At 45.1% G+C, this 72089-nt stretch overlaps 1 protein-coding gene across 3 annotated transcripts; it reads left to right on the top strand.

Annotated features, from left to right (window-relative positions):
* Nucleotides 1–41805: 41805 nt before the first annotated feature.
* On the top strand, nucleotides 41806–57955 carry LOC118219641. 3 transcript variants are annotated; one of them, XM_035402975.1, is made up of 5 exons: nucleotides 41806–41911; nucleotides 48144–48227; nucleotides 52662–52731; nucleotides 53183–53503; nucleotides 56741–57955. In XM_035402975.1, the coding sequence occupies exons 3-5, from the start codon at nucleotides 52674–52676 to the stop codon at nucleotides 57109–57111; spliced, it is 750 nt and encodes a 249-aa protein (XP_035258866.1). In that variant the 5' UTR covers nucleotides 41806–41911; nucleotides 48144–48227; nucleotides 52662–52673; the 3' UTR covers nucleotides 57112–57955. The 3 variants fall into 3 exon arrangements, with proteins under 3 accessions (XP_035258866.1, XP_035258868.1, XP_035258869.1); XM_035402977.1 differs by lacking the exon at nucleotides 41806–41911 and having other exon boundaries at nucleotides 47248–48227; XM_035402978.1 differs by lacking the exons at nucleotides 41806–41911; nucleotides 48144–48227 and having other exon boundaries at nucleotides 51227–52731.
* The last annotated feature ends 14134 nt before the right edge of the window (nucleotides 57956–72089 follow it).

Below are 72089 nucleotides of genomic sequence, written 5' to 3'. Positions count from 1 at the left end.
CAATTCCCTCCTTACTCTCAGAAATTCAAGCCACGCTCATGCAGCGAGCTCCGTGGCCAGCGCCCGGACAGTGTGCGCATCTGCGGTTCTCCTCCGAAAAACGCACTGTAGTGTCGCCAGCCACCCACTTCTTTTCACACCGCGCCCACTAGAGGTTAAGCTGGCGCAGGCCTCAGTTGGAGGAAGACACTTAATGCTCGGCCTTGGCATAATTGGTGAGTAGTTAGCGAGTAGTTGGCCAGTAGTTGGCGAGTAGTTGGCCAGTAGTTGGCCAATAGTTGGCCAGTAGTTGGTGAGTAGTTTGCCAGTAGTTGGCCAGTAGTTGGCGAGTAGTTGGCCAGTAGTTGGCAAGTAGTTTGGCAGTAGTTGGCAAGTAGTTTGCCAGTAGTTGGCAAGTAGTTGGTGAGTAGTTGGCCAATAGCTGGCAAGTAGTTAGCCAGTAGTTGGCGAGTAGTTGGCCAGTAGTTAGCGATTAGTTGGCGAGTAGTTGGCCAGTATTTGGCAAGTAGTTGGCGAGTAGGCTCCAGGCACCCAATCGATGGGAGTGGGAGTCGCTGGCTAGCGATGCTAGCGGCCCAATGTGCCTCACCCTCCAGAGCCGCCAGCCTCAGCTTGCACTGGCACGGTCCCACGCCTAGCTATTTCCGACAGGGTCCGACCTTGAGAGGGTGAACAATCTTTCAGAAGAAGACACTGCGTCTAATTGAGGACAGTTAACAGCTCCTTACTATTCAGAGGTTGTAGAAACGGTTTAGAACGAAAGCCGGGGTACACAGTGGGACCCCGGGGATGGAGTTTAAAAACCCCTGCTCAAAAGAGGGCGCTGTTCTCCTTCGGCGGCAGACTCTTGCGCGTTCCTGAGCTCCTCCACCTCCTCAAGCTCCTCCTTAAACGCCCACGAGATCGGCTCGGCTGTTTTATCGGCATCTGCCCCGCAGAATTTGAGTCGAATCAACAGAGGCAGATTTGGTTCACAGCCCTCGCTGCGCAGCGAAGCGACGTGCTTGGCTTAAGCTAAAAACGTCCCCTCGTCCCCTGCCAAGGGACCGACCGCGCTCCCGTCCTCAGCTCTCGACGGAACTCTTTCTACGCATTAACCCGACCGTACGCGACGCGGAATGCGAATGAGCTGTGGCACAGGGAGCGGTGATTCCGCGGCTGGAGCGGAGCGTGCGATTGATCAGTCGCCAAGCGAAAATGCAGCGGGCCAATTTTTTGCGAGGTGATTTCACCAGTGCAGACAGCAAGCGACGCTCTGTGTCACCATGACAGCCATTTTCACGCTGAATCCTGAGGCATAATCACACATTTTGGCCTCCCCCCCCCCACCCACCCCGAAAGTCTTAAATGAACCTAATCTCGCTGGAGCGTGGCGAATGTCAAGAAATTGAACAGCCGGCTTCAAATGCACAGCCAGTCAGAGAGCGCATTCTCAAGAGATGACAACCTTCTGATTCATTCATTTAGAAATACATTTAGTTTAAAAAAAATAAATAAATACATTCAGATTGGAGCAGAGCAGAAATCAACGGAATGCAAGATCTGCGGTGGCAAAGATGACATTTTTGTGTTTTTTTGGGGGGTTTTTTTGTCACGAACGTAAAATCTGTCTTCTGTGAACCCCTGATTCATCCCGACTGTAACAGGAAAAGTTCCCCCGGGCGCCTCATGACCCTGTCGCCTCTCCCCTGCATGCGAGTCCCACGTGTGCTTCGCGTGTGCGTCGCGTGTGAGTCGCGTGTGCGTCGCATGTGAGTCGCGTGTGCGTCGTGTGCGAGTCGCGTGTGAGTCGCGTGTGCGTCCCGTGTGCATCACGTGTGCAGCGCGTGTGCGCCGCGTGTGCATTGCGTGTCTTCGGGGAGCAAGATTTCCCAGGGGGCAGCTCGCTCAAAGCGCTCATATCATTGGACGATGGTAAACGTTCCCGTCTTTAGCGCTCGGCACGGAAGACGGAGGCTGCAGGAAGGCCCGAGGAGGCGTGGACGCAATCACCTCGAGCTCAGACCGCCTCTCGCGCAGGGCGTGCGTTTCCCTAGTGACCGCGCGACAGCAGGGAGCCCCCATCTCCCGCCGCCGCAAAATGGCCGCTGTGTGAACAGCAGGTGTGCCCTCCCTCTCTGCGTGCGTCGCTCAGCGGGGGAAGGATCACGCCCCTTTTTTTCGGGAAAGTCTGTTGATTTTCGTTCCCGTGCTCATTTGCATGGGTCCTGCGCTGGGGGGGGGCGGGCTGGGGGGGGGGGGGGGGGGCACGCTGTCCTTGGCACCCTACCGCACAGCGATATCAATCAGCACAGGTGGGGGCCAGATGGCATCCCGGCCTTTCAACCTGGCGTTCCCAATGACAGGAGACCAGGGCCAGCGCAATGCAAATCAAACAGGCGCGAGAGAGAGAGAGAGAGAGAGAGTGTGTGTGTGTGTGTGTGTCTGAGAGAGAGAGAGAGTGTGTGTGTGTGTGTGTGTGTCTGAGAGAGAGAGAGAGAGGGTGTGTGTGTGTGTGTGTGTGTGAGAGACACAGAGAGAGAGAGAGAGTGTGTGTGTGTGTGTGTGTGTGTGAGAGAGAGAGAGAGAGGGTGTGTGTGAGAGAGGGAGAGAGAGAGACAGGTGGAAAGAGAGAGAGAGAGAGAGGTGGAAAGAGAGAGATTAGGGGAGTGTGTGTGTGAAAGAGAGAGAGAGGTGGAAAAAGAGAGTGTGTGAGAGAGAGAGATTAAGGGAGTGTCTGTGTGAAAGAGAGAGCGAGAGAGAGTGAGAAAGAGAGAAAGAGAGAGAGAGAGAGAGAGAGAGAGAGAGAGAGAGAGAGAGAGAGAGAGAGAGAGAGAGAGAAAGAGAGGGAGAGTGAGTGAGAGATTAAGGGAGTGTTTGTGTGAAAGAGAGAGAGAGAGAGAGAAAGAGAGGGAGAGGGAGTGAGAGAAAGGTAAGAATGAAAATAATGTAAAGGTAATAAAACATTCTGAAGGCTCTGTTTCAATCCCTCATGTTTTCAAAGGTTCTAATTTCATTTTGGACCATAAAAAATCATCAGCCCCCTTTTTTTAAGGAAAACAAAGCCAGTGAAAGCCAGATAATTTCTCATCTAGCGATGTATTTCATCGCATGCCCTTTGTGTGAAATCATTACCAAGTCATGAGCCGAGGCACTGAATTAGCAGGAGGCAGATAAGGCTCCTGTGCTAGCGTGATAAACTGGCTTTGAAAAGGCAGGCTGTTTTTTTTTTTTTTTTTGTGCGCGTTGAAAAGGGAAACAAATTGATTTGTGTACTGTAATGCTGTCGGTCTCACTATTCATTTTATTCTGTCTTAACAAAGAGCAGGGACCGTAGTGCATCCAAATGCAATATAAAATCAGGTGTTTCGCCATCTATCGATAAGTAATTCCTCAGCTGTGTCCGATGGAGGGGGCGGTGAAATAAAATAGCATGAGAAACTGCGACCACCATATGCAAGTAATTTCTTTTAATGTTTACTGCTTTTGACTTCCGCCCATGGCAGGCTCAGTGGCCTGCCAGTAAATAATCAGTAGTGACATATTAATTTTAATCATTCGTATATGTGTGTATTGTTAAGGCATGTGCTCAGGAGGCGAGCAGTCCCTGATTGGTCCTCCGAGGAGTCGGAGCATTAGGGAAGACCTGCCATTTTGAGTTCTCGAGCAGTTCTGTTCGCTGCAAAGATTCTTCATCCGTACGAAGTGCTGGTCTGGTGCCCTGTTAGAGTTTAAGACCTGTCCAGTTCTTACGGCAAAGACAAGAGATCCTGTTTAATTTCATTAGCTCTTCTTTAACATTCCACGCCTATCAATTTACAATTCTTTATTTTATTTTTTTTTTTTTTGATGGAAGGCATGATAATTGGATTCTGCCATTTTATTTATAAAAACTGAGGGGGAAAAAAAAAACCAAACAAAACAGTTCATTAATCCAAATCTGTAATTGGAATGCCGAATGTAAATTACTTGTCATTAAGCTTTCCAAATGACATTAATCCTCTCTACCTGCCCGATAAAACAAGAGTTTATTAGCCTTATTGTATTGACTGCTGTGCATACTGATGAGGCAAACAAAGTAATTAGTTTTTCCTATAATGTTTATTCACAAGACGTGCTTTACGGCAATCTAATCTACTTATAAGGCGGGGGCGTCAAACGTTTCCTCCACCTTAAAATCAGATTTTATTTTGCGCTGCCTGGCAGGTGGAGTAACACTAATTAAAACAGCACGACTTGTCCACTCAAATATCGGCGTTTCTCCCCGAGGAAAAGGAGAGAGTCAGCTTGCATTTTCATCATATTGACGAGGAACCACGGATTCCCTCGAACCTTTTCCCCCTCAGTCCCCCCCCACCCCCCACCCCCTTTCCGGCCTGTAGAAGCAGCTGACGTTTGAGTGACAGCCGCAGTGACAGCTTTGCCAGCTTGCTCAGGCTATGTTTCGCCAACCTTCACGAATGCTGGGAAAAGCTTGATCTCCTTACAAAACTAGATGTGTTTCCTTTGCGTTTGCTTAAAAGAAACTAGAGTGATACATTAGTCATACAGTAATATAACATCATATGTACAGTAGATAAATTAAGGTATGAGCTGTGTTTCTTTCTCTCGCTCTCTCGCTCTCTCTCTCTCAGTCATGCAGACATACACACACACATTCTCTCTCTCTCTCAGTCATACGGACACACGCACAATCTCTCTCTCTCCTAGTCATGCAGAAATACACACACACACATTCTCTCTTTCTCTCTCTCAGTCATACAGAAATACACACACACACATTCTGTCTCTCTCTCTCTCTCTCTCTCTCTCTCTGTAATATTACTCACTGGCACACACAGCTGTAGTAATGGTGTTGCTCTGTTGCGCTCACAGTGACAGAGCTGCACAGCAGGTGCCGGTCTGATGGCTGACAGCTCTCAGCAGTGGAGAGCAGCCCCACTGGGAGAGCAGTGGAGAGCAGCCCCACTGGGAGAGCAGTGGAGAGCAGCCGTACTGGGAGAGCAGTGGAGAGCAGCCATACTGGGAGAGCAGTGGAGAGCAGCCCTACTGGGAGAACAGTGGAGAGCAGCCCCACAGGGAGAGCAGTGGAGAGCAGCCCTACTGGGAGAGCAGTGGAGAGCAGCCCTACTGGGAGAGCAGTGGAGAGCAGCGCTACAGGGAGGGCAGTGGAGAGCAGCCCCACAGGGAGAGCAGTGGAGAGCAGCCGTACTGGGAGAGCAGTGGAGAGCAGCCATACTGGGAGAGCAGTGGAGAGCAGCCCTACGGGGAGAACAGTGGAGAGCAGCCATACTGGGAGAGCAGTGGAGAGCAGCCGTACTGGGAGAGCAGTGGAGGGCAGCCGTACTGGGAGGGCAGTGGAGAGCAGCCGTACTGGGAGGGCAGTGGAGAGCAGCCCTACAGGGAGAGCAGTGGAGAGCAGCCCCACAGGGAGAGAAGTGGAGAGCAGCCCTACTGGGAGAGCAGTGGAGAGCAGCCGTACTGGGAGAGCAGTGGAGAGCAGCCGTACTGGGAGGGCAGTGGAGAGCAGCCCTACAGGGAGAGCAGTGGAGAGCAGCCCCACAGGGAGAGAAGTGGAGAGCAGCCCTACTGGGAGAGCAGTGGAGAGCAGCCCCACAGGGAGAGCAGTGGAGAGAAGCCCCACTGGGAGAGCAGTGGAGAGCAGCTCTACTGGGAGAGCAGCCCTACTGGGAGGGAGGTTCTGGCTGTGAGTGGCAGACGGGCTTGAGCTGGTGAGGAGAGAACAGCGCCCCCTGGAGGAGACCGCTGGAGAGAAGGCAGTGGAGGGGGTGCCGTGCCGGATGCCCCAGACACAAGGGGTTCATTCCAGTCGCTTATTTTCACTCTCCTCCCCGCATCCGTTTCTCGCTCTTTGGCTCCATCTGACGGACGGAGGACAGGAGGAAGTGATGCGAGGATGAGATACGAGGATGGAGGAACGGGGAGGAAGCATGTGTTAGACAGTCACGCTCAGTCAAGCGTCCGTTAAAAGCGACGTCAAATACTGCCGTGGCAGACGTGGAGAGCTGGCTCTGCCGGTGGATCATTTATACGTACGTCATGCATTCTTAAAAAAAAAAAAAAGGACCTCGTTGAGCCTCCTCACTCCTCGCTCCTCCTCCACGAAGCATTTAACCAATCGGAATGCCTTTAACGATGGCGCACCTCAGTCCACTTCCAGGTCACCCCAGGCCCGAGGAGACAAAGGACGGATAAAATCGGCGAATGAACCCCAAGAGCTTCAACATTGCTGCAACATACAATACTCATGCCCTCTCCGTCCGGCTCAGAAGCCCCCAGGACTCCCTTCTGAAATAATAAATGATCAGCTCTCCCGTAGTGAGATCAGACGGCACTCTGGGAATGATCAGGGAGGCCCAGGCCGATGGCTCCCTCTGCTCCCCCCCAACACCCCCCCCCCCCCCCCATTAATGTTCATTTCTGTCTTCGCCTTCATTCAGTCATACCCGTGAAGCGGTGCGGAGATTAGCAGCCTGGCTATATGTGACATGTTAATGGCCCTACAGGCGCTTACCGTGTACCATTAGCATCATGTGCATTGCAGCGTCTGTTCTCTCTCTCTCTAAGAGAGGTCACGACCTCTTTCCGCTAAATGGCGGTTCTTTTAGCTCGCGCCGAACGCACATAGGATAAGCAGACACCATCAAACATGCTACCCAGCCATCCGCAGATCTCAGCGGCAGTAAAGGCTGATAATTAAGCCTCCGACCCTCACAGTGCCGTGATCACAGATCCCTGGCCGCGGTCATAGTAGAGCGCTTTGATGATGAGAGAAATGAAAATGTTCTCATCTTTTAATTAACTGCATTTTCTCTTGCACCATCCACAACCCCCCCCCCCCATCCTCCCCCCCCCCAACAGTCATAGGGTGGTAGAGTTCAATCTGTCCCCTCTCTGACTCACCGTAGTTGGTGGCAGATAGGGGGACGGCCGGATGACGACTTGGTAAAAAAAAAAATAATAATTTTTTTTTAAAAAATCCACATTTTGACAGAACGTGTTTATTTTTTGAAGCGAGGAGTCGTTTTTCTTTCTTCTTTTTTTTTTTTCTCGGCACGCCGATCTCTGTGAAGAGGGGAGAGGAGCGCTCCGGAGGGTTCGGCGTGAGTGGAATCAGAGCTGAAAAAAAGGAGCTTCTTATCTCGGTCAGACGAGGCTTCGGCTCCCGCGCTGGGCAAACAGCCGTCTGCTTTAGAGACAGAGGCCTTCAAGGATCTGCTTTAGAGACAGAGGCCTTCAAGCGTCTGCTTTAGAGACAGAGGCCTTCAAGCGTCTGCTTTAGAGACAGAGGCCTTCAAGCGCCTGCTTTAGAGACAGAGGCCTTCAAGCGTCTGCTTTAGAGACAGAGGCCTTCAAGCATCTGCTTTAGAGACAGAGGCCTTCAAGCGCCTGCTTTAGAGACAGAGGCCTTCAAGCGTCTGCTTTAGAGACAGAGGCCTTCAAGCGTCCGCTTTAGAGACAGAGGCCTTCAAGCGTCCGCTTTAGAGACAGAGGCCTTCAAGCGTCTGCTTTAGAGACAGAGGCCTTCAAGCGTCTGCTTTAGAGACAGAGGCCTTCAAGCGTCTGCTTTAGAGACAGAGGCCTTCAAGCGTCTGCTTTAGAGACAGAGTCCTTCAAGCGCCCGCTTTAGAGACAGAGGCCTTCAAGCGCCCGCTTTAGAGACAGAGGCCTTCAAGCGTCTGCTTTAGAGACAGAGGCCTTCAAGCGCCCGCTTTAGAGACAGAGGCCTTCAAGCGTCTGCTTTAGAGACAGAGTCCTTCAAGCGCCCGCTTTAGAGACAGAGGCCTTCAAGCGCCCGCTTTAGAGACAGAGGCCTTCAAGCGTCTGCTTTAGAGACAGAGGCCTTCAAGCGCCCGCTTTAGAGACAGAGGCCTTCAAGCGTCTGCTTTAGAGACAGAGGCCTTCAAGCGCCTGCTTTAGAGACAGAGGCCTTCAAGCGTCTGCTTTAGAGACAGAGGCCTTCAAGCGCCCGCTTTAGAGACAGAGGCCTTCAAGCGCCCGCTTTAGAGACAGAGGCCTTCAAGCGCCTGCTTTAGAGACAGAGGCCTTCAAGTGTCTGCTTTAGAGACAGAGGCCTTCAAGCGTCTGCTTTAGAGACAGAGGCCTTCAAGCGTCTGCTTTAGAGACAGAGGCCTTCAAGCGTCTGCTTTAGAGACAGAGGCCTTCAAGCGTCTGCTTTAGAGACAGAGGCCTTCAAGCGTCTGCTTTAGAGACAGAGGCCTTCAAGCGTCTGCTTTAGAGACAGAGGCCTTCAAGTGCCGCTCCTCCGCTGCTGTGCCGCCTGTTTTTCTTTTCTTTTTTCTTCCTTTTTTTTCATCCTCAGGGATGCTGCTGCTGCTGCAAAAAAAAAAAAGCGTAAGTGCAGAAAAACTTTAAACTGTTGGGCAGTTGAGGACGGAGGACGGCAGTCGCGGAAGCCCGAATAGAAATTATCGCATCTTTTCAAGAGGTTCGCTGATTGGACTCATTCACAGTCGTACCTGTGCCTGACACCAACATTCAAACATCCGCCTCATCAGCTTGTGTGTGCCCCTGCTCACTCTGCGATGCCAGTCTAACAATCTACATCGTTTCCCCCCTTGCCTGACGTAGTTAGAGTACCCTGATCCTCCTTCGTGGCGTCTGAGGATAACTGCGCCGAGCCACATCCACACACTGACAGACGCCTCTCCATCTCCCACCACACCACTTACACCGAGTGCTCTGAGCCCCTCTTCGGTCCTCCAGTCGCTCCACACCTGGCAGCTTCACCCCTCTGGCCTTTGCTGAAAATTCATTTGGTTTCCCATATGAGAAAAAAAAAATCTTCAGAACTAGTGCGCCCCCCCCCCGCACCCACCCCACCCCCCTGCTCCCCGCTCCCCCTCCCAGGAGGCAATCACCTGCCAAGGTGCTGCAGTGCTCTGGACAGGAGCTGGGGGGAGGGATGGGGGTGCTCACGATGTAGAGAGAGCGGAAGGGGTTTTCGGAGTCTGGGGGGGGGGGGGTTCTGCAGGGCTCACATGATTAAAGTCATGAATCACCATGAGGGAGAATCAAAGGCCTCCAGCATCACCTCCACCTGGCCGTCCAGGCAGAGCTGCTGGGCATAATCTGATGATGCCGTAGCAGTCTGATGATGTCATAGCAGTCAGGATGATGCCATAGCATTCTGATGATTCCATAGCAGTCTGATGATGCCATAGCAGTCTGATGATGTCATAGCAGTCAGGATGATGCCATAACATTCTGATAATTCTATAGCAGTCTGATGATGTCATAGCATTCTGATGATTCCATAGCAGTCTGATGATGCCATAGCAGTCTGATGATGTCATAGCAGTCAGGATGATGCCATAGCATTCTGATGATGCCATAGCATTCTGATGATTCCATAGCAGTCTGATGATGTCATAGCAGTCAGGATGATGCCATAACATTCTGATAATTCCATAACAGTCTGATGATGTCATAGCAGTCTGATGATGCCGTAGCAGTTTGATGATGGCATAGCAGTTAGGATGATGCCATAGCATTCTGATGATGCCATAGCAGTCTGATGATGCCGTAGCAGTCTGATGATGCCGTAGCAGTCTGATGATGCCATAGCATCATGTCTTGTTGAATATTGCTGTAAGTAAGGAGATTTAGAGTCTGCACCCCGACTGCCTTTTCCCTTCGGCTTCTGGTGCGTGGGAAAGGAGACGCGTGGGGGAGGTGTGGTATAGTGGGTAAGGAGACGCGTGGGGGAGGTGTGGTATAGTGGGTAAGGAGACGCGTGGGGGAGGTGTGGTATAGTGGGTAAGGAGACGCGTGGGGGAGGTGTGGTATAGTGGGTAAGGAGACGCGTGGGGGAGGTGTGGTATAGTGGGTGAGGAGACGCGTGGGGGAGGTGTGGTATAGTGGGTAAGGAGAAGCGTGAGGGAGGTGTGGTATAGTGAGTAAGGAGACGCGTGAGGGAGGTGTGGTATAGTGGGTAAGGAGACGCGTGGGGGAGGTGTGGTATAGTGGGTAAGGAGACGCGTGGGGGAGGTGTGGTATAGTGGGTAAGGAGACGTGTGGGGGCGGTGTGGTATAGTGGGTAAGGAGACGCGTGGGGGAGGTGTGGTATAGTGGGTAAGGAGACGCGTGGGGGCGGTGTGGTATAGTGGGTAAGGAGACGCGTGGGGGAGCTGTGGTATAGTGGGTAAGGAGACGTGTGGGGGCGGTGTGGTATAGTGGGTAAGGAGACGCGTGGGGGCGGTGTGGTATAGTGGGTAAGGAGACGTGTGGGGGAGGTTGGTATTATGGGTAAGGAGCTGGTCTTGTAACCTAATGGTCTCAAGCTCCATTCCCTGGTAGGATACTGCCGTTGAGCAAGGCACTTAACCTGCATTTGCTTCAGTATATGTCCAGCTGTATAAATGGATGCAATGTAAGTTGCTCTGGATAAGAGCGTCTGCTAAATGGCTGTAAAGTAATGTAAGGTGTACTTCTATTAAGACCGATCTGTATTCACAGACTCACAAGGAGATCTTGCATTTCGCACAGTCAGGGTGACAGGGTTTCCAGATAGCATCCAAGCAGATTTTTCATTCAGGGAAAACCAGTATCTTCTGATGAAATTACATGTACACCAATATAAAAAAATGATGGGAAAACACTGGAACAAAAACAAAAATTGTTGTGACACATAGATGCATACACACATGTGAAATTATGTGTATACACATACACGCACAGTTACACAGTGCTCACCTACACACACACACACACACACACACACACCCAAGAATTTATTGCTATACTTGTGAGGACTTCTCATTGACTACATTCATTCTATAACCTCTAACCCTAACCCTAACCCTAACACCAACCACTACATGCCTAACCTTAACCCTAACCTTAGCCTAATTGTAACCCTAACCCTAAGTCCTAACCCTAAAACAGCCTCTTGAACTTGTGGGGATCAGCAAAAGATCCCCACCTTGCTTAATTTTCCTCATCTTTCTATCCTTGTGGGGACATTTGGTTCTCATAAAGATAGTAATCCACACACACACACACACACACACACACACAGTCGGATGTCATGGTGATTAGCTGGCTTTTAAATCCTAGCAGCTGAGGGTGTCCCGGTCAGGGGATGTCACACGCGGGGAGCGTTTAAAACATGTGAGGCGCATCGTGGGTCACCCTGTCCCTCTTCATCATTAATTTAGTCGCGGGAAAATTTCATCCGCCATTTGTCACCTGGAAGAAAAAAGTTATTGCGTGCGACGCTCAGCGGCTGCTAATGATGTCTTTGTGGAACGGTTCGAATAGAGTTCGCATGTGTTCGGCTGTAATTGTCTGTTACAACAAAAAGCCACCCCACCCCCCACCCCCCCCCCCCCCCACCCGCTGGGGATTGTGGGACAGCACGCTGTGAATCATTGACGCCATTTGCATGAAAGCACGGATGCTATAATTCACGCTGAAAAAAATATATATCATCTCCCGCCAAACCGGTGCAGCAGACCGCCGGAGCAGCGTCAGACCTGGGATGATTTCATTTCGACAGTTTCCCCTCTGTGGTGCCCATGTGCGCTCAGCTGAGACAAACTGGGGGAAAAAAAATTTTTTTCCTCTGAGCTGTTGACTGCAGCAAAAAACCATGAAAGGCACGTTGGCTGAATTTTAATTGGGCCCGAACCTGAATAAAATGTCTTGAAAATGGCTGGTCGTAACAGCAAGGGCATCTAATAACTGCTCAACGTCTGAAAGGACTCTTCGTCCCTTCTTTTTGAAAGCTTTATGCAATAAGCGGGCAACCAGGGTACCCACACAGTAAGCAGACCCTAGCGACACACAGCGCATAGCAACGCAAGCAGATAGAGCAGGCAGAGCAGGTATCCCAGCGTGCACTGGGCAAGAGGCAGGAATACACCCTGGACAGGCCGCCAATCTATCACAGGGCACACACACCATTCACTTTTTAGAGTTGGCTTTCTGGTTTCTCAGCCAACTAGACTTTTCGGTGTAGCCTAAAATTCAGCTTCTCCTTTATTAAATGACTCACTTGAGAGTTCCCCCTTCTCTCTGCGCCACCGCCGCCTATAAAATATTTGTCAATGGCTGGCATTATTTCAGTGTATTATTATCTACCCTCTTCCCCATGCTGCCGGCGGGGCTCTTGCCCCAACCCTCGAGAGTGCTTCGAGAGTCGTCTGGTCTCCCCCACCTCTGCGGTCCAGCCCCTCTTTCGTGATTGCCTCCACCCTGCCCACATCTGTCGCCACCTGTTGTTCCCCATCACCGCCACCCGGCCCCACCCATCATCTGAGCCACATCATAAACCTTATAAAACTGACTGACATGTTGGTCACCAGTCGGCACCCTGAGCCGACCAGAGGAGGATGGGTTTCCTCCTTGAGCCTGGTTCCTTCCAAGGTTTCTTCCCATCTGCCACAGGGAATTTTTCCTTGCCACTGTTGCTTGCTCCTGTGGGGGTTTAGGCCAGGGTTGTCTGTAAAGCGTATTGTGACAACTGCTGTAAAATACGCCATACAATAAAATTTGATTGATTGATTGATATTATGCCACTATCACGTAAACAGAGATACGCACCTGCATGGGCGGGTAGACTGAAACCCTAAGGTTTGCTGCTGAAGTCCCATCACGGGTATGGCATCAACGTTCTCTTGATTCCTCTGGATCTTAAGTCGCTTTTCCACCGCATGGTACCAGCTCAACTCGACTCGACTCGACTCTACTCGACTTTTTTGGTTTTCCATCTGGCAAAAGCTGAGGATAGTACCAGGTACTTTTTTGGTATCACCTCCGGCGAGGTTCCAAGCGAGCTGAGGCGATACCAAAAGGCGACGTGAAAAACACTGCAGACCGCTGATTGGTCAGAGCAGCGCATTTCACGCGGTGTCGCTAATGACGACCAGCTACATTGACGGGGGGGTACTATCTGCAGTGGAAAACAAAGTACCAAAAGCGAGTAGAGCCCAGTAGAGTCGAGTCGAGTCGAGCCGGTGCCATGCGGTGGAAAAGCGGCTGTGCTGTATGAACCGCAGAGGAGCGTCCTGCCTACCTTCGTCCCCGCCCGCAGTTAAAGAGCCATTAAACATTCCGCCCTAATGGCTCTGGCATTTCAGACGATCCGAGATCCTCTCCGAGAAAGGACAGCGCGACGGAGCGTGACAGTGAGCTAATTGAAGTCCGCCGACACCATTAGCGACCGCCGTTTGTTTGATGGCATGTAATATAACAAGAGCGGGGGGCGGCGAGCGGGAGAGAATGCAAATGACCTGCAGAGAGAGAGAGAGAGAGAGAGAGAGAGAGAGAGAGAGAGAGAGAGAGAGAGAGAGAGAGAGAGAGAGAGAGAGAGAGAGAGAGAGAGAGAGAGAGAGAGAGAGAGAGAGAGAGAGAGAGACTCATCTCCAGTTGGTGCGTTTATACACCACGCCAGGCAAATGGAACATCCGAGTGGTTTTGGTATATCCTCCAAAGTCAGACGTGCGAAAACAAAATATTTTGTGCAAAATACTAAATGTCAAAACAGGTCACTATAAAATAAAACACATTCAGATGCATATATATACCCACACAGAGACACAATTTTATTTTATTTTTATAATTTTTTTTGTTTTGGTTCTGTACTCCAGGAAAGAAACACTGGAAGGAAACAGTGAATGTGAGGTTAAATTGCAGACTGCTGTCAGCTTTAATTTACAGACCAGACTGAAGCCAAAACACCACCAGAAGCAAACAGGGACTGCAGCACAGGCCTGTCGGAGCAACACTGGGAAAAGTGTGTGGTGATGTCTATGGGTTTGCAGATGACAAGCAATCGTTCCAATGTAAAGTATTTGCAACGAAGTACTACATTACATTACATTACATTACATTACAGTCATTTGGCAGACACTCTTATCCAGAGCGACGTACAACAAAGTGTATAACCATAACCAGGAACAAGTATGACGAAACCCCTAGAGAGAAGTACCGGTCCAAGTGCAGGGAACAACCGCATAGTTCAACTTGGACCCTGAAGGTTAAACTGATTAACACTAACACAACGAGAACGGCAACAACGCAATCTATGGAAAAAATACAAGCAGTAGTTAAGACAGTTAATGCACCTAAGTCACCTACTAAATATGAAAACTTATATTTAAGATCATGTTGATTTGTTCCATTACTCCCACTCCCCTAAAATGGGGTTGGTTTTTCATTTAATTATTTTAATTTGTCACTTGTTGTATATGTACTGTATATATATATATATATATATATATATATATATATATATATATATATATATATATATATATATAGGCTCCAGCACCCCCCACGACCCTGCTCAGGATAAGCGGGTACAGGTAATGGATGGATGGATACTGCATGTATATTTCTCTTATCCTGCTTCCATGAGTTCTTGGGTCACTCAGCTGTCAATAACACCACAAGCAAGTGTAATAATGGGCTGCCATGTGACAGGGTTCAGCTGACATGATGTCACATCCTCCACCGTTCCTGCTTGCTAATTTGTCGTTTATTACCGATCAATAAAGCTTCACACAGGGAACCACTACTTAGCCACAGCATTGATGTTTCTGCTGAACAGAACAATTTACATTCCCCGCTAAAAAAAAAAACTTTAAAAAAAACGCTACAACAAATAGCACCACAAGTTTATTCTGCAAAATAACATTACATTTCAGAGAAATCCACTTCTCAAGGAGTAACTGTTTCAGTTTCTTTTTGAACAACCCAATGCACACACTGCCAAGACCACAAAAAAAGTCAGTCTCAACAAAAAAATGTTGTCTTACATTAGTCTTATTTCCATTACATTTTGTTAAATACAATAAAAATATTACTAGTGAAGTGAAACAGTTTCGCTCATTTCAAGATTTCCCAATGTTGAAAGAAAATATCACTTGGTAAGTTAAAACAAGCAAATAGTTTTTACTTCAGAGAGAAAGATTGTTTTTAAGTATCATCACTTGTTAAGACAAACTCAACTGCCGTGCATCTCTTTGCTACAGAGATGACCAGTGTGGGCAGTGACTCAGAATACAGGTAACACCAGGATACAGGTAACGGCAGGATACAGGTAACACCAGGATACAGGTAACACCAGGATACATTACATTACATTACATTTATTTGACAGACGCTTTTATCCAAAGCGACGTACAAAAGTGCATTTCACGGTCATGGACAACTACTAGACACAGGTTCAGTAAGATACAATACTTATTTCGTACAGCTATTTCTAGCCAAGAATACATGTAACGAGTGTCATGAAAGGGGGGGATTTAAAGTGAAATGATATACAGAGTGGTGGTAGTAAGTCCAGGTATAGTCTGAAGAGATGAGTCTTCAGACCATGGCGGAAGATGGGTAGTGAGGGAGAGGTTCGAAGAGGGACAGGGAGTTCGTTCCACCACTGGGGAGATTGGGTGGAGAAGCTCTTTGATCCCTTTACTCGGATGGAAGGGGGTACAAGGCGCCCTGCTGCCGCAGAGCGGAGTGGTCGAGCGGGCGTATAGGATCGAATCGTGTCCTGCAAGTAGATAGGGGCAATCCTGCTGGCTGCAGTGTAGGCGAGGGTCAGGACTTTGAACCGGATACAGTCAACGGCAGGATACAGGTAACGACAGGATACAGGTAACTACAGGATACAGGTAACGACAGGATACCGGTAACGACAGGATATAGTTAAGGACAGGCTACAGGCAACGGCAGGCAGTGGTCAGTCCGGACAGAGTGCCCTTCGTGTACGTGTCATCCCCGGCTGCCCCGGCCTGGGATAACGGTCGCTAATCGAGCAAGCTGGTCACGCGGCGTGACTGCCGCCTGTCAAAATTAACTCAACGGGGGCTTCAGTCCAGCGCCGGACCGGCTGAATGCTAATAAGAGCGACTAGCAGCGCAACGAGGAGATGCGGACGGGTAATGAAAGAGGTGATCACTGCCGCTCTGGGACTGTTTAGCAATCGCATTATCGACCGACCGGCCGGTCGGCCCGCAGACAAGAGGAGAGCAACGGAACGGAAAACCGGAAGGAAAAGTCTCGCCGTCTACCCCTCCCCCCGTCCATCGAGGTCCGTGCGCAAGGTCACGTGCGATGTCTCGTCTGCTGGGCATTGTGCCAGCGACACGGCTGCTAAGCATTGGCTGACGGGTGGAATTCATGCCCCAGCTCTGCCCGTATTTTTTTTATGTTCACGAGTGCCATTGTCTCCTTGAGTAACTGACAGCTGTATAATTTTTTCCAGGTATTGATCAAGTTCTGCTGGTCTTTCTGACCTTCCCCCTCGTTATAAAATCAGCCAGGTTACTGTATGTCTCCTCGTGCGAAATTGCTCTGCGCCAGATCCTCCCTCAAATATGTATTTTTCCATCCATCCATTATCTATACCTGCTTGTCCTGAGCAGGGTCACAGGGGGTGCTGGAGCCTATTCAATTGGCCGATCTGCACGTCTTTGGGCTGTGGGAGGAAACCCACGTGGACACGGGGAGAACATGCAAACTCCACACAGAAAGGCCCCAATCCAAGATTCGAACCCGCGACCTTCTTGCTGTGAGGCAACAGTGCTACCCACTGCACCGCCATGCCGCCCCACACATATTTGTTTACTACGCTTTTCTACGCTTTACTGATCTTGTCTGGTGTATTGTAACCAATGAAATACTCTAAAAAAAGTGCAAACCCCGCCTTTTGTTCATACTGGCAGGCTCAATTACTCCAAGCTAGATCAACAGAGTATTTGAATCCAAAACAAATACGTAGTGTTTGACCCAAGTCTGCTCCGCACCCAATCAGGAAGCTGAAGCTGAGTCCAATGCGCTCCTCCAGGACCCTTGTGTGCGGGACAGTGACCAGACTGAAGGAGGGAGGGATTGTGCGGGACAGTGACCAGACAAAAGGAGGGACAGTGCAGGACAGTGACCAGACAAAAGGAGGGACAGGTCGGGGACAGTGACCAGACAAAAGGAGGGACAGTGCGGGACAGTGACCAGACAAAAGGAGGGACAGTGCAGGACAGTGACCAGACAAAAGGAGGGACAGGTCGGGGACAGTGACCAGACAAAAGGAGGGAGGGATGGTGCAGGACAGTGACTAGACTAAAGGAGGGAGGGATGGAGCGGGACAGTGACCAGACTAAAGGAGGGACAGTGCGGGACAGTGACCAGACTAAAGGAGGGAGGGATGGAGCGGGACAGTGACCAGACTAAAGGAGGGAGGGATGGAGCGGGACAGTGACCAGACTAAAGGAGGGAGGGATGGAGCGGGACAGTGACCAGACTAAAGGAGGGAGGGATGGAGCGGGACAGTGACCAGACTAAAGGAGGGTCAGTGCAGGACAGTGACCTGACAAAAGGAGGGACAGGTCGGGGACAGTGACCAGACAAAAGGAGAGAGAGACAGTGCGGGACAGTGACCAGACTAAAGGAGGGAGGGATGGAGCGGGACAGTGACCAGACTAAAGGAGGGAGGGATGGAGCGGGACAGTGACCAGACTAAAGGAGGGAGGGATGGAGCGGGACAGTGACCAGACTAAAGGAGGGACAGTGCGGGACAGTGACCAGACTAAAGGAGGGACAGTGCGGGACAGTGACCAGACTAAAGGAGGGAGGGATGGTGCAGGACAGTGACCAGACTAAAGGAGGGACAGTGACCAGACTAAAGGAGGGACAGTGACCAGGCTGAAGGAGGGACAGTGACCAGACTGAAGGAGGGACAGTGACCAGACTAAAGGAGGGACAGTGACCAGACTAAAGGAGGGACAGTGACCAGACTAAAGGAGGGACAGTGACCAGACTGAAGGAGGGACAGTGACCAGACTAAAGGAGGGACAGTGACCAGACTGAAGGAGGGACAGTGACCAGACTGAAGGAGGGACAGTGACCAGACTGAAGGAGGGACAGTGACCAGACTGAAGGAGGGAAAGTGCGGGACAGTGACCAGACTAAAGGAGGGAGGGATGGTGCAGGACAGTGACCAGACTAAAGGATGGACAGTGACCAGACTGAAGGAGGGACAGTGACCAGACTAAAGGAGGGAAAGTGCGGGACAGTGATCAGACTAAAGGAGGGACAGTGACCAGACTGAAGGAGGGACAGTGACCAGACTGAAGGAGGGACAGTGCGGGGCAGTTGGAGGAGAGGCACAGCTGGTCCGCGAAAGCTGGGAACACGCAGGTGAGCAGTGTGAACTCCTTGGCTGTGGTGCGTAATTTGGGACTGATGAATTGGTGATTCAAAAAAAAAAAAAAGTGGGCGAATGTGGGGACAATGAAGAATTTTGGCAGAATTTTATTTTTTAGCCGGCCGTAAGATCACAAAGAAAAGACGAACAGCTGGTCTGTTGCACTGCCCGTTCTCATCGGTTATTTTTAACTGAAACCGCTCCCCAATCCCACAGTTAATCTATTCTCCGCCTCTTCACCCAGATGCAGACATAGGGAGAGGCTTCTACAGATGGATTTCAGAGGGTCTTCCCGTCATCCACCCACCTCATACCCCGGCCAGGGAGTGCCTGTCTCGGACTTTCACTGCAGGTAATTAGGCACGTTCAGCCAATAGCCTGGTCCTCAGAACATCGCTCTTCAGCATTGATTCTGCCTCGAAGACTGGCTTGTAGAAATTGGGATTTCTTTTGTTTCCTCGTTAATTTTTCCATCGTCAGCGTTCACAACTGTCGATGTCTGTTGCGCCCCCCCCCCCCCCCGCCAGGGCCGTGAGCAGAACGGGCAGTTGCGCGCGGTAACCGACAGCCTGAGATAAATCTCGTGTTGCCCCTAACTACATGCAGCCCCGCACTCTTTAAATTCTAGGGGGGGGGGGGGGGGGATTCTCCTCAAATAACGGTAATTCTGTTTCACCTCTTCACGCCGCTCGCTGAGCTGAGTGCAGGTCGGCTTCTCAGGAGCCCTCTTTCTTCCGAGCAACATCCTGAGTAAGGCCACCCACCCTCCCACACACAGCACGACGATGAATGGATGGATCTGTAGCTGACCGGTCCCACATCGCCATGGGTCCGGGGTGCAGTGGCCTTGTGCCGCCACTAGAAAGCACGACGGCGTCTGGGAAATGCAGGTGCTTGATTCCCTATTATTTTCACCTGGGGAGGTGCCTTTATAAGCACTGACTGAACAGCAATCAGCGCTTCTGTGTTAAATCTCTTTTACACTAAGCCGGTAAGGTGTAGGTGCTCTGTGGACTCTGTACAGAATTGTGTTTGTGTGTGATTCTGTGTCCTCATTTAAAGGTGTTCAGTCTCTTAGCGCAGTGAGCGCATTCTGACGCCGTAGGGTATTTATACTTCTGGTTCCTGGTTGTCCCTGGTATTGTATTTCGTTTCTTTCTTTCTGAGCTGCGTCTCAGGTTTTTTCTTTTCGCTGAGTATTTTTTCTACTCGGTTGTCTTTTTAGTTTTGAGATCAGTCTCAGGGTTTGGTACCAGAGCTTCGCCTCTGTACCACTGGTCCCTTTCTTTTTCGCCCTGGTTTGTAACGGGTAGTTTTTTGGTTTCTCAAGCCAGTTTTACAGCTGGACAGGTTTGTCGTTTTTTACTCCGTGTTTTCTTTTGATATACGATCCTGTGTGTGTGCGGGAGTTGCTCTCCCAAGGATCTTATTTTTGTGTTTTAGTTTCTGGTGTTCCCTTTCCTTTGTCCTTCGGGTCTCGGTGGCTAACGTTTCCTGTAGCGTTAGCTTGTCATTCGCCCGTATTAGTCGCTTCTGGTTCTCCGACACCCCCCCCCACCATTATACACATTACATTACATTTATTTGGCAGACGCTTTTATCCAAAGCGACGTACAAAAAAGTGCATTTCATGGTCAATATAGCACAAGTACGTGTTCGACCCAGGTCTGCGGGGGATTAAGGTAGAGCAGGGAAGCAGGTCTGAGCGCGGTGCCCCGCCCGTTCTCAGCCCCCCCTCCTCCATTCGCTACGGCACAGAGGGCGCGCCCACACTTCAGATCCGTAAACGATCACATGCTTCATCTGGGACACAAATACACATAGTCGGGTCAGATAACCATTTCAATGCTAATTGTAATCCTGAGGTCGCCATAATAGCGTATGGATTATTCATCCGAAATTGATTAACGGACTTGTGTTTTCGAGAATCCAAAAAGGAAAAGAATTACTTTGCGTTTTTTTTTTTTTTTGGTCTCTATTGTCCCCTGACTGGTCACATCTGTAGGGCAATTTGAAAAGGTCTCTTTGCATTAAAACAAAGACAGAGAAAGCAAGAAAGTATCTTAAGTCAAAGGATCGATACTGAGGTAAGTAGATGTTTCGATATCACTCCTCTGGTCTCCGTTACAGTCCTCCCATTAATAAATGCTCTCTGAGTTAAGCTGGGATATCTCAAAGGAAATGTGGTTACATACAAAGGCAATAATGTTCTTCAGAGTGATTCTGTTGCTGCGATAAAAGTTTTATAAGCCTGACGCACTGCTTTCTTGAGCAACAAACATGGCGGCAGGAGCAGCAGCTTTCGCGGAGAGGGAAAAGTAGCGGGGGCGGAAGAGAAAGATGTCCTTTATTTTCGAATGCCATTGGGTGTCCTGCTACATAACCCAGCCACTGAGGATGCGCAAGCCAGTGCATTCCTAGTGCCGGTCCCAAGCCCGGATAAAATGGGGTTGCGTCAGGAAGGGCATCCGGCGTAAAAACGTGCCAAATCAAAATATGCGAATCTGATCCGCTGTGGCGACCCCTAACGGAAACCACCGAAAGAAGAGGAAGAAGAAGAAGATCGGGTGTCCTGCTACACGGTGTCATGACATTCATTTAAAACATAAAAAGAAAAAAAAGCCTCGTGGTCAGTTCTATGTGTTAGGGGGAAGATGCGCTGAGCTCCAGGAATTCAAGACAGGAATATACTGAGTGCCTTTGTAGACTGAAAGAGGTGAGACCGGAGTCCGTTCGCATTTTCTTTGATGACGCTGAAGTTGATATGGATGAGGATGATGCATTATGTTGGCGATGAAGGTTTGGTACATATTTTTCTTCATCAAAATTGGTCTGTGCATGCTTGCTTCCACGAATAGTGCACGTCGGTCAGTTCACGCACTGGAACATTTACACCTGATTAGTGAAAAAAACACTGGTTGTTTGGGATGTCATCTCCTCTTGAGCAAAAGCCTCTAACTCCACCGTAGAGGAGTTCATTCCATTATCATTATTATTATTATTATTATTATTAATTACATTTATATAGCACTTTTCCAAATGCTCAAAGTGCTTTACAGTGAAGGGGAACTCACCTCACCCACTACCAATGTGTAGCACCCACCTGGGCATCAGATAAACAGATATTTACTGTGTGGAGAAGTGAGAGAACTGGGAACGGTGTTTGATTTGCCAGACCTCCCAGTCCTCTAAAAGTACAGACGGACATAATGTTTGAGACTTTGCTGAGTGCGCAGCGATATTTGCTGTAAAGTAGCTTCGGGCTACAAGATGACAAGAGCTGGAAAGAGTGATTATTTTTGGACTGTTCTCCCTGGATGGGTTATGCAACAGGGAAAGGATTTCCCCAAAACTGGATGAGTCAAAATCTTTCTAACCGCAGGCAATTTGAGACAGATCACAGACAAGACTGGACTATGCCGCTATTTAAGTTTAGTTTTCCCCCAGCCGTTACAAGGATCAATGCCTCTTTCCCTGAAATTAGATCACGGGGAATTCTGCACAAAATCCGAAATATTCAACTGCCAACTTTTCTCAGGTGTTCCGTGGCCGAGCCGCATCGCAGTGTGTGTTATGTGCTGTGATTAAAATGCCATAAGCAGGAACCACCCGAGGTTGCCCGGGCCTGTGGTTGCCCGGGCCTGTGGTTGCCCGGGCCTGTCGCAGTGCAGGGGCGCTGGCTGGCGAGGCGGCGCCTCTGCAGCGCTCGACCCGGCGTCCATTGCGCCGATCGCATCAGACGAACGCTAAAAGAGAGAAACGTTACACGGGTCCTGCACGCCGTTCTTCCTTTCACCTCCCGTCGCGCTCCTTGCTGTGCTCTATCCCCTTTGAAGCACTTAATGGGAACAGGCCACTTCCTTCCCCTGTGAGACCGCGCAGCTACATCCTCTCGTGGAAGCGGTCCAGCCCAGTAAGCGAGAGCGAAAGTGCAGAAAGACGCACTGCGCTGTCTCTGCCCCCTTGACCAGGGTAGACCGTTTTTTTTTTTTTTTACTCTCCTTCGAGCGCAACCGACTTGCGACCCGTCAGTTTCACCCGCGCGAGATGAGCCGGACGAGTGCGTGACGGACAGAAAGGTGCGTGCGTTTCCATGGATACGACCTGGTGGCACTTGAAGCCCAGAGGTATTTGTGCTTGATCGCATGTACACATGGCTAGGCTAGCGTGTTTAGCATGAGGGGTCAACCTTATTAGCACACCTGTGCGTCTGTTCAGGTAATTGCCTGCGATAGACTCGAGACCACTAGAGAGTACTAAGCTGTTCTGTTTTTTTTTTGTTTTTTTTTTAATTTTCATTTCTGTCTTTGCTTCTCAGACTGATTGTACACTCGGTCCTTAGCAGACGCAGTTAGACATGATAAGAGTGAACGGGTTTGAAATGAGTGTTGGAATTAGGGGAGGAATAAGGGGAAGAAGATGTAAGACATAATCCCCTTACACAGCAGAGGGCCGATCCAGGCAGTATATTCTACCTTTTTGCCCTTTTTTCACGAGCATTTGGGCCGAGTGGAAACCAGAAAAAGCCTTATCTTACAAAACAACAAATATTTATTCTCATCGTTCAGACCAACCAGTACCTAGACTTTTCAAGCCAGCTCAGAAAACACTGTCTTCCTGTATATCTAAGATCTGTAAACACTAGAAAGAAAGTGATTTCCTGACAGGATGTTTTCAGTATCCATTAGTGTGCCCTCATCGGCCTTGCCTGGTTGCCAGTCATTTGGTTTTTTACTAAATGTTTATCGAAGCACTGATTGCTTGCTTCTGATACGGAGTCTTGATTCCATGGTTACGTTGTGGAACTGCATATTACAACTGTGCATGACTCAGGGCATAGCCATAAATATATGCGTTTGATAGCATGCTGTAAAGCAATTTCAGTTGAAATTCATGTTATAGATTGGCAAGTAATTTTGTTGCTATTGTATGTTGTTGCCTTACCCCTGCATTCAATCAGAAACGCAAGAGGAGCTGAAGAGAACAATTAAATCTAAATAAATAAATGTACTCAGTTGATATTCAGTCAATCTTTTTCATAAAGGCTCAAAGGAAATGATGTTGAATGAAAGTAAAGGTATTATACCTGGGAATGGGATCTTTTTTCTTTTTTTTTTTACAGTAAAACATCAAAATAAAACTCTCAAAAGAATCAGTGGTTTTCCCCTCTCAAAAAGGCCATAAATAATAGAAGGCATGATGTATTCACATTAATAGAACAGCTGTAAGGGCATATCCTGCCATTAATTTGGTATGATCCTGTCATGCTTGCAGGTACATGCAGTATTACAGGAATAAAGCATTTAGCTAACATAGCTGCTTCCCGGTTTTGGGTTTTGGTTTTTACAGTTCTTTAGATTCAATAATGAATAGGAAAGTTTGCAATTATTCATGAAGCCAGAAACAAACTTACACAGGCTAAACAAGATAGCCAACTACTGTAAATACTCCTGCAAACTCCCCACACAAGGTAGCTGCTAAATCATAACATCGTTCGAAATCCGTTCAAACACCCGGAGCTACGGAATCAATCAATTATTACGGACTTGCTTTTACAAATCAAGTAGTTCAAATTCACTGCATCTCACCATCCCGTAGAACCCCTGATTTGCTTGAAGGTGTGTGTGGCCTAGCAAAAGCATCAGAGTGGAGTGCAGTCCAAACACTGCTCAACCTTTTAGTGAACAAATGTGCTCAGCCTCAGAATATTTCTGGAATGTAAGGAAAATTAGCATAAAGGTTCCCCGTGTGCACATTTGTTCCGTTTCTTTGATTTTCCTTGAATGTTATTTTTCAGTCACAAGCAGTATCACGAAAGACCTAGAATATTATTCAGCTTTGTTAAGTAAGTTTAAAAATAATTATAATTGTGGGTAGTCATTAATATTAATCTCATCGGGAATGTTAGAAATTAATTTTAAACAAATTTACCATTTCAGTACTTTTATACAGAGCATTCTTAAAATGTATCTGACATTACCTGAGCAATTTCTTTTTATGGCGTTATAAAAATAAAAAAAAAACAGGGGGGTGTTGCCAGTGAGTTTGTATGCAATTCCTGGAATGTTCTTTGGAACAATAAATATGTTGCAAGAGAACAGTTTCTCTATTAGATAAGTTTACTGCTATTTGTATTCATTCAGCTGCATTGTTTTATAATGGACATACACAGCAAAAAGAAAAAAAACTGTAACAATGGAATTAATAACTCATGCTTGAGCTATGACTGGTGTTTATGATATATTTATAAATATTCCCATGCATCATGGCATGTTTGAAATGAATCCAAAGTTCAAAGGACTTTGTTTATACGATTTCCAAGAGTCCTGTTTGTGTAATCTCATGGAAATATTTTAACAGCTTGTAGTGGATGCAGGTTTACTGATGATTTCTTGTCATCTTTGTTTTGGTGACCAGCTGCAAAATACACTCACAGAGTGCTAATGGGGGTTATAAGGACTTGAGAATAAATCCAAGTGTACCAAAGGATGCTTTCAGTCTCTATAGATACAGTGAACCAAGCATGTCCTTATGTTTTTCTATTTAACTTCAAATGCAGCCTGTCTTGACTAGCATGCTTCTGCCCAATGGCAATTTAAAATACATACTGGTGTCAAATAATAATAATTTTAAACAGACTGAGAGGCAGAGGCGTCACTAAAGGGGTTGCAGGGGGTGCGGACCGCACCGGGTGACACCATCAGAGGGGGGTGACACTGAAATGACTGGCAATAAATTCTTTGTGCAGTATTTTGTGCAGCGACGAGTTGAAACAGCTAATTTCTCAGATGCAGTTTACTGCCGGTTGATTTAATTAGCGGTATGAATACGACGAGAAGCGCTTCGTCGTTTGAATGCATAACACAGTTGCCCTTGACCAGGGCACTGGCCTCAGAACTGGAGTTGGTCCCCGGGCACTGCACTGTGGCTGCCCTCTGCTCCTAGGTAACTAGGATGGGTCAAATGCAGAGGACAAGTTACCCCACGGGGTTCACTAAAAGTATATCTTATATCTACAGTAGTGTGCAAAAGTCTTAGGCACCCTAGATTTTTAAATATAATATATAGTATATATTTGCTCTTAGATGTTTATTTTTTGTTTTCTGCATTAGTGTGTCAGTAGAAAAGAACAAATTTGAGATTTCCAAACATGAATTTTCCAAAAAAAAAAAAATGAAATTTTACAGATACATTTTTGTATTTTGTTAAATAAAGTAATATTTTAAGTAATAGACTACTTTTCAGATAAACACTTGATCAAGGGTCTCTGGGATTACCTGGAGAGCCAGAAGCAAGAGAAACAGCCAAAATCTGCGGAAGAACTGTAGCAAGTTCTCCAAAATGCTTGGAACAATCTACCAGCCAATTTTCTTATAAAACTGCCGGACAGTGTACCAAGAGAATTGATGTAGTTTTAAAGGCGAAGGATGGTCACACCAAACATTGATTTTATTTAGTTTTTAACAATTTACTGCTCTTTATATTATTTTTTCGATATTTATAACCTTCCATTTCATTATTTTTGAAAGCATCATAGCTGTACAGCACTTTGTTTTGCAGGTGCCTAAGACTTTTGCACAGTAATGTACCTTATCTTATATATCTTATCTTAACACGCAATTCCTTGCCCCCCCCCCCCCCGCCCCCCCCTTTCCAACAGCACCCTGTTGACAAGTACCAACAGCACACCCCCTCCCCCCCCCCCCCCCCAACGGTCGACCGCACTGGGGTGTCACCAACCCCTAGTGACGCCACCGCTGAGAGGAAAAGGCGTTAATTCGACGGGGCCCTCCCACAGGTGCTGTATTTCACGTGAAATACGTACGGGTCGATTTAACAGTCATGGTTTTTTGCTCGGTACCCCGCCACAACGATAACTAACGAGACCTTTTTGAATGCCTCTTTCTCGGAAGACATTTGCGCATATAGGGGTCACAGGGGCGACACAGCGATAGGGGCGACGTAGCTCAGGAGGTAAGACCGATTGTCTGGCAGTCGGAGGGTTGCCGGTTCAAACCCCGCCCTGGGCATGTCGAAGTGTCCTTGAGCAAGACGCCTAACCCCTAACTGCTCTGGCGAATGAGAGGCATCAATTGTAAAGCGCTTTGGATAAAAGCGCTATATAAATGCAGCCCATTACCATTACAGTCCATTACAGTGGCTACAGGCCATGTTGTTTTAAGCACCCCAGAAAATGGCGGGCCGTTGCAACGAGCAGCGCTAACGGACGAAGCCGTTAATTCTGAAGTGCAATGTGCCGTTAGCAGAGACATCGGGAGGCTGGGGGTTTGGCAGGTGCATTCTGGGATGCTTACCCATTCCTACGCGCTCAACGTTTTGCCGTCGCGAAAAGGGATACATTTGTTTTTAATGCGTCAATTATTAAAAGGATAATAATAATAATAATAATAATAATAATAATAATAATAATAATAATAATAAATAGCGTATATAGCGTATTTCGAACACAAAGTGCCGATCAATGTGCTTTACAGAGAGATAAACGAGTAAATAAAAATAACAGTGAAACACACAAAAGGACAGTGAAATACACAAATATGTAAAATAGCAATAAAATGATAATAACATGAAATAATCATAACAGTGAATATATAAATAAATGACAAGAGAATTAAATGGTAAATGGACTGTATTTATATAGCGCTTTACAATTGATGCCTCTCATTCGCCAGAGCAGTTAGGGGTTAGGTGTTTTGCTCAAGGACACTTCGACATACCCAGGGCGGGGTTTGAACCGGCAACCCTCCGACTGCCAGACAATCGGTCTTACCTCCTGAGCTATGTCGCCCCTTAAATTAAAAAATGATGTATCAGTGAAAGTAATTCTCACTGCAGGGTTTTGTCAGTGCTCCAACCTGTGGTGCTGTTGAGTCTTTCAGATGCAATGTCAGGGAGAGATCTGAAGATGAGGAACCAAATTAGTACCCAAGGGGGATCTTGGCATGCCCCTGGATATATACCATGTGGTGACAATGTTATTTAATAGTTGCTTGGAACATTTTGTTGAGAAATTGGACAAAATAAAAATGAACATGGACATAACATGAGAAAACATGTTGATATTAACCATTTCAATTGTTTGAGTTGTAATTACCATAAATGGAACCCCAAAAGATCGAATTAAATACAGTAAGTACAGACATTTGTTTTTTCAAAATAAGAGCTGCAGTGGGTACACATAAAGAAAATGTTGCGCATAATAGGGATGTAGACCTAGTATCTACATCACACCCGTCGAACCCAAGTGGTTCTCAGGGTGTTTTTCTTGACCAGTGGCTTACTTAACTCCTTGATTGGCTAAAGAATTCACACACCTGGTTTTCAACTGGTTAAACTCAAACCAAAAAAAACCCGCAGAGAGCTGCAGCCACCTTGGAATTTATTTCGACAACCCTGAGCTGCACGCACAGGGATAATGCACTGCCTTCGCATTGCCATCTTTCATAGATTTACGCTCATATGTATTGTAAGAAATGTTGTGACGGATAACTGATGTGAAGATTTCAGGCCAACCGTACGTCGCCCGAAATAAATCTCAGACGCCACCGTCTGCGCAGCGTTGCCACGGTTCCCAGAGTGAGTCGTCCGTGCCCTTGAGAAGGTCACGCCAGCGTAGTGTCTGTGGACTCCGAGAGGGACCGAACAGCCCTCTCTTCCCCTGCTTCAAGATTAAGATGCGGGGCATAACCAGCACTCCTACCCCCCAAACATCCCCCCCCGCCCGCCCCCATTCCCGCACATGGAAATGGACAATAAAATAAATAAAGCTTGGCAAGCCGGCAGGATGCATGGAGAACACTCACACGCAGTGCCAGGTTTCAGTAAATCATTGCAGATGAGGGGATGGGGGTGGGCGGTTAACACCCTGGCCTGTGAATCCCCACAGCGGGGGGGGACAGAGACAAAAATGTCTAATAGTCAACAAGCCAAGACGGATGACTGAGGGCGCCGTTGCTATAGCAGCCAGTGGAACTTCTGAAGCTTGAGGCGAACGCTGTGCTCCTTTCTCGCCCTTCCCGTGTCCCCCCCGGGGGGGCCAGGCGGCCAACGTTCGCCCCAAGCGGAGCTGGAGGGGAGGTTCTGGGGGGGTGCAGCAAATCTAAACGGGTTCCTGCTGGGAGGATATCCTGCATTGGGGCTGTGAAATTGCCCCTGTGACGAGAGGGCAGGCAGCTGTACATCTCGTTCATTTCGCTGGACAACGTCCAGCACCAACCGCTGCACGTTTGCTGCTGCTGGCGGAAGCACTTATTTAGAGAACAAATGAGCCACTATCATCATTATCTCGCCTCTGTTTGCTCATTTCGGTGTTGTTCTCCATTTTACACAGAATCACACACACACAGTAGAAACTAGGCGGTAGACTGGCTGGTGTGAAAGATGATAGAGGAGGACTGAAATAGGTCACTGCAGTGGCCCACAGTGAACGTTCTCTGTTGAAAGAGAGTGCAGGAATTGGGGGGGGGGGGGGGGGTCAGTGGGGGGCTGTCATTCTCCCTGTGCTCGTCCATGTCAAGCACAGAGACTGAGCACACTGTCCTCACACACTTCTCTCACACACTCTCCTCACACACTGTCCTCACACACTGCTCTCATACACTGTTCTCACACACTCTCCTCACACACTTCTCTCACACACTGCTCTCATACACTGTTCTCACACACTCTCCTCACACACTTCTCTCACACACTGTCCTCACACACTGTTCTCACACACTCTCCTCACACACTTCTCTCACACACTGTCCTCACACACTGCTCTCACACACTCTCCTCACACACTTCTCTCACACACTGTCCTCACACACTGCTCTCATACACTGTCCTCACACACTCTCCTCACACACTGTCCTCACACACTGCTCTCATACACTGTCCTCACACACTCTCCTCACACACTGTCCTCACACACTGTCCTCACACACTGCTCTCACACACTCTCCTCACACACTGTCCTCACACACTGCTCTCACACACTGTCCTCACACACATCTCTCTCACACTCTCCTCACACACATCTCTCACACACTCTCCTCACACACTGCTCTCACCAATAATGGCGTAGCTCACGATCGACCACATTGTCTCACAGCTTGTTGAGCTGGTAATCGTCTGCTCTGAGGCTTCATCAGACATGTCGATCAGAGCGGTGTATGTGTTCAGCTGGCTTACCGATATGGGCTTCTCACGTGCAAAGGTCACTGCTGTGTGAAGTCATTGCTTCTCTCAGATCGGGAGAAAAAAAATCTGAAAGCCCAATTCACAACACTTAATCCAGAAATTATGGGTATTTAACTCTTCACGCAAAGCCACGTGTCTAATCTGGCACTCACATCCTAGCAATCTAAACACCCAGCAATCCGTTTGCCTTACCTTATTTGTGTCAACATTAAGGCTAATAACTAATACCCAGGTAAAGAATGAGAGCTATATCAACGCGTCTCTTTTTGTTATCCAATGATATCTTCTTTAAATTTAGCAGTTTTCCTGCACATGATTCTTCTTGCGTCGAGTCAGAATTTCGTTTTTCTAATAAAAAAAAATAGCCCGTGTGTGAAAAGGATTGGATTTCAAACAAGAATAAACGACTGAATTAATTTTCTAAAGGATTCCACTTACAACTGAACAGCAACTGCAAGCAGCGGGATGACAACTTTCATTGGACGCAGAGAATAGTCGTTCACTGATGAGTGAACAGATAGACACATAATAATAAACAAACACTAACGGGCAATCCGTTCACCAAAGCAAACACTTCCCAACTCCTGATGGCCAGCATTGTCACGAATGTCTTTACCAAGTCCATTTTTTAGTGTGAACAACAATTGGCAGATTGGCAGAATGTGTGATCTCCTCTAAACTCATTTCAGAGGCATAATTCCATATTAAACACAGCAGTGTACGCTCACAGCCAACATCAAAGTCTCAAATCTTAGCTGGAAGATTACAGGCGGTCTCAGCAAACAGCAGCATCATTTGCATAGGCATTTAAAAAAAAGACAAAACCAGAATCTGAGTTATCCATTCGCCTAGAGATTACTGGGAATTACAAGAAGGATTATTTAAATTACTCGTGGTTGAATTTTTCTCATGGATCCAGCTCCGCGTTCGTCTGCACGCTAGCGGCACAGAAACAAGTCGGCAAGTTCTCCGTTCGAGCTGCGCGTGCGCGCGACGAAGAACAAGACCGGCCGCATCTCAGCGTGTTCTCAGGGACCGGAGCCTGGCGGGCACTGCATCCATCTATCCAGTCCTTTCACTGCACTGCAGCCGGCGACTCGAAGTCGGTGAACTCAAGCAGAGAGGTCAACAGGAACGTCCGCAGAGACACCCACCGCACGTGCACATCAGCGCAAAAAGATCACGCAGACAGGTCATTCAGATTGTCTGGGATCACCAGTCACAGACAAACTAGAGCGCGTTCCGGAATACATCACGGCTGGACTCGAATGCCCCGACGATCTTGCCTCCGCTGCGTATCCCGGAAAGGCGGGTCACGGATTGACATGTCTCTGAATAAATTTTTTAAAAGTCCTGATATCTATTCGGAACTAAACCATCCCTTGTTCCCCTGAGAGAACCCCTCGGCAGGAAAAAATCTTTAGTAGTTTTCTCAGTTCATCCCTTTTGTGAATTTAAAAAGTCAGGCTCTCAGTCAGATCCTTTTTAGTCAGCCTTTGCTTGCCTGAGGAGATTAAACCTCTTAAGTCTTTCATTGTAACTCCTACATTTCATTCCAGGAATCAATTTAGTTGCTCTTCCTTGTATTTTTTTTAAAAAGCTTTTTTAAAAATCTTATTATTATTTTTTTGTATGGTTCCCAGTACGGCACACAGTACTCTGAGTGTGGTCTGACAAAGACATTATATAGCATGAACATAACCTTGTCCTTATGTTCAATAAATCTAGCAGTAGATATCCCAGCGTGCACTTGGTCTTTTTATGGCTGCAGCACAATGTCTTGATTCTGAATGACTTTGATTGACTGCTGCTCTAATTCTACTAAGCCAAACTGGACTCATACTAGTTTTGTCCAATTTCCCATAGATGGACTGCATTTTATATAGCGCTTTTATCCAAGGCGCTTTACAATTGATGCCTCTCATTCACCCATTCACACACACACTCACACACCAACGGTGAAAGGCTGCCATGCAAGGTGCCAATCAGCTTGTTGGGAGCAATTAGGGGGTTAGGTGTCTTGCTTAGGGACACTTCGACACGCCCAGGGCAGGGGAATCGAACCGGCAACCCTCAACTGCCAAACAATTGCTCTTACCTCCTGAGCTATGTCACCCCTATAGAATACACCTGTCTTCATTAGGATACGGTACTTCATTAAGTGAATAATTTCTTCCGCTACTTTCACTTGTTCCGTTTATGAATGAAGATGAGGAGGGTTTTGGGCTGGGGGCTGCCTGTTTGTTTGTGTTGTGGGGGGTATTTCAATGCTGAATGCGTACAATTCATTATCTGTGACTTTTCATATTTAAAAAAAAAAACTTTTCATATTGGATCCAAAAAAAAAGAATACTTCTGCCTTAAATTGTCATTTCCCACATGTACAAATTTATATTCAATAACGCTGAATGTCAGTTGCCAGGTTTCCACCCACTTGTAGATCCCCTAAGATGTATTCTCACCCATTGCATTGAGCTCAGAGCCAAGGCTGAAAGCTGGCAGTGAACCAGGGTTGCAGTCTAAATAGATTATGCCAAAAAAAAAAAAATCATAATGTGAAAAACATTGTGATCATTGCACGTGTATTGTTTATTAATCACAATCATTGGTTGTTCTGTAAGTGATCCATTTTTATTTTTAAAATTCCAATTATGGGATATCAAAAATAAAGTAAACTATATTGGTCAAATACTATTGGTTTCTAAGACCTATCTAACAACAAGGGCACATACAGTATAATTGGTCTAAAATATGGCATCACTCTAGACATTTTAAAGCAATATGCTAGCTAGTTAAAATAAGTAGATACAATTATTTTCAGTTATTGCTACTAAAGGGGTTTCTCCAAGCTATTTAATCATGGGGTACACTTCATTTTTTCACAGAAGGCCTCCACATATTGTCTTATTTATGGCTGTGTAAATAATGATAAAGTAAAATCTGTTTGGTGATATTTGTCAAATGAGGTTAGATTTATCAACAGACTTGGTGAGGACTAGACAAGGGTTAGTTATGTCCTAATATTTAAAACCATGGGATTTCAAAGCAAGTGTACATTGTTTTTTCACATCCCTGTATATACCATGACTACCTAGGTGAAGTTTGTGGAACTTGCAAGATGTGGATTAATGTCATTTCATCCACACAACGAGCACAATGTTTTTCCTGTTGCGGTCATAAAAACAGGCGAGTGTGAACTAATACAGAGCAGGATCTGTCAGGGTCTCGAAAAAAACAAGCAAACATGAACAGTTGTGTGTTTATACCTGCTGAGGTGTGGTGGCGTTCTCGGCTATAGTGTCTTCCCTGTTCTCAAGTGTTTCCCTTTGTATGAATTCAATTGATCCATTCTCTATTAAAATGAATAGACCCTCCTGTTGAAGCAAATGTCACTGGCATTACATTACATTACATTACATTACAGGCATTTGGCAGACGCTCTTATCCAGAGCGACGTACAACAAAGTGTATTACAAAGTGCCGAAATACCATGTTTGCATACATACTGCACTGAGGTGGACACTGTAGCAGGCTAACAGCTAGTCAGTTTTTATTGGAGGAGATTTGTGCAGAGCCCGAAGTACCAACAGTGGCCGTGCTGGTATAATGATGGGCAGTAGCAGAAGAGAACTGTAGAAGATTTTATAGAAGATATAGAACATTCTGGAAAGTACCACATAAGAGAATTACCTCAAAGTGGATTAAATCTGGCTTCGAGGCTGAACATAAAGGGTGAAGATCAGAGAGGTAAAGTTTGAACAGGGTGATGTAAGACTAGATTCCCACAGGGACTATGTTGGCGTCGTTGCTCTTTTGAATTTACATGAATTGAACAGCATTACATTACATTATATTACATTACAGGCATTTAGCAGACGCTCTTATCCAGAGCGACTTACACAACTTTTTTTACATAGCATTTTACATTGTATCCATTTATACAGCTGGATATATACTGAAGCAATTTTCGGTTAAGTACCTTGCTCAAGGGTAAAACGGCAGTGTTCTACCCGGGAATCGAACCTGCGACCTTTCGGTTACAAGTCCAGTTCCTTACCCACTGTGCTACACTCCGTCCTAACAGCAGTAATCAGAAATATGTATCGGTTTGCCAGTGACACAAAAACTCAAGGGTAAAGTAAACAATTATCATTACAGTTCATGAACATATTAATAAAATACAGAATAAGGACTTTATGAATGAGGGAGAATTGTAAATTTTGAATTGATTCTATTGTGAGTCCGACAAGTTGAAGTGGTAAAAGAAATTTTTTTAAAAAGAGCAAACAGCATGCTGTGGTATCTAGATATCAAGCATTACTCAGTGGAGGATATTTGTTGACTTTGTCACTTCCAGCTCTGTATCTAGTTGCACTTCACTACTGCACCAGAAGGATAAAGATGCTCATGAGAAAGTGTCAAGGAACACAGCGGCATTGTGCTCTGTACAGCAGGTGGGGCAACGTAGCTCAGGAGGTAAGAGCGGTTGTCTGGCAGTCGGAGGGTTGTCGGTTTGATCCCCTGCCTTGGGCGTGTCGAAATGTCCTTGAGCAAGACACCTAACCCCTAATTGCTCTGGTGAATGCAAGGCATCAATTGTGAAGTGCTATATAAATGCAGCCCATTTAGGTGAAATATCAGATCTGAAGGGGTTAAATCATCTGATCTTATCATCAAACACCATTCACTGCTCTTATTGCTTTGCTGTTGTACTTTTAATGACGCTCTCAACTTTGTTTTATCTTTCAAACATTTTATCATTTTCGAAAATGCCATTAATTAGTCCTGTGCAATCACTGTCAATTACAACGCTTTTCACGAAGGCACGATGAACATGACTGCTGCGCCTGTTGGACTGGCATCGATTGGTTCCCTCAACAGATTTCATTATGCCGTAGGAACATTGACCATAATTCTCCTTAATCACATAACAAATTATTTCAGCACTTCATTTGGAACGGTATGCCACATGTATAAATATAAATTTCCAACAAGGCAGGAATAAAATCTAACTTGAATCTTTCCAAAGTGCCCCGCGTTTTTCCAAGGTAATGATCTGCGCTCGTTGCTCCACACACAACGATCGGTGTTGCCTGTTGCCGCCTCTCCGCTTGTTTGAGAATAAAGATGGCCTGTTGCCAGGCAACACCACGGAGGGGTTTGCACCTGGCGCACCTGAGCGGTTGCCATCACACCTGCAGCCTGCAGGCGCGGCTTTCGCCCAGTCCGCACGGGCCTTTCGTCCTGCGATACAGGGCGGCAGGAGCAAATCGTTTCAAAAACCGCCGGCGGGAGAAACGGAGTAGAGACAAACCCGGGGATCGGGAATCATAAAAAGTTAAGCTGACTTTCAAAATCAGCATAACTCCATATGTAAGTGTAGGCAGCTGCATTATGGGTCTCCCCTGCAGAGTGTTCTTAAACGTGGACATTTTCTAGCGAATGAAAGAAGGTGATGAACGGGCATACTCAACAAGAGAGCATTTTCTCAGCTGTTCAAAAAAAATGTTTTTAAATATTTTTTATTACTTTTTCCTCTTAGGTAAATGTCACTTCTAAATGAAAAATAGACTGTTATTTATCAAGTTAACTGGGTGATGCCATATAATGCGTTATTGTGGGTCATTACAGCTTCACGCAGAATTTATTTGCATGGAGGCGTTTGTTTATTCACGTCGTATTTACCATATTTAGTTTGCCACCGGGAGTCATTATGAAGTTCATGTGTTACATAAGTGACACAGTCAGTTGCTGCAGTGGTGAGCCATGACAGAGGCAGCTGTGGTGAGCTGAGGTTACATAAGAGCGGGAACAATGCTGTAGAGGAAATAACAAAGGTCGGTCTGAAGCAGCGTGCTGCGCTTCGCACGGCATGCTCGAAACTACACGGTACGCATTGCTGCTCCCTTTGATATATTATATTCCCGTTGTTCTTAGTTGTTCAAAACGCCATAGAATCATTACGTTCGACAGTCACTGTAAAACATTGGCCGGAAGTCATGAGTAGAATTTTAAAAGCATCCGTTATTTATTTATTTAAGATCCCCATTAGCAATACACAGTGTGCAGCTAATCTTCCTGGGGTCTGAACATAAAATACATACAATACATACAAGATTATACAGTGAGACATAAAATCAAACAAACAGACAGAATAGTACGAAACAGTAACATTAGAAAAAATAAAATAAAAATAGTAATAAATGAAGAATAATAATAATTTAAATATATATATATATATATATATATATATATATATATATATACTGTTCAGATGCTTATACAAGGACAACTAAGTTAAGCCACCTTATGTAAAAAAAAGAAAGAAAAAAAATCAATTTGTGTATTTAATAACGGAGTTCATCTTCAAAGCTTTGAGCCGTGGTTATAAATACCTGAGTGCAGATTACAGACATGAAGGTGGTATTTATGTTTAAGTGTGTGTGTGTGTGTGTGTGTGTGTTTGTGTGTGTGTGTGTGTGTGCCTATCCGCGTGTATGTACGTGTGCGTGGGTATGCTGCCTATGTGTGCAAGTAGGTTTGAGTACCGTCCAGTCATTCAGCCATTTTTGCCAGAGTTTTTACATGCTTTTTAAAAGTCTACTTGCTATTGACACTTGAAATGATATATTTTGGCAGTGAATTCCATATTGAGATTGATCTGTAACTGATGGTCTGTTTAAGTAGGTTAGTTCTTGGTTTGGGTAGCGCTAGGTGACCATCGCTTGCGCCTCTTGTGCTATAACCATACTTTTTAGATACGCTTACTAACCGTCCAGCAAGGCCAGCAGGTTCATCAGAGCTTATTACTGATCTAAGGAACATCAGGAGACTTAGAGAAGCCTCTTTAACAACTGAAAGTCACGAAAGGCGTGAGTGCGTTTGTATGGTACTAGTGTGAATGGAGCAGCCCAGTGCCAACCGGGCTGCTTCATTCTGAGCAACCGGAAGTTTTTGCAAATCTTTTTTTTTTTTTTGTTGCTGATGACCAGATTGACTGGACAATACTCGAGTTGCGATAAGACGAATGAGTGAATGTACAACTTGTTTCAGTATAGTGGGTGTGTGAGATAGGATGAGCATTTTCTTGTCATACCAATCCCTCTACCCATTTTAAAAGAATACATACTGTAAAAACTGAAGGGGGGGGGGGGGGGGGGGGGGGGGGGAAGAAACTATGATCACAGCAATGTTCAAGTGGCTCCATCCACCACTGTAAAATATAAAACCTGGTCAGTGGAACTCTCGTTCGGCCATCCAGCTCATTAGCCGTGACACAGGTGCTCCTTAATGCACGTTGAGCCAGGCAGGTAGAACATAAGCACAGGTCCTTTGGGGTCGCTCAGACCACAGAGTTAGCGGGTAAGGAGCTAGTGTTTGATGGGGTTTTTTTTTTTTGGGGGGGGGGGAGGGGGGTTTCAGGACCTTTAGAAAACACAATGATATAATTTGGGGGGGGGGGTGGATGAACAAACCATAGGCTGGGTGCCCTGATTGAGTTTTGCTTTTTCATTTCGGCTGGGCTTCCCTCGCACTTGATCTTAATTTTCTCATACCAGCATTCACTCTCCCTGTCTGCCAGCAAATAGACATATTTGAGCAAAAGCACTGGGAAGTGAAAATGGCTCACCATTTTCTATCTGTGCTCAGCGTGCCTTCTGTCAACATCAGCTCATTGCCTTGTACTTCACTTCACTTCACTTTTTTTTTCTTTGTTTTTTTTTAGACTTAACTCCCAATATAAGACATCCCACAACTAACATCCACATCCTTTAAACTGATAACTGATGTACTAATAGAAAAGACAACACACACATTGCAAACCTCTGCAGTATCTAATTACAGTCTGGTACAGAAAATGAGCAACAGGCCTATTATTGACGTTACTTGGATGCACATTAATTACGTTACCGTTAGCTGTGCGGCTTCTGAGTGGGTTCGGCAGAGTTCGTCTTCTGCGCAGTCAGACCAGCGTTGCAGGCAGTGCACTTCCAGCCCCAGCCTGAGCAACTACGTCTCTCTGTTTCCCAGCTACGACTCGGTCCTGGGTTCGGTGATGTTACTTGACGTGCCATCTCCCTTCAAGAGATCGCCACGTTATCTAGTTAAGAGTGCTACTAGACCTCAGGTCCTAGATAAGCCTATTGTTATTTACTTTCTTTTGGTTTAGTCACTGAGGTAAAATCCCACTTTTAGAATTAGTGGGTTCATAAATGTCTCCGGCTTGCTTGATGTGCAATTGAATGATTTTTGACAACCGTTGCAAAGCGGTTTGCTCTTGTGACCCTGAAGTGGAGCGGGGTGAGTTCCTTATTCTCCGCTCGGGGTTCTGGCGCAGAAGGAGAAGTTTTGCTCTGATGGAAGGACCAAGATGGCCGAGTCCTGGAGAAGGCATGACTAAGGATTCCACGCACCTCCCATAGCTCCACCTTTTGCGTATTAAACCAAGTTTACCGTCATTCAATTTTAATCAACCCGTACGGCACAAACCAATAACCGGGGAACATTTTAGAACCTTTCAGAAAGCCTGAACCAACGAAGCCGGACGCAGCTAACGCTAGCTAGCGACCGCTTTCGTGACATTCGAACGCCATCGTCGATGCGGAGGGCGATAGGACGCCGCGCCCAGAAGCTGGCAGCGTCTTCCTGCAGCTGCGCTGTGGTAATGTCAATTATCTATTCTTTGTACGTGTAAGCAAGCCGTGTGTGTACGCAGTTGCACGCCACGCTGGGTGGTTACTACGGAGAGATATTAATGCCCCTTTTGATAACGAAGCCTCTTCCGTGAACTACGATTCGGCAGTGCATTGATATGGATTGGCTTGCTATCTCTCTGCCTCGTGTGCCGTGACAGCAAGAAGGTTTCCATAACAATAAAATGCAAGAGTTAATATTTGTCTCTACACCCGACGCAGTTTGGAGAGTTCAGCAAACGCAGAAATTAGCTTGCCAAATTGCGTTTGTGAGGAAAAGAACAAAACGAGCAGCGGAGGGACACCATTGTCTTTGCTCTGCAATGCACGGTTTGCACTCACAGTACGTGGCCTGTGGTGTGTACCTGAGCGCCCGCAAGCTGCTAACCAAAATATGGGATATCAGTTTGCCATCAGGAGGCATGTGACTGCTGCAGGCCATATGGATTCCTTTTATTTCGAACATATTGTAACTTATTTTGCATGTGTGTAACCCCTTTGGTCCCTCTCTGTAAACTGATCCTGGGTGCGGTTTTGGGGGCGGACACAGTGGCATAGTGGTTAGCACTGTCACCTCTCAGCAAGAAGGTTGTGGGTTCGAATCTCGGCTTGGGGCCTCTCTGTGCGGAGTTTGCGTGTTCTCCCTGTGTTCGCGTGGGTTTACTCCGGGTTCTCCGGTTTCCTCCCGCACTCAAAGACATGCACGTTAGGTGCGCTCCTGCAGGTGCCCTTGACCAAGACCACTGGCCTCAGAACTGGAGTTGGTCCCCGGGCGCTGCACTGTGGCTGCCCACTGCTCCTAAGTAACTAGGATGGGTCAAATGCAGAGGAAAATTACAAATTATCAATAAAGTATATCTTCTTCTTCTTCTTCTTCTTTAGAATGTGATAGGCAGGGATAGGATAGGAAGGTTAGGGCTGGGTGGGTTTTGGGTCTGGAGGGTTTATGCATTCATCTGAAGGCAAAGAACTGATGAAATATTTATGGCCTGTGTGTTAGCTGGGTTATTATGCTGACATTTCCGTTGAGTTATGAGTTTCCTTCTCTCCAGTGTCTCCCTGCCAAAACATTAATAATAAAATTAAAATATTGATCATAAAAAAAACCACACAAAAATCCATCTGAGGCTGCTCCAGGAAAGGGCAGAACAGCTGTTAAATAGCACCGGGGGATAGAGGGCGGTGAAATGCAGCATGATGTAGGCTGTGATTGATGGAGGCACTGGTTAGCGTAAAGATTCTTATTGAAAATCTGGACGGCCCAAAATGGCGTGACTGTTTTAAGAAGCGTGCAAAAACATGGTAAATCGTTGTCCGCACGCTGAAAAATAATGACCCAACAGCTTCTCCCTCGCCAGTCCAGAGGAACGTGTCTCTCCTCTGGAATAGGGTTAGTGCTCTTGTCGTATGTAAGTCTGCTTTGGGGTGTGGAAAATAGTTGCCGACGCTATCTGCAGAGTGAATACTCGAGCAACAGTGCTCTTTGCACAAGTGTGAGTGGGGCAACACAAGGGCAAGGTGCAGTTCCCAATCTCAGGTGACAGAGAACAAGGGGGTGCAACTAGTCAAAAAGCAACTGAAATGGCTTTAAAATTTTTTTTATTTTTTTTTATCAAAAATGACAAAAATGTCTCAGGGTCTTAGGCGCACCGTTATGGCATTACAGGTAGCAAGTGAAATTCCGAATGGTGAAAAATAGCTTTGAAAGACAGGGTAGATGTTTTTTGTTTTTGTTTTTTTTTTTTGTTTTTTTCAACAAAAAAAAACTTGTGCCAGTGATGATTTATTGAACTTTATTTCCCCCCATCCCTAAAGCCTAATGTCCTATACACTACCCCGGCCTCCCAACAGTCCCTCTCTCCGTACAGTATATGAACTTTTCTCAGAATTTGAGTTTTATGAGCGCGGTGAAGTGATGGATCTCTCCTAAATCTTTTTCACTGCTGCCTGAGCTGAGACTGTCCTGTTTTTGGTTCAGTGGACAATACAATGGCCTGGAGGCCCCAGTGCTGCTGCAAAAGCGCTTTCAATTTCTGGACAGCCAGTTCCCTCGGGGAACAAAGCAAGCGGCTATCGTTTCCTGTTTTGATTCTGTGCCATTTGATACGCCCTCTGTTGCATTCCCTGTAATTGGCCCTGTACTGCATTTTCGTGGCTACTGAACCAGTCTTCACACCAAATGTGTACTGTATTATGTTTCTCTTGCGTTAAGTAGTTCTTCACTTGTTATGACACGCTACCGGGAGCACCCCTGTGTGACGTAAGGCCAAACGCAGCGCCTCTGAGCTGAACAAACAACGTGAGGAGGAAGAGTTTGAAAGACAATTCCAACAACAGCATGAATTGAAATTATCCAAACAAGCATATGGACATATATATATATATGTTCACATTAATCTGACTTGACTAATGAAAAGATGACAAAAAATGAAAAAGATTACTAAAAAGAATATAATCGGCCCTCTGCTGTGAAGGGTTCGTTCAGTGACTTTTATTCCCCCTTTTTTTCTCCCTGAAGCAGGAAGAGCAGGAATTAAGTGCGCGCCTTTATGCTGACGTATTCCACCCTTTGATCAGCCGAGCGGCTGCGGTGTTAGCCCCTTTCGATCGAGACGTCTACCGTTTTTAATCGAGTTCCAAACGCGTCGTTCAAGAGCAAGTTTGTGATGGTACCTGAGGGGGGAAAAAAAAGAAAAAAAAACGGAACCGTTCCCCCCGCCAGCTCCCACCGGTCCTGGAGACGGTTCCCAGCCTCGAACGAATCGCTGCAGAACAGACAGAGGGCGACCGGGCGAGCGGGGGCCGGCACTTTCAACGCCCCGGTGCACGAAGGCCACGCCCAGTGCCGTGCTTCGTGGCGCTGAACGGTGAACGCGCTGTTAAAAGATCCTTCCCTCTCTCCGGCCGAAAACAGCGGAGGAGGAGGTCACTGCAGAGAGACGGCCTGTTCCGACAGGCTCGGGGGCAAACGCCAGCAAAGCAGCGCTCTTCAAACGATGACGAAATGTTCCCGGGAGCAGCCATTTCAGAGAAACGGAAACCAGAAGGGTCTCGTACACAGACAGCGCACAGACACGCAGCCCTTACACTACAGTACAGTACAGGCGTTCAGCAGACGCTCTTATCCAGAGCGACTTACATAACTTTTTTTTTTACATAGCATTTACATTGCATCCATAGTTATACAGCTGGTTATATACTGAATGCAATTCAGGTTAAGTACCTTTGCTCAAGGGTTACAACGGCAGTGTCCTACCAGGGAATCGAAACTGCAACCTTTAGGTTATACTGCCGCCTCTTCAGCCTAGTTACTGACTGGGGGCGGAGATTTTTTTTATTAGTTTTTTTTTTTTTTTTTTTTTACAGATCGCAAAGTACACAGCACAGCGTACACCATTAAGGAAAGGAAAACAGTTCTGCCAGAGTAGGCCATTAGGTTCATTAAGTCCCTACTATTTGCTTTAATAACTTCAATAATGGCGGAGTTTGCATGTTCTCCCCGTGTTCGCGTGGGTTTACTCCGGGTACTCCAGTTTCCTCCCACACTCAAAGACATGCATGTTAGGTGCGCTCCTGCAGGTGCCCTTGACCAAGACCACTGGCCTCAGAACTGGAGTTGGTCCCCGGGCGCTGCACTGTGGCTGTCCACTGCTCCTAAGTAACTAGGATGGGTCAAATGCAGAGGAAAATTACAAATTATCAATAAAGTATATCTTCTTCTTCTTCTTCTTCTTCTTCTAACACAGTGTGAGGGGCAGCAGTGAGGTCACCTGACCACCCGTGCGACCTCAGACAACCCCAAGCCGGGTCCCGGAGCTTTCTGCCCGTCTGTTGGGGGGGGAATCGGGTAAGTCTTGCATCTTCGCTCCCTTTTAACGGATACAAGACACCGTGCGAGCGAATTCGACACCCTGTTTGAGTCCACGGCTTCAGCAGAGCGTGTTCCTCTGGCGTTCGGCGCGAGGCGGCCGGGCGCAGGCTATAGCCACAGGTCTCCCGCGTTGCGGGAAAGCCCAGCTCCGCACACGCACAGCCCCGAGCAGGGGCCTTCATAAGCAGCCCCGCTGAGCGGCGCTGTCGGTTCACCCGGATAAAGAGATTAAATGGTAAATGGACTGCATTTATATAGCGCTTTTATCCAAAGCGCTTTACAATGGATGCCTCTCATTCGCCAGAGCAGTTAGGGGTTAGGTGTCTTGCTCAAGGACACTTCGACATGCCCAGGGCGGGGTTTGAACCGGCAACCCTCCGACTGCCAGACAATCGGTCTTACCTCCTGAGCTATGTCGCCCCTGATGATTACATCATCTCCTCCCGGCTCGTCATCATCATTATCGGCAGCCCAGTTACGAACCAGTTCTGTTCTAAGATCGCGCGGCAAGCAAAGCCTGAAATGCCACCTCTCAGAGGCAAAGTCTGCGCGTAAGACGAGATCTGCATAATTTACAGGTGAGCCGCTGCCGCTAGCCGTTAGCACGCCCCCCTGAGCAGCTGAAGACTTGTTGTGTGTGCGCAGTGTGTGTGTGTGTGCGCAGTGCGTGTGTGTGTGTGCGCAGTGTGTGTGTGTGTGTGCGCAGTGTGTGTGTGGTGCGCGCGCAGTGCGTGTGTATGTGTGCGCAGTGTGTGTGTGTGTGTGCGCAGTGTGTGTTTACTGGCTCGGAGCACACTGCTTTGTGCTTTGCTTTGTTTGCATTGCTTTGCTTTCTGCTTTGTGCTCTGTATCGGGAAAGAAAACGCCCAGGATTCGGGCTCGTTATCAAAGAGGATCCACTGGGTCCACTGAAGCCCGTGGAGAGGAGGGCGGACCCCTCCTTCCTCCCCCCCCACCACCCACCCCCCCCCCACGCAGATGAAAGCTTATTGTTTCTGCACGCACAGCTCTTCTCTCCCGCACCTGCTGAGGCATCCACAGCCACTCCAGCCGCTTTCCCCTTTCGCGAAAAGAGGCGGCCACAGCAGCTGTGATGGCGGACAAAGCACTGCTGAAAGCCCTGGGGGAGAGCCTGCTCGCCTGATTGTCCTTCAGTTAATGGGACACCTTCAGACCACCTTCCACCTCTCTCCAGCAGAGTGAAAGGCAACAGGTTTAGAAAGAGCCTTCTGACTAATAAGCGCATGGCCCCGCCAGCCGTCCCACCGCTGACCCCAGCTCGCCCCCGTCCGCGCCTCCGTGTCACGCAGAGCAAGATTCACCCTAACGGGGCAAACACCGAGAACCACGCCGCGGATAAGGTAGTGGGGTAACCGGAGCGCGCGGTGAGAGGTTCGGCCGGGCCGCCCGACACCATCACTCTCCTGTCGGTACGCGGCTACGGGAGGCAGCCCGTTCACCGCTGTGATCTCACTCCCTCACTCTCTCTCTCTCTCTCCGTCTCTCTCTCTATCTATCTCTCTGTCTCTCTGTCTCTCTCTCTCGCTCTCTCTCTGTCTCTCTGTCTCTCTCTCTCTCTGTCTCTCTGTCTCTCTCTCTGTCTCTGTCTCTCTCTCGCTCTCTCTCTGTCTCTGTCTCTCTGTCTCTCTCTCTCTCTGTCTCTCTGTCAAATTCAAATTCAAATTCAAATTCAAATGCTTTATTGGCATGACATATTTTAAAATATATATTACCAAAGCGTAGTGATAACAGTAATTAACTACAGTAAGAATATATAATTAAAAAGAAAAAAGAAGACAAGCAGAAGACACGCATGCATATATATATATACACATATACACATATATATATATACACATATACACATACATATATATACACATATACACACACACATATACACATACATATATATACACATATACACATATATATATATATATATATACACATACATGTACATACATACGCACACACACACACACACACACACACACACACACACACACACACACACACACACATATACATATACATACAAACACATATGCATATATATACACACACATACATATGTTTGCTGGATGTTCACCCATTGTCCCTCAGGCTGTGACAGGCAAAAACGTATCTAGCTGCGAGTGAGGCTGTCGCTCCTTCTCCTAATAGGACTCGCAGCTTTTGGTCATTTGTTAGGGAGGGAAATTTGTTTAGGAATGTTGAATTTTGGATCTTATTAAAATATGTTTCCCTTATCTGTGAATATTTTTCACAATATAACAGGAAGTGCATCTCTGTCTCTACCTCTCCTGTCTTGCAGTGACCACATATACGTTCTTCTTTGGGTAGCCATGTTTTTTTGTGCCTTCCTTTTTCAATTGCTAAGGTGTGGTCACTGAGCCTGTCAGGATTTGTCTCTGCTTTGTATCTCTGACAGAGGAGAGATACTCTGCCAAATTGTATTCTCTGTTTAGGGCCAAGTAGCAATTAAGTTTATTTTGTGTTTTGGTTTCGTTATTCCAGTGTTCCAGATAGGCATCTTTTGTTTGTTTAATTATTTGGTTTATTCTAATTTCTGGTTTTAAAGCAGCACTGGTCTGAGTTTGGTCAGTGTTTGGTTTTAGTTGGTTAGTGAGTCTCATGACCAGCTGACTGAGAGGACTCTTTTGGGGTTTCAGGTCTTGGGTTCTCAGTGCTTGAAATTGCATTGTGTCTTGGGGACTTGATTTGAGGTGCATCCAAAATTTAAGTGCTCTTTTTTTATGTTAATTATCAATGGGTATCTGCCTAATTCTGCTCTGCATGCATTGGTGGGAGTTTTCCTTTGGTTTTTCCTTTCCTCCTGTCTCTCTCTCTCTCTCTGTCTCTCTCTATCTCTCTCTCTGGTGGGTGGGTGGGTGGGTGGTGTCTGTTTTTATTTATTCATGTACTTAATTATTTATTTATTTTCTTCTTTTCTTTTTTAATTGAGTGTTTTGGTTTCTTCGTTTTTAATTTTTCTTTTTTGTTTATCTTTTTTTGGTTTCTTTTTTTCTTTCGGTGAATGTTTTGGTTTTCTTGTTGGTGCCTGGGGTTTTGTGCAGGTCATGGGGTCGTGATTCTTTGTTTTATAAAAATGGCTTTTGAGGTCTTGTGAAGGTTGGTGGAATGGTGAATAAAGCAGACCTTAAAAGTCAAAAAGTCTCTCTCTCTCTCTCTCTCTATTTATCTATCTCTCTCTACTCTCTCTCTCTGTCTTTTATTTCCCCCCCCTCTCTCTCTCTCTCTCTTTCTCTCTGCAGCCTGGCCTTTCTGTAAGCATGCTCCTACCACAGCTCATCAATATCCCTGCAAAAAACATTTTTTTTTTTTTAATTTTTTTTTTAATGAACACGGAAAATAAATGCATAGGTTGTGTGTGAAGTCATCACCGCCCCTGAGCTGGGATTACCGCGTAGCAGGAGTACAGCGGAGGTAGTGTGTAATGCGCTAACAACCGGAGCTGGCTAATCCCTCCCCTTCCCGGCAAGGCCTGGGATCGCTTCAAAGCGCAACGCCTCCGGCCCACCTCTGAAAGGACTTAATTCATCTCCCGCAAACTCTTAGACAGAAACCAGAGTTGGGCTACCGTTGTACATTAAGTTCGTGTTTATATATGTTAAACCCTGCCTTCAGAAATCTGGCACTGCAGCTGTTGAATCCGTTGCTGTGCATCTTTCATCTTTCCCAACTTTCAGTGTGTTTTTTTTTTTTTTTTTTTTTTTTAAATAACTTTTTCAGAGCACTGTTGATAACAATTTAACATGCAACTGAAAATAATGAGTCTGGAGACCTTACGGATCACTAGCCCCTAAAATGCCAACGTGGATAATAACCGTATCTGTCAAAAAACATTTTCTCTTCTAATTTATTGTCATGAAGGCAAGTCATAAACCACAAGAGATTAATTAATTCCCTTAGTGTTTTCTGTGCAGTCTCGCACTGCACTCTTATAACAGCAAACTCAGGGGGTGTGCTGCTATAGCTTGTGAACTAGGGGGATTTAAGAGTATTTATATATTGAGATGATTATATATAAAACATCTAAATGACCACCCTTAACTGGCAGAATGCTAAATTGTAAATGTTTTCTGTGGGGTTTTTTCTTGGTGTGCCAGTTAAATGGTTAAGGCCCCTGGAGAGACCGACGCGTAAAAACCTGTGAAAACCAGAACCGCACTCAAATTCATTTTCAGCCCCTTCTCTAAAAAGCGGCGTCGAGCTCTTAAATCTCCCCCCCCCCCCACCCCCCCCCCCCCACCCGCTCAGGCTCAGTAGCTTATCGAACCATTATGTGCGGGATCCGCACGGTTATTAGCAGAGACGCATAAATGCACTTCAGCGTCAAGTAATGCATCCATTAGTCTGTGGATGAGGAATCGTGACACAACAACAGAGGACTAGACTTCCATTTCTTTCACTCCAAAATACAAAAAAAAAAAAAAACAATTTCAAGGGGCCCGTCCCATCTAAAAATCAGCACTGAGCACCGTGGCGGTGGAAAACGTGCAGCGCTTTGTAATTTCTGTAGGACGGTGTAAAATCTACGCCGTCGCAGCCACGCTTCTGCACGCGAGTCCGTGGACGAACGCAATCTCACAGCTCTGCTTATCACCTGCAGCGCTGGGCAACTGCGTGGGTGGAGGTGCGCAAACACTTCCCCCCGATAGCAGCACGGCCAAGGGAGCCGCCCGCGCGGGCGAAGCACAGCGCCAGCGCATCGCGGCGCAGAGGCACGGTACAAAGTGCAGCCGGCGGCGCCGGAGGGAAGAAAACAGCCTGAAGCAGCAGACTCAGGTTGAGTGACATCACAATGGGTGGTCAAGAGTTTTTGAGTGGCGGTCGCCACGGGGATATCTCACCATTGCCAAGGCTACAGCAAATAAGACTGCCTAACGACTGCTTGTCTGCCCCAGTAACTGCTTAAGCACAGAGTGGCATGGATTGGCGCAGCACATGGGTGCCACGGAGATTTGGGTCTCGCGATTAAACGTCTTTGTGGATGGGGGGACTAAACTGATCAATCTCAAAAAGTTTTAGCCGTGGCAGAAAAAGTCACAGCCGTGCGACAGGGATGTTCTTGTGAAAAATGCATGCAGTTGTTTGCGTTCGACTGAGTGGGTGTTCCATTTCAACATTTCAGAAAAAAAGATAAGATAAGATGAGGTGAGGTAAGATAAGATAAGATAAGATAAGATAAGATAAGATAAGATAAGATAAGATAAGATAAGATAAGATAAGATAAGATAAGATAAGATAAGATAGACTTTGTCCCATTACATTACATTACAGGCATTTGGCAGACGCTCTTATCCAGAGCAACGTACAACAACGTGTATAACCATAACCAGGAACAAGTCCCGAAGGAAATTTGTTTTAGACACATCTGGTGCTTGCTGTACGAAGACAGTACACATAATAACACACAATAGGACAGCACAATTGCACATTGCTCATTATACATACATTTAAGACAGGTACCTACAATACATACAGCACATACATACATTATATACGTAATACACAAATTGCACAACACAGCAGACCTCCTAGCTCCTTAATTTTCCAAACTAATATGCCGCAATGACAAATATCAAATTAGTGTTGTCATCTTTTCTCAAATAAAATGCAACAAAACAGAACATCAAACAACTGCACTTGTTTTGCACGGCAATAATTCGCCATCAGGTACATCTGACAGTGTATCATTCTAAAGAAAAATACATTCTATTGCAAAATCTTCCAAATAAAATGCCCTTACTGCCATATTATGATCCCCGGTGAACTATAAACTGTAAATATTTAATTTTGAACAATCACGACCACATATTTCAGCATTATGAAGCTGTGTGGTTTTGCTTTGATCTCGTATTACATTATTTGTTAAAAATAAACCAATGAATAGTGCAATGAAAGCCATAGTGCGTATTCTGCAGCCAGGAATTTTTGAATGACTCAGCCAGACACAAAGACAGGATTGTACATGTCCCTCAAACAAAAACGTTTTCTCAATTTCAAGACTTGTTTCAAGCAAGTGTGTTCCGACCGAGGCAGTAAAAGTTTCAACAACAAAAAAAACAACAAAAAAAAAGTGCTTTCGCTGGTCTTGAACATGAGAAGATGTAGGTGTGGCTCTGCAGCATGGCCCGTACAGCCACAAAGTAAGTAATCATTAATCTGCTTCACCTTGTAGAATTGCAGTGAGGGAAATCTCAAAAGACACAAACCAGGAAGTCAACAGAGAGACATTCCAGATGGCATCAGAGTTCAGCACTGAGTGAGTACTTATCCTAGCGCTAACAAAGAGCCTCTTCTCTCAAAAAAATTAGTTAGACTGACTAACAAAAATTGTTTCATTTAAATAATTTCTTACATTGTGGATACTTATGAAACATTGCGCGTGTCGAAAAAAAAAATGAATGAAAATTGTGGTTTTAAAACTCACAGCACATTTTTAAACTGGCTTTATTTAAATGAATTAATATATTTCACTGCACATTGTATTTTTTAGCCTATTATTTAGTTAAGCTGTATTCAGCACTACCCATTATAAACGCAACATAATTTACATAATAAATCACAATTACATTTGTATATTAAAGTCACATTGTTTTCTGTTTATGATTGATTATATGCTGTTCCCCACACGTCAACACTGTGTGTTGCTCAGAATTTTATTCTTCCGACAGGATACAGATTTACTTTCACCCCTGAGGCACTCAGTTTACTGTTTATTGTCATTGTTGTTCCGTACGCTGATAATAACCCAAAAGAGCAAATCCGGTTTTGTACATGCTTTGCTTGAGGAGCTGGCTAAAACATAATACTGACACATTAGTCAAGTAAATCACATTACGAACACATATTCTAACCACTTATATGCAACAATATGACCCGCTCTACCACCAAACAATAAGGTGCAAATATGGTTCAGGGGTGGGAAAAGTTAGACCACAATAATTTTTTTAAAACAACGTGTTGTTAATTTTTCTCAACAAACATATTTAAATTGTTTAGTGTTACTTGGCCAGAGATTTGATAAACAGTATTGCATTGCTGATTAAAGAAGTCAACTAAGAATTTTTTTTGTGCTTTTTTGGCGACTGGCTCATTTTGCTAGTAAATTGTCTTGATGACATAGATAGAAATGAGTTTTAATGAGTAAATTCTATAGTGGAATCAGGAAGTATATTTTTAAGCTGAAAGCTTTCAGTGAACAGATACGCTTGCCAGGCCAGTAGGTACAGACACCACCAGGCTTGCTGCAGTGGTAGTCTAAAGGGAAATGGCAAGCCTAAATGATCTGAATGGGCTAGATGGTTCAATTCAGTTTTCAAATATTTTGATGTCTACATAGCCTGCAGCAGGGTTTCCCCCAGAAAAGTTGTTAGGCCCGGTGGCAAGTATCTTTTGACAGGGGAGTGTCTTTTTTGATGGGGGCCCGGCGCGGGCCAGCGACAGACTGATGGCAGCATTAAGGTAGGGCCCTATAGTTTCTGTGATAACAGAATCACGGACGGAATCGCGAAATTGAGAATTTAAAAAATCTATAACACAGATTCCATAGGGCCCTACATTAAGTCAGTGCTAAAAGCTGACTGGAGATTTGAAAATATAACTACGTAATGTGAATGTTGTTATAAATAAGTCATTTATTCAACACACATTTTAAAAAAATCAACAACTATTTACAGCATAGCATAGTCTTACAAAGAAACTGACAACAATGTACAATAGACTTGGAATGCTGTGTTTTCAACAACAACAAAATAAATTAAATTAAAATAAATAATATCAAAGTTTTTGCACTCTACAAAAAACTTGAAAAATGTCCTGATTGGGTACTGATTCTTACAGCCTTGGAATGCTGGGCACATTTCAATAACAACAAAAGAAATAAAAATAAATAATATCAAAGTTTTTGCACTCTACAAAAAACTTGTATTCAAGTCCTGATTGGCTACTGAATCTTACAACAAGCCTTGGAATGCTGGGCACATTTAAATAGGGATGGGAATCGCGAACCGGTTCCAAGTTGTCCTATTCATTGGAATCGTATCTGGCTCCGAGCTTATCGATTCCGCTTGTCGCAGCCAGCATCTTTTTACGACAGATGCGCGTTGCAAAACATTACATTACATTACATTACATTATAGGCATTTAGCAGACGCTCTTATCCAGAGCGACGTACAACAAGTGCAAAAACAATGACGTAACGCCTTGGGGGAGGCACGCACGCAAGGCAGCCTCTCTCAGGTGTTTGTTTTGGACAGCAGCTGTTACAACAAATTTGATCCGGGCTGCCAGCCTTGATACATTCTGTTGCGATAACGATTCTAAGACAACTCAGCAATTTCTTTGGATTAAGAGGTTATTTTCTAGCCTGAAATGCGATCGTATTACTAAATGGCTACACATGTCATGTAACGTGCTAGTAGTTGGCTATCTCCCTGGATATGAAGTACATGTTTTTACCAATAATAATAATAATAATAATAATAATAATAATAATAATATTAATAATAATAATAATAATAAATGTGATTTTATCCATGGAAATATCTATACAAAAAGGCAAAATAAATGTCGTGTTTGCGATTGACGTCGTCGTAGATGTCAGAAGGAAATGTCACTGATTTAAAAAAAAAAAGGTTTGCTCTCTTTGCAGTGGTTTCGGCTGGAAACGAGCTGTAAGAGCGGGATATGCACAACGCTGCCTACAGATTGGCTACTGAATCTTACAACAATGTACAGCATTGGAATACTGGGCACATTTCAACAACAACAAAATATATATGTATCTGTGTTACTGACTGTTTGGCTAGCTAGCTAAGTTAGCTAAATGACCACGTTGTCATGCACATTAGTGTCATCAAGCTAACGTTATTAATAAACAAGTGAAGTCGTTATTTCGATGGTGATTAATAAATCATGTAATGTTACAATGTATCGAACGTTACATTCATGCTACTAGTTTAACGTTACCTACACACTGCTTAAGTTAATATAAAAAGAATGTACTTACCGACGAGATGAAGTGATAACACAGTTTGTAACGAGGTTAGTTAGCCTACTAAAGAAATGGTGCCTTGCTAGGTACCGTTAGCTTGTGATAGTTGGAAGCATCAAGTGTTGAATGTCACTCTATGCACAATGAGGGTAAAGAACAGACCTGCTGTTTTCCTATAGTGCGTTCACATTTTAACCAACAGATGTCGCTAGTGAGCTTTCCAACCTAGCCGCCCCACTGTAACTGTAGTTTAAAAAACATCTTTAAAATACTTTTTTTTTTTAATCCCTGATGCTTAGGCCCGGCGGGGGGTCAATACACTGGCGGAAACCTTGCTGTAGTGGTAACTTTCACATTCACCATGACATTCACAAAATATCAAAATGGCCTCAGTTTAGAGTGCTGTGGTGAATGCGTGGGGTTTGGCAATGCTGTGTTCAGTTATAGTCCGATTATAGTCAGCATGCTGGGAAACAAGGTTATGAAAAGTTGTTTGCTAGTGGTTATTTTGTTAATACATTGTTGAATATTGGTAGATTCTGTTTCTGTTATTACTGTCCCAAATGTATACAATGTCCTTTGATGCTAAATGCAACCCTACAGGGTAGGGTATTCACTGATACACACTCTGAAAAATATGAGAAAAAGTGCCAGAAAACAGAAAACAAATGCTTGTGATTGGAGTAATACACTATAGGTGTGTAAAATTACATTTTTCTTGTAAATAATGCTTTTTAGTACCCAAGTAGAACATTTTTGAACTTTCAGAGTACTTTTGGGAAATGTGTTCCTCAAAGAACAGAAATATATCCACACTGTACATTTACTTCTGAGAGTGCAGGTGTGCTATATTCACTATCACTGCTGCCCCACAGGTAGACAGAACTCACTGTTACAGGTGTGCAGTAGGGGAGAGTGGGCTCCATTATCACACATTTTGTCTTTCACTCGATTACTAAGTGACCACTTGCATGACAATGACAATATTTCGTAATGAAATTTTTCTGTGCCTCTTTCAACTATTGCTGATGTTTATTAAACTCCGTTGGAAACATGAAAGTTACAGTTTGACTACAAATTAAACACCCATTCTAACAATGGACCCGGCGAGGTTGTTTGTTACGATGGGTGAGATCAATTGTTAAAAACTTTTTTTTTAATTAATAAATTAATTCAGAGTTCATGTTCATGTTTCCTCCCAGTATTGGTACATGTGCAGTTAATATGAGCTCCAACCTGTTATTTTTATTCAAATTACTTTGGAGTTGATTTCATATGCAAGCACCTCCGATGTTTGTCATCCAGTCCAGTTGGATTCAGTGTGTTGGTGGAATTCACAGCTAAAAACATGACAGTAGCTGAAAAAATAACCATGGCGCAAAAAAAAGAAAAAAAAATTTTAAATACGACGTTCGGTGAACAGAGCACGAAATTGATCCAAAGCCGGTCACTTGAAATAGAAAGTGAAAGAGGGTATGTATGGGGGGTTTGCAAGGCGATTGACTGCATACTAGCGTATTTCGAATCTGCCAAAAAAACACTGCGTAACAACTGAACCCATATCCCAATGGACGCCGCTCTCCCCTACTCACTGCTGCCCTGCTGCCAGATGATGCTTGCATTGTGTGTTTGAATATTTGAGCTTCAAGAAAGTCCACAGCACGTAACACAGCTGAGCCCTGCATACTGTATACGTTACAGGTAAAGTCAAACATGGAGATCCGGACAGCCCTGTTCTTTTGGCTCCTTCTAAGTAGCTCTGCAGCGACTAGTAAGTAATGTTTCACAAACCGAACTGACGTGTCCATATAATGTACTGTAGGACAGGCCAATTAACTGAGGGATTTGCATTCACCATGCCAACCGTTAATTCCTAGATAGCATTCTTTGTTTGGCAATGAACGCATACATAATTTTTTTTTATTTTTATGTATTTATTTACTGCATTGGCATTATAAAATACATTTGTCAAGTGCTAAGAGCATGAGCGTCCGTTGCTTGGCTTTGTTCTTACTACCGATACTAGACTGTTGTGATTTCATATGCGATGGTTGCAACGAGAGGACTAACAGTACTTCAACTACGCTTCAGTTACGCGCGTAGTGCGCTCGCGGTCGCTGCGCGTTCGGTGAGTGTCCTATCGGTGCCGCTTCCCTGCAGCAAGAGCAGAGTCACGGCTTCTGCGCAGATTACATCTCCCTCCTTCCGTCCCCCTTCCTCAGAATTAGTGCAGCTGAGCACCAGCGATTTGGTAGCGGAGCCCTGCCACAGTAACGTGACGCTACGCTGCAACGTCTCCAAGGAGGCGGGCCTCAAGGTGAGCAGCCTCTCCTGGATCCGCAAGCGCGATAATAAGACTCTGTGCGATAATAAGACGGGGCTGAAGAGCCACGACGGCCACAGGATTCGGTGTAGCTACACGCCCCCGACGCAGCTGGCACTCACCTTCACACACCTGTGGCCCACAGACCGGGGCGATTACATCTGCAAGCTACGGTCCAACCGGGGCATAAAGAACAACACATCCAAGGTGGACGTTGAAGGTGAGTGCCATTCAGTTTTTCCAACAAATTTTATTTTATTTTATTTTTTAAAGGAAAGAATCACACCCAATGTAATAGGCTATTTCAAAAGCCTTTGATGTTTTTACTTAAAAAAAAGGTGAGTATTTCTTCTCTGTTGGTGTGTATTGCATAGATAGTATTGCTATTTGTGCCCGAAACTACAGTATGTGGATCCATAGAGCGTCCAGTGTCCAGAATTATTGGCACTCTTGACAAAGATGAAGACTATTTAAAAAAAAAAAACAAATGAGATGTTCTGTCATTTTCCCCACACGGTTTAAATACTTTATTTCGTGACATGGAATCATGTCACGGTACGGGTGCTGGGACCCAGGTGCAGAGTGGGAAAAAACCACGAAACTCAAAAAGGGGAAAATTAACAAAGACTTTACTAACAGGCAAACAAACAGGGAACAAACAAGGCCACAATGGGCAAAACCACAAACTCAAAACATATCTAAAAGCAGAAAACAAGGGGGACTCACAAATACAGGCAGGGCAGAACACGGTCAGAGCAGAACACAGGCAGGCAGAACACAAGGGTAATTCAAACAAACACAAACAGGTCACAAACACAGGCAGGTACATACGGTCGGCGCAAACATACGTAGGAAACAAACACAGGAACAAAGGAAATGCAGAAACTCCAAAAAAACCCTAGAAAACCAAGACATGGGCAGGAACACATGGGGCAGAGGCTTACGCACAAACAATCTGACATAACCACAAGGAACCAGCACCTGAGTCAAGGGAGGGGGAAACTTAAATAGACAGGGGTAACAAGACACAGGTGAACTCAAAAAACAATCAAACCAGAAGGAGGGGATAAGACACAGGTGGGAACAATGATGGGATAACGAGACAATGAAACAATCATACAATTAACAGGGGGGGAGCAGGACACAAAACAGAAGTGCCGCCATCTGGCGGCCCAACAGGGGAAACACAGACAGGAAAACAGGACCATGACAGAATCAACAAAAACAATACATTTTTCAAATAAATACATTTATTTCCAAAAACGAAATTGCTTTCACAAGTATTGCCACCCCAGCGATTAGTACTTGGTACAGCCTCCCTTGGCAGAAATGAACAGCATTGAGCCTTTTCCTATAATGTTTGATAAGGTTGGAGAACACATTTGGAGGGGTCTTGGCACAGAAATGTAATATGACAGTTACCTTATTTTTTTATACCCTAGTGAAACCAACACTGATGGTGTGCCACAATACAGTTTCTTTAGGGTCCAAGAAACTGAAATTTGCTGATGTGTTGTTTCAGTACATTTTGGAATTCCCAAATTACCCAGAAATATTTTTAAATGACTCTTGCAAAGACAACAAAAGGCCTGTGCTTTCCCCCTTGGCTAAGCACCAGATTTCCCGTGGCTGGAGTCAGCTGGGCTTATTGTATCTCACTAAAATTCTATGACAAAATCCTTTCTACTCCATATGTAAATAATGCTCTTGCCACTTTTGTGCGGAAGTCGGAAATGCACCGTGCCTTCTCTGGCTGCTGCAGAAGTACCAATACGCTTTCTTCTTTTCCAAGAAATGAAGAGACCCACAGGAGATGAGTTTAATGTCTGGAGGCACTACGGCCACTGTAACATCGTAACAATCCCAACAGCTGATAGTTGTAGCGCCCATTTTTCAACAAGGTCTTCACCAATAATCTGCAAAAACAGTGTGGCTTTGCTAAAAAGGTTAGAGCTGGGGCACTATACAGTGCCTTCCGTTTCTACGCCTCCCAACTGATAGTGACTCTCCCGGTGGCGGCAGAACAGACGCCTGATAGGTCGTAAGTAGGCGGCCTACTGTTAGCTAGCAATTATGGAATACCTTCCAAGCTTAGACATGTGGAGTTACAGCCTTTCTTTATTCAGGTGTAGCGCCTGGAGTTTGAGACTGCCGTCGAGTCGAATGCTGCTGTGCACCAGCTCTGTGTTACAACATCATTACACGTTGAGTGCAGGTTTAACTGTACAATGGTAAACGCCTAGCTTATGTTGCTTTCTTTCGTGTTGTCTGGTAGTCTGGGCAACGTGCTCTAACCCTAGCAATGAGGAATGGTTAATATATGAGCTGTTTTTAGGGCTGAGAATATCCGTGAGCGCAGGTTAAACACCCACCCTGTCCTTGTCTGCTGAACAAGTCGTGACAATCTAATAGTGTTCATTGCAATTTAACTGTGTTAAAAACTTGAAAAAAATATTAAGAAGACAATCAATTGTCACTTCTGGGGAATACAACCACACATTGAATCCAGTTTCCTGGACCTTTAAGACTGAGATTAACTTAAATATGGAGCATTTTATTACAAACTTAACTCTGTTTTTATTTAAAATAATTTTTAGGGCTCCCAATAATTTTGGTGCCTATGTTCTTGAGAAAAATAGTATAACTCAATAAAGCAGATATTTTTAAAGAACAATTATATTACAGTAAAAGCTTACAATGTTCTTATATGTTTGAGCATAAAGTGTACCTCATTATTCATGTGGTTTATTTAATATGGCCTTTTTTCCTCTCATTTTCATCAAGATTGCCAAACATTCTGGACCTGATTTTCAGTGGGATGAATTAATATTAATGAGAAATTCTGCATTTAGGCATTTAGCAGATGCTCTTACCCAGAGCACCTTATACACAGATATTCTTAAACCATTTAATACTGCAACAATTCAGGCAATAGACCATAACTAGAGCATTTTGTATGCAAGAGGGGTTTCGGCTTTTTGGTGGTTTCGGGGTGTGGGGGGGGGGGGGGGGTACCCCCTTACTGCAGGATACAGCTGTGCCACCTGGGAATCAAACCTGCAGCCTCTGAGCTACAAGTAACGTTCCCTAACCATTACAGTACATTACATTACATTACATTCATTTGGCAGACGCTTTTATCCAAAGGGACGTACAAAAAGTGCATTTCATGGTCATAGACAACTGCTAAACACGGGTTCAGTAAGGTACAATACTTATTTTGTACCGCTATTTCTAGCCGAGAACACAGTACACTGGCACCAGTCTAAAACCACACAGGTCATGCAGTCCTGGACTTGAATACTGGAAGCTTCAGGAGTGGAGCTCATCAGGTCACTGTATACATCTTACTCGGCCAATTTTTTAACTGCGTTTGTGAGGCCCCCTCTGACTCGTCTTCTGTCATCGGATCAATGTACGATTTAAAAAAAAGTTTTCTCTTTCTCTCCTCCTAAAGAATGTTACGGGAAGGTCTACACGGACTACTCGCCCTCGAAAGTAGGCTGCCATTTCCACGGGGTCTACCCCCGGGGCGAGGTGCACTGGTTTCACCGTGGGAAAAATGTCACCTCCGATTCGACGGCGGCCGACCCCGGCGACCCCAACCCCAAGGGGATGTACAACGTGTCCAGTACCCTTCGGACCGAAGGTGACCCAAACGAGTACAACTGCTCTTTGTGGATCCCGGGCGCAAAGACCTATCTGGCCAGCGCGCTGGTACATGGGTCAGAGAGAGGCACGAGGCTTGCGGGCAGGGGGCAGGCTGTCTCCGTGCACATAGTTGGATTGGGCTGGCTCCTGATCCTGGCCGGAGTCCTTATCGTGTGATGCATACGACCATAGAGCAAATGCTGTCACAACGTCACCTGTTGGTAGTGTTGCGACTTACTCAAATTACGACCAAAGTGCAACGTTGTCATTAGTGTGTTTGTAGGGCACATCTCGGCACCAGGTCCTTATTGTTATATTTCCTGGCTGTTGTGTATGAGTACAATGAGTCCCAAGTTCAAATATTAATGATGCAGGAAGTGTGATTGCTGGATAAAGAAAGGGGTGTCGTCAATGGACTTTGTCACCGGTAAGGTCCAGTCTTGGCAATGTACGTATGCATGAGTGACAGCGCCGGGAAGCTACATAAACGTTGTTTCAAAATGCTCAAGCGCCACAGCAAAATTTTGTGGAGAATTACTGCCCTCTGGTGTCCAGATTATGTAAAACATGTCGATCGCCCTTTCCGGTGCACGACTTGGTTGGTAAACCGATTTAAAACATCGTGACCTCTTCTTTGTGTTTCCGCGTCTGGACTAGCAGAACAGTGACACGGCCGTCTAGTCCATGACCACGTGTACATGTCTATGGTCTATGTCTATGGTCTAGCCCCTGCTGCCTCCATGCCCATGCTCTCTAATGAACAGTGCCTCAGTACAGAATCCGATACGCTATGCCGAGATGGGTGCATGTTTCCTAAGCCTGACACACACTTCCTGCCTTGCTACGTGTTGCCACTACATATATTGTTCAGTGTGTTATTTCCTTTCTATATGCATATGCCCTTCTTGTACAAATGCTTATAGTCAATAGAAAATTGATTAACTACCCTTCAATGTAAGAAGCTGGTTTATGCTTGGACTTGATCTGTATGACCATTAAAAATAAAAGAACTTATAAATTATGTATTTCTCTCCTTGTATACCACAAATTTCATGCTTGAGATTGAAATGTCTGCACCATCAAACAAGCCTTCTTAACCACAAACACACATGTATTTTATGCTCAACTAACTATTCCCTGAAATTGAAAATATAGTTGGCTCAACAGGGGGCTACAATGCCTTTGATGCATTACATTACATTACAGGCATTTAGCAGACGCTCTTATCCAGAGCGACTTACACAACTTTTTTTTTTACACAGCATTTTACACTGTATCCATTTGTACAGCTGGATATATACTGAAGCAATTCCGGTTAAGTACCTTGCTCAAGGGTACAACAGCAGTGTCCCGGGAATCGAACCTACGGCCTTTCGGTTACAAGCCCAGTTCTTTCCCACTGTGCCACACTCCGGCAACAACTTCAGCCTCTTCGAATGGGTCATACTACACCCCCAGGCCAAGTGGCCTGACCTGCCCTGCTCCCCCAAAGCTTTATGTTTTGAACCCTGAGCCTGAGTCAAGTGGAGAGGGCGCAGTCAAGGAAACGATAATAGCTCTATGCCTCAAAGAAATATGACCACCCCCACTGCAAAAATGAATGATCAATAATAAGAAGAATTATTATTATTATTATTATTATTATTATTATTATTATTATTATTGGTAGCAGGTAATATTTTTCTACTGGATGCGCACAGTTTGCGTGTTCTCCCCGTGTTCGCGTGGGTTTACTCCGGGTACTCCGGTTTCCTCCCACACTCAAAGACATGCATGTTAGGTGTGCTCCTGCAGGTGCCCTTGACCAAGACACTTGCCTCAGAACTGGAGTTGGTCCCCAGTGGGCAGCTGCACTGTGGCTGCCCACTGCTCCTAGGTAACTAAGGATGGGTCAAAATGCAGAGGACAAATTACCCCACGGGGTTCAATAAAGTATGTCTCATTTTGAAAGTTAAAAAGCGTATTTCCCAAAATGGTGAACTATCCCTTTAACAAAGCACAGTAGTGATTCCAGAGAAGGACAGGCTGGGTGGGTCATTTCTTTGAGCCATTACTCTCATTTATTCACAAAGGAGAATGCCGCTTTGAACATTGCGGGCTGTCTTGGTCTTTTTATAACACAACCGCCGCCCCTAATTCAAATCTGCCAAACACAATACACCCAAAGCCGAACCGATTATCTCACTGTCCAATCCCAAAATGGCCGTGACGCCACTACAGTATTTTCCTGAAAGACCAACCATGCAATTGGTTTAAAAGTCAGATTCAAACAGTTTTCTGATGGTTTGCCAGAAAAGAGTGGTCTACAGACAGAGATACAGTAGATTGTCTGCGAGTTCTTTAGAAGGCTGTGCAGTGAAACAGAAAGGTATATTTGAAATAAATTTTAAAAAATGTGCCTAATCATTCTTTTTCAGCTAAATGAGAAAAGAAGGTTTCTGGTCCTCAGCAAATACAGATTCACTAATTGAGTCATATGGGCATTCATTTAAAATGTAATAAACACTGTAGAATTTTTTCATTTTTCTGCATCCATGTAATTTCTGAGGTAATGTGCAAGGTCACAATTAGCACTGTAAAGGTCTTCATCTCCAACGGACATGAATATTTATGAGTACATTTGTTGTAGCTTATGATTAAAAAATTTATAGCCACACAAAAAATATGACCTGAAATTTGATCCACTGTGTATAAAATACAAACAAACATAAAAATATATTGCCCTCATTGAAAAGTGGCTTGCTGATATTGGTCAGCACACTCATTCCTGGAGACCTTTCTTCCGTTTAAAATCAGTTCGGAGTCAGGCTGTGTTTTCCAGGTTTGGGAAGCCTTGTGTACCCCTGGCACGTGACACAAGTAACCCCCCTAGTCTTACACCCACTCTGGCCTCTTGGGATTTAGATTACATTACAGGCATTTAGCAGACACTCTTATCCAGAGCAACTTAAATATTACATTACATGCATTACATTGCATTAATTTATACAGCTGGATATACACAGTATAGGAAAGCAATGCCGGTTTAGTACCTTTCTCAAGGGTACAACTGCAGCGTCCTATGTGCAAATCAAACCTGTGATCTTCAGGTTACAAGTCCAGCTCCTTACCCATTATACTACTCTGCCGCCCATTGGCTACATTGGTGTAGTATGACAGCGGCATTGTAAATGCCAGCTAAGCTTGGAACCATAATGTATAATCATTAGAAATCTGTAGTGTTTAAATAAGCTGGCATGGCGTGCTCTAAGCCACAACTTGTATATTTAAGTGATTTTGTTTAAACCGTTGATTGTATTACATTGAAAATTGAATTGTTTCAAATATTTGTTAGCAGAACCGAAATCCTTTGACTGAAACTTTCATTGGTATGAATACCATTTTCTCATCCAGCTCAACACAAATGTACTAATAGATACATAATTTCTGTACTTTCCAAAACCTGTTATTCATAGTTCTGTAACCATGACGCTCAACATCAATGAAATATTGCCCTCTGTTGGAAAAATCAAGTAACTATGGTGTGTGTGAGTTGAATCTTGTCTAGTCTCACGTCCTTGTCTAGTCGTATGTCACAAAAGTTTGTTTTCTTAATTGACCCTGTCGTACAATTAGCAATGTAGATTTCCATTAGAAAATATAAACATTTACTTACGATCATAAGAACATTGTAGAACATTTAATTTCATAAAATGTATATGAGAATAACGTCATCAGGCCATCGAGGCCAATCAGCAAGCGTTGAAGAGTTATTGGAGAACTGATGTATCCAGTCACTCCGTCTTGAGTCGTCTCTTCTTTCCGTTACACATGAAGGAAGCGGGGGGATTGTAAAACCAGCTCAGCAGAAATGAATTCATTTTAATGAAATTTTAATAACCTCGTCTCATATCCACACGGAAATACCATACAAAACTGCTGGGGCCAGTTCTGTAAATCAGGAGTTTGAGTAAGAGTGCCCTACACCTGCACAAGCTCTGAACCTCACATTCCACTTGTCCTCAATATTGTCCCTTCTAACTATGATTCTCAAACAACAGCATTTGTGCTGACTAAATTCAACTGTGATGTCTGACCTGAACCACAAGGGGGCACACAAAACACATTTGACTATTGATTTTTTTTTTTATTATTTATTATTATTTTTTTATTTTTTATTTTTTTTTTTAAACGGAACGTTGCCAACAAGGAATCCCCCCTTAATACGGAAAGGAGTAAGAATCTGTCCATACATTTTTATTTTTTGTTGCGATGGCTGCTACTGTGGCTGCGTCTCTCCGCTGTAGGTTCGCTGTTGTATGAACGTTTTTTGTACAGTACATAGAAAGTGATGCTTTTGTTTTCACTGATGGTCCGAGGCAAGGCAAGACTGCACTCGCAGCACGCGTTTGGCCTGTCAAGCAAAGCCGTGTCGATTCCTTGTCTGGTTTCGTAGTTTAATTTAGGCACTGCTCCTCATCTATCATCCTTTCCTTTTGAATTGTAAAATGCTAGATGAGTATCAGAGGGGCCTAAAGCACAGTGACATTTTACTGATATCATATCTGCATTGTTTTTGTTTGATTGATAACTTTGTATGGTGGATAATTTTTGTATGATAGGTAAGGGTCTCAGTAGGGAAGGCAGAGGGGGATTATTTGAAGGGGCAGGGTGAAGGAAATGCACGTGCTTGGCAGTTTGTCTCACACGCGCAGGGTTCTTAAATAGAGGCATCGATTTTTTTTTATTTTATTTTTTTATGTTTGACTGTTTCACTTTCTTTGTATAAAATGAAACAAGTACAATCTCCACACTCCATCTCCACTTGCAGGAAAGACAGGAGTGCGATATGCCAGCACACCGTGTGAAATGAGGTATATAAATCATCACGCGCCGGAGCGTCCTCCGTCGGCGTGCCGGCATTAATGAAGAGCTGTCAGACTGTGATTGCTGCTAACGCGCCTCGCGACGAGGCTGAGTGATGCTGGGCCGGAGCCAGCAATCTGCGTGCATCTCCCCGCGCCGGGCGGGTGATTTATCCTGGGTCCACTCCTGCACCTGAGACATGTCCGGCTATTAGTCCTGCAATCTTCTCGCGCTCACGTCTTCTTCGTCGTTATCGGTATTTGTCAGATGTGATTGCTCTGGATTGTCCGTAAAAGCCTCGACTCCCTTGCTTGGTTCGTCCCTTATATTTGCCGGAGTAGACCGGATTTTTCCGGCCCTCTGAAGAGTCTTTTCTTCTGTTTGCTTTTTTATACGCTGTGAAAGTCGGCGGGTGTGATCTGGTGCACCTAGTCTAGACTTACAGTATGACTACAGCTGCTGTATGTGACATGGGGCATACTGATAGGGAGTTAAACGATGCGATGTTATTTATACATGTTTAACAATGGGCTTATACTGATGATGTTGTATTTAATATGCTAGGCAATACATATTTATGATATAACATTATGGAAAGGGGATTTACATGGTTTGTTTGTTTGTTTGTTTTCCAATGAATTTGTAAGATTCTTTGCTCAGAATGGTTGACACTGAGATGGGGGGGGGGACTGCCAATATTTCATAAATAAATACAGATGATAAGACCACAAGCTGTGGTAGGCGGGACTAACAAGTGAGTGACATGTGCTGCTGTAATGAGACCTGTGTATGAAATGTAGGTATAAGAAACAAATTGAACATCTTGGACACCCAACTCTTGCCAATCAAAGAGGAGTGTTAGTCACGACCCAAAACTAATTGAAATTCACAGAAAAATTCTGCCCGTAAGACCAGCAAAATTAAAGGATATGGCTTCTTTCTTCTTGTTTTTTTTGTTTTTTTTTTTTTTTGTTTTTGTTTTGTTTTTTGTTTACAGCCTTACACCACTCCAGTTTGAAGTGGTTTCCTTCCTTCGTGAAGTAAACACTTCAGAATCTGTCCAGAAAGCATGCTAGAACGGGGGGGGGGGGGGGGATGCCAGCAGGATCACTGCTTCAACATGCACTCCACGCTGTGGAGCATGGCTGGATCCGCGAGTGGTTGCCATGGAGAACTGAAGCTGCCGCTGTCTCTGGCGCTCAGCCGCAGGGGGCCGCATTCTCTCCCGCTAATTAGCAGCGCCCGTTTAAAAAAAAATTTTTTTTTTGCGCATAAATGGTTTAAAATGGAATTCACAGTGGTTGGTGAGGTTTCTGGCTGGTTCCGTCCTATTATGCCGTTTCTGTTTGCAAAATTAAACCTGTTCAAACTGCTTTGACTGACAAATTCGAAAAGATATACATTTTTTTACGGCTTTACAAATAGACCTGCCAAATAAAAGGGTTTTCAGGTTCTGAGAATGCAGCATTGAGAGTGGATCCTGATGTATGATGATCTCTCTCTCTCTCTCTCTCTCTCTCTCACTGTGTGTGTTGTTTCATTTAATCCATAAAAGTCATTTTACCTACATTTTAATACAATTTCTCGCAAGAAAACATAAAATTATAAAATGTCACCTTGATTGTTCTGGCATCTTGCTTCTGAATTTTCTGTTTGGTCTCATAATTCAATTTTAATTGAAAAAAATGTTCTCTCCCTCTCCACCTTAGCTAATGTGTGGTGAGTGTTCTGGCGCAAAATGGCTGTCGTACATCACCCAGGTGGGTGCTACACATTGGTGGTGGGTGAGGTGAGTTCCCAGAGTCAGAGAAATACACATATTTCCACTGTTTCTGTGCCTTAGGTACGGGCGCCGCCCACAGCACTGATTCATGAGTCGTTATTGGCCATTCCAAATTCAGAAGAAAAAAGTGGGACTCTGAAACGACGCATTAATAAAGAAACAACAGCATCAACCCATTAAATTACACATCACTGGCTTACTGCACCTTTAATACATCCTGTATTCTGGAGAGATTTGAAAAGGACTTGTGCTTTTGTCTCACCATTGAGAAGTGAGTCAGCATCAGTAGTTCGGCAGGATGCCAAGCAGGGCTGGTCAGTGCAGGGATCGTTCATCAGCACCAGGTGCTGTGGGTCAGCACCCCAGGCCCAAGCCTAGCTCCTTTCTGGGGGGGAGGACATTTTCTTTATTTTCTTTCTTTACTTTTTTTGATTTTCTTACAGTGCATGTGAGTAAATGATATGAGGTCTTACAGTGCACGTGAGTAACTGATATGAAGGTCTTACAGTGCACGTGAGTGACTGATATGAAGATCTTACAGTGCACGTGAGTAACTGATATGGAGGTCTTACAGTGCATGTGAGTAAGTGATATGGAGGTCTTACAGTGCACGTGAGTGACTGATATGGAGGTCTTACAGTGCACGTGAGTGACTGATATGGAGGTCTTACAGTGCACGTGAGTAACTGATATGGTGGTCTTACAGTGCATGTGAGTGACTGATATGGAGGTCTTACAGTGCACGTGAGTGACATATGGAGGTCTTACAGTGCACGTGAGTGACTGATATGGAGGTCTTACAGTGCACGTGATTAACTGATATGGAGGTCTTACAGTGCACGTGAGTGACTGATATGGAGGTCTTACAGTGCACGTGAGTAAGTGATATGGAGGTCTTACAGTGCATGTGAGTGACTGATATGGAGGTCTTACAGTGCACGTGAGTGACTGATATGGAGGTCTTAGAGTGCATGTGAGTAACTGATATGGAGGTCTTACAGTGCACGTGAGTGACTGATATGGAGGTCTTAGAGTGCATGTGAGTAACTGATATGGAGGTCTTACAGTGCACGTGAGTAACTGATATGGAGGTCTTACAGTGCACGTGAGTAACTGATATGAGGTCTTACAGTTCATGTGAGTAAGTGATATAGAGGTCTTATTACATGTTTTAGGTTCAGTGTCCTCTCGTGGTGTTTAATAGGTTTGCCTTATTTGGCCAGCAGCACAGAAGGGAACTCTTATAAATGGACAATAAATGCATTTCATATCACGTCTTAAGCAGCAGCCTGTGATTTGCTGACAGGGTGATTACACCTAGCCCTCTGATGGGCGGTGAAAACATAAAATAAACTAAACAAACTTTCTGTTCACTTTATGTTTTAATATACATCAAAATAGTGTTATTCAACAAATAAGAAATAATCCAGCAAAAAAAAAAGAAACACACACACCGCAGCGAATGAGAGACAGTCAAATTGGTCTGTTTTTCACAGCCGAGTCACACAGAACATGATGTGCATGAGGCAGGAATCACAGGGCCAATCACAATGTTCCTGCTGCCATTCTCAGGGCATGGACACACATCACATGCACAAAGCCTTGGGGGCCACCTTCATGTACTGCAATCGTCAAGAAGTGGTTGCCGTGGTCGCCAGGTTCCGCCTCGACTACCTCCCCGCGTGAGCTGTGAGGAGGCTGTCACATGCTCTCCGTATGCCATCGCTGTCGGACATGACATCCTGTTGCTACGGGAAACCAAGCAGTCCCCCAGATGGAAGGTGTTTTCGATGCGATAGATGTTTCTCTTCTTTTCTCTGCACTGTGCCACATACGATCTGGATCGCGCTGAGAACGCAGCGAGAATATAACAAACTTCCGTCTGCCCTCTTAATTCAGGCAATTTCTTGATTAAATATTACACACACACGCAATCTTTTTTCCCTCCCCCTGATAGATTTGGAGACCTGATGAACTTTACATTACACTGCAATACTGCAATGAATCTCTTATTTTCATTTTAAATAGAATAGAAGTTCATTGCCACCGCCAGTATTTTATTGCCTTCTGCTTTTCCGAACCTTACTATTTTGTCATATTTTCTTGATATTGTGTTTTATAGAGTTGGTCAGTGGCACTCAGTTACAGTGCAGGTCTGTGGCTTTGATTCATTATTCAGGCGCTGTGTTCCTTGTCAGACTTATGCCCAGAGGTCTCTTGAAGGTTTCGGTTACATCTTCCCCCCCCCCCCCCCCCCCCCCCAAAACCACCCCCCCCCCCCCACATCCCCACCCCACCTCATTGTTCCTTTCTCTTTTCAGGAAAGAAAAAAAAACTTTTGGCCCTTCTTCAGTCACACTATGATGACAATGATAAAATTCAAAGGACACACTTTTATTCACATTCTCCGTGAGTCCCTCGATCAGACAGGTAAGGTGACTTTATGCCTGAATCTCGTGGGGGGAACTTCTTTAACCTCACTAATTTTGAGTTCACCTAGCAGGGTCCTAAACAAGTCCCCTGCCCCCCAATAGAGGAAAGCCTGGACCCTTTTTGGAAGAAATCTGTTATTGCCTTTGTTTATTTGTTTATTTAAAGGATCCCCATTAGCTGATGCCGTGGCAATCAACTGCTCTTCCTGGGGTCCACACCTGACATACTGTACATGGAACATTACATGATAAACATTAAATTACATTAATATACATTAAATAAAATTAATATCAAATGCAAGGATTACATTGATATAAAATCAAATAAAAATTACATTCATATAAAAATGAATTAGTGTCTAACAAGGACCCGGAGAAACACTGCTGCAATAGGAGATATGTCTGTTTGGAGTTGGCTCACTGATCTCTGGAAAGGGGCATTAGAAGGGGTTTGCTCTAAACGTGACTTCTTTGGTCATAAACTGTAGAGGTCTCACTTGGCCTGCCAGGCCCTTTGCAATTAGTGAGCTCACCAGTTCTCTTTCTTCATAATGATGTTCCAAGCAGCTGGTTTTGGCAAGCCTGAGGTTTGGCCTAGGTCTCTATTTAAAAAACATTTTATTTCTCAGCTCCCATAATGTCTTCCTTGACTTTCATTGACACAACTCTGGTCTTAATGCCGACAAACGCCAATATGCATTAAAATACCCATTAATAAAACCTGAGAATCTGCACTTTGACCACATATAAATAGTTTGATTACACATCTAAAATTATGGAATACAGAGATATCTCTTTAAAAATGGAAGTTTACTTCTGCTTCTTACAACCAGGGTGATGCGTTATAGACAAATAACCAGGGCAGCTGTGATCTCCAGCTTCAGGCAAAATAATTTCCATGTCACGAAACGAATTGCACCCCACTGGTTTCCGCTTGAAATTGGATCCACCTCGAAAAATGTCAGCTTCCAGCTACCTGGCCTCAACCATTTTATCAATATAGATTAAGACATTGAGATTTTCAATCAGAGATTTCAATTAAATGTCACAGATTGCTTTGAATCTTAAAATTAAAAAGAACTTGTTCTTTGTACATCTGTAGCCATGCAGGGTCTCTGACCCCCAATACGGTATGCTGTCTTCAAGTAATTTCCTTTCAAAGGAGAGACAATTATATGGTCTGTTTCTCAAAGGTGATAATCTAAAAACTAGGTATCCGACAAAGCCAAATCAAGAAAAAATATGGCTTTGTTCCAAAGTTATGGAGCTCACTGTATATATATATATATATATATATCAATCCATCCATCCACCCCTCCATTATCGCTTATCCTGAGCAGGGTCGTGGAGGGTGCTTGAGCCTATCCCAGCATGCATTAGGTGAGAGGCAGGAATACACCCTGTTCTGGTGTGTACACCCTAATCTATCGCAGGGCACACCTATATATATATATATATATATATATATATATATATACGTATACACACACATACCGGTCAAGGTCAAAATAATGGCATAAAAATGAATCTTTTGGTGTGTCACAGTGCTGTATCCTCATATTTATTAATTTAAATGAGGATTTAGTTCATGAAAATGCCACAGTGCTGTATTAGGCACATTCGTCAACTGCTCCAATCTCCTTTGATTGGTGGATGATAAGTGGGGGGGGGGGGGGGGGGGGGGGGGGGGGGGGGGGGGGGGGGGGGGGCACAGCATTTTCAGTCCCTGGACCATGAAGACATCCATGATAAGGCACACACTTGGCTGGCTGGCTGGCTACTGGCCACAGTGAGAGCAAAGAGGCGTCTGCTTGTGGAGGCGTCTGTCAATCTGAGCATCTTCACATGAAATATCAGCCGCTTTTTTTAAAAATTCAGAACGTTCTCATTAGCATGTGCATCCGCCCCTTTCTTGTACAGATAATTCAGTGATTTGCTGCTATTTAAAAAGCTGGAAGTTATATAACAGTTCTTTTTTTTATGTAACCCGCTGACTGTACCTTGTGTACCACCTCCTGGTTAAAGCTTTGTCTTTCCTTTTTTTTTTTTTTTTTTGCTAGTGCTTTTTTCTGTGCCCGCACCGGTACAGCCTTAGCTCCGTCTGATGAATGAAGCTGCAGAACAGACAGCTTTGTGGAGCAAAACCTTGAGGATGAGGCTTCGAAAAAAAAAAAAAATCCAGGATGCCTTGAGGATGTATGCCTCCGAGCCAGTTGTGTTTTAATGAGCCGAAAAAAAAGGCAGGGGGTTCATGTTTAATCCTCCAGCTGCCATGGTTCTATGACACTACGTTATTGTATCTCATTTCGGGACTTTATTGGAGGGGGGGGGGGGCAGAAACAGGCACGAAAAATAATTGAAAGCGTGCGAAAAGCATGTGAACACGTGAACCCCTTCTCGATAATAAACACATAACGATGACCATGAGCGACATGTCTGGAACATACTGTTCTCCCACCGGCATACGGTACCTCACGCGTGTACGCAGGCTTTCCTCCACGTCACCTGCAAATATCATGTGCCGGTTCTAATTGGTGTGTATTCACCATCCTTTTGTAGCGATAACGGGCACTGAGGTAATGCGAAAAGAAATTAGGTTCCTTTCATTCAGAATCAATTAACATATAAAATCCTGACTGGACAGCCATGTTTGACATCGGGAGTGACAAACTTAAATTAAAACTATTAATGTGTTTTGAAGATAATTTAAAGCTAAAATACGCCAGTTTTTTTTTTATTATTATTATTTGCCGGTTGAGCATAACGGCACATCGCAAAACTATAAGCTCTTCTTCGCACCGTTGTTGTTATCAATCTTTGTTGAACGGTTCCCCATTCCACAAGTGCGAGCTTCTTCACTAGCTGCTTCACCTGCGGGAAAAAAAAACTGCATTATTTTAAAATAAATTGTGCTGCGCAGTGCTGTTTGCTTGTTTTTTCAGCCGTCAGGCTCTGTTGGGATCGGACTTCGAACGTGGCTGCCGCTTGTCGGCTGGTTCGGTCGGGCTGTAGAGACATTGGGCTTAGGCGGGCCCAAGACCTATTTCCGGTGCATTTCTGATGCAAACAGTGACTCACACACGTAAACTGAAGCTCCAGTTCTGCCCTCTCCGGGCCTACGTTGAATTATTCCTGCTGTTGCTCACTCCCGTAACCGTAAATTCTGCACCATGCCATTTTGTGTTTGAGTCCCCTGGAATCTTTAAATTCATCTTTTCCCTATAGGTAGCTGTTTATATCCGCATATGAAGGCGATGTATACATATTTTTTTGTGGAGCCCGTCCTTGGAATCAGCTGATTGAATATTTGAGCAGGAGGCAAAAACCGAATGGAGGCGAAGGGGCTGGAAACGAAACGCACCGTTCTCAGTCAGAAGATCTGCCGACACAATCAGCAGACGAAACAACAAATGAGCAAACACTTCCTCACGGGATAGTTCCCGGAGCGGTTGTTTGGCTTTTTGGAGGAGCTCGCGACCACGTTGAAGCCACTGAGAGCCAAATAAAGTTTATTTATTTATTTATTTATTTATTTATTTATTTATTTATTTATTTATTTATTTATTTATTTACTTATTTACTTATTTATTTGTTTACTTATTTATCAAATCAAATCTGATGCTGTAGCCCCATCTGTGCACAGAAATGTTTGGTTGCCAGATCATTATATGAAACGGAAACCGGCAAACAGAACCAGCTGCTGGCATAAACGCTCTCTGTGGTTGTTTAGGGCCATGCAATTCAGGTTTTTTTGTTTTTTTTTACTTACTTTTGAAAGACATTTCAACTGCGCAGTATTCACAGTATGCAAAGAGCTTTTTCCAATTCCTATTGTTCTTGCACCAGTTCCCTGTTCCACGATCAGTCCCCCCCACCCCCACCCCCACCCCCCCACCCTTTTCATCCTTGTTTTGGGCCTTCACATCACTCACAGGTGGAAGTGCTCTTACGGGGACGAACAGGAAATGATGCTTCACCAGCGTTCGGCTAGAGAAATGGTCCCAGACAATGACACTCGGCTGAGGCTACAGAAGCCAGACCGAGACAGACAAAATGAGCACACTGACCTTGTGCTGGACGAGCTGCGTTTCCCTGCGTCTGCAGTACGCAAATCCATTTTTCTGTGATGCATAAGGACAATACACCTGGAAAAAAAAACAGCCCCTTCTGTGTGTCAGACATTGGAAAAACAAATTAAACTTAGCAAAATGGCAAAACAAATCTCGGAGGAGACAGGATAAAAGCCAGCAGCAATTTATTATCCCGCTGCCAGTTTTGCCATCGAATGAGAAATGAAATATCGTTCATTTTGTATGACCGCCATTCTTTGCTTTTATGTACTGATGTTTGAATGTGTTATCTCTGCATTATTCTGTTTTGATAACAATCATCTTATTATTCCTCAAAAATTGAAAATTGTTAATAAGTTCACTAACGTTGAAGAATTGCACTGAAGAATAATTACATTTTACTACTGTGAGTGAGAAAGTTCTCATCAGGGAATCATTCATTGTTTTTGGATCCCTAGACAATGAAATGGTGAAACCAAGAACACCTGTAAAGCCATAGTTAATGACGGAATAGGCAAGGTGGGATATTTCAGTGCAATTATTAGTAAAAGCAGGTGTATTACTTCACACAATAGCATTAAATAATTTAGTGTAATAGTGTTACATAAAATAAAAATTAGCTCAATGAAAAAAGTTCATTTCCTACCCTAAGATACTTTTTCCATAGGTGTAGACATACTATCTTGAAAACATGAGAAATAGGAAATACACAATGTAAAAATGATACAGTCTAGAGTAGCATTTTGTTAAACCTTGGCTAACACAATGGACTCTGCTTCCACTCCTAGACATGGTAAGTTAGCTGTATAAGCTAACCTTTTCTTAAATGGCAACATTTTTCAATTTTAAATGAATATGTGAAATATCTGTTATTCTTGTTATAACCATATATGACGCAGCATACACATTCAGTGTTTGGAAAGAGCATTAGATTGATGTCTTTCGGTGTCCTTGTTTGACTAGCAATGCCCCTCAACCTGCTGGTCGAATGACTTGGTCGTGTTGCCAATCCTTTTGACGATGTTGCCGGCGTGATCCAATCCCTAATGAGGGAAAAAAAAAGGCTTCACAGCTTCCACACGGCATATGTTTGTCTTATCTGACCGACGCAGAGTGCCTTACTATCCAGTCACTCAGTGGCTACTCGAGGGGATAACATCAGCGTTCTAATAACAGGCTAACGCTCGCGAGCCTCTTCAGCCAGCGGGCCCCAGGTGTTGACTTTACTGCGTCGATGCTTCGCGCGCGGTGGCCGTGGGGATGTGTGTGTGCGCTCGCGAAAGGTTGACGCGCTCGTGACCAGGTCCGGGTCAGGGCGTCTGCTGTTTTGTACGCACAGAATAGGTCAGGTGCCTTTTTTTTCGGTTTACGCACACGCGTTGCACACAAAAGGCCCGAGGGGAGGCGAGGCGAGGTGAGGTTGCGGTGGGGGGGTCCCGCCGGCTGCGGCAGCTTGTAAACACCGGCCTACGTCACCCTCGGGTTCTCGCCGCCGCTCGTCGCGTGGCTCCGGGCGCAGGTGCGGAGGGCCCGCCGCGGAGAGAGGCCATTGTGCCGCCCGCAGCCCGATGACGGATTTGGAGTCCGGTGGCACGAGAAGCGGCTCAGATTGAGGCTGAGCTCCCACCTGCGGCGAGAGCGCCGGGGGGGGGGGACGAGGGGCGGGGGGGGGGGGGGGGGTTGGCCGGGGGGTATGGGACCGAAAGGGTTCCCTGGGGCACCCCTCCGCTCCCTCGCGATGGTGCGCCGGTGCTCTGATGTCCCGACTCTAGTGTGACAGAGAGAAGAGGGTAAGCGTTCTGCAACACAGCCATTCGAGTGAGTGATGCAGCCATGGCTTTTTTTTAAATACAAAACAGAACACAACAATCAGATTTTTGGAGCCTGATTTTTTTTTTTTTTTTTTTTTTTTACCTGTATTGGAATCGAAGTGCCACTCATCATAAATGGTTAGCTATAATATTCTGACTTAACGTACGCCATTAGTGCACAGTGTGGCCCAACAGTTTTGAGCCGTCTCGAAGA

This window comes from Anguilla anguilla, chromosome 2, assembly GCF_013347855.1.
Source record: "Anguilla anguilla isolate fAngAng1 chromosome 2, fAngAng1.pri, whole genome shotgun sequence".
NCBI lineage: Eukaryota > Metazoa > Chordata > Actinopteri > Anguilliformes > Anguillidae > Anguilla > Anguilla anguilla.
Note: the sequence above shows the minus strand (reverse complement) of the source record. Positions and strands in the feature narration are given on the sequence as shown.

What these genes read in the sequence shown, in the direction of transcription:
- LOC118219641 (XM_035402975.1), top strand. Translation starts at nt 52,674, where the DNA reads ATGGAGATCCGGACAGCCCTGTTCTTTTGGCTCCTTCTAAGTAGCTCT. An exon ending in AAGTAGCTCTGCAGCGACTA is followed by an intron (nt 52,732 to 53,182) that starts GTAAGTAATGTT and finishes CCCCTTCCTCAG; the next exon opens with AATTAGTGCAGCTGAGCACC. An exon ending in ATCCAAGGTGGACGTTGAAG is followed by an intron (nt 53,504 to 56,740) that starts GTGAGTGCCATT and finishes CTCCTCCTAAAG; the next exon opens with AATGTTACGGGAAGGTCTAC.